The following is a 72,089-nucleotide window of genomic DNA, read 5'->3' as shown; positions in this document are numbered from 1 at the left end:
AGCTCAACTCAATTATAGTTGGATTGTCACGTCCTGACCCTAGTAAGTTGTCATTTTCTATAGTAGAGTGGTCAGGGCGTGACAGGGGCTGTTTTGTGTTTTCTATGTTTTCTACAAGACAAGACCGTGGGACAGGATTCCTGTTATATAAGGACAAGACAAGACCGTGGGACAGGATTCCTGTTATATAAGGACAAGACAAGACCGTGGGACAGGATTCCTGTTATATAAGGACAAGACAAGACCGTGGGACAGGATTCCTGTTATATAAGGACAAGACAAGACCGTGGGACAGGATTCCTGTTATATAAGGACAAGACAAGACCGTGGGACAGGATTCCTGTTATATAAGGACAAGACAAGACCGTGGGACAGGATTCCTGTTATATAAGGACAAGACAAGACCGTGGGACAGGATTCCTGTTATATAAGGACAAGACAAGACCGTGGGACAGGATTCCTGTGAAGACACTGTAAGGACATGGAAGTGTAGTCACCAGCAGACATGGCAGAGGCGTTAGGAGACCCTTTAAGGCATGTCTGTCTGACTGACCAGCTGCACCAGACCAGCCACGATGATGACGCTCTTCAGAAAGTAGAGTTTTAGGGCACAACTTGATACAAAAAAACTCTAATAAAAAACAGAAAGTAAAAAAGGTCAGGTTATGTTAATAGATAATGCGTGTGGTTCTTGTTAGAAAAGAAGGACAAAGCCTTTCTCACTCAGATTTCCTTGGGATATAGTGTAAGCGCAATGGCTCTGTCTCAGCTGTTGAGATCATTGACAATTTATTGTGCAGACCTTATTGAGATAGTGGGATACGGACAGGGTTCCACTAAGGACATTATAAGGACACTAGGGTGTACAAGTACCAGCAGACATGGCTTTATCATCACACTGAAGGGCTTTACTTCAACAGGTGGACATGTACCTTATACAGTGGCAGCCATTGGAAACGCTTTGATGTCATAGCATATGAGGTTTTTTTGGAGACCCTTTAAAACCTGTTAGGGCTAGGGGGCAGCATTTGCACGTCTGGATAAAAAAATGTACCCGATTTAATCTGGTTACTAATCCTACCCAGTAACTAGAATATGCATATACTTATTATATATGGATAGAAAACACTCTAAAGTTTCTAAAACTGTTTGAATGGTGTCTGTGAGTATAACAGAACTCATTTGGCAGGCAAAACCCTGAGACATTTTCTGACAGGAAGTGGATACCTGATGTGTTGTATTACCTTTAAACCTATCCCATTGAAAAACACAGGGGCTGAGGAATATTTTGGCACTTCCTATTGCTTCCACTAGATGTCACCAGCCTTTACAAAGTGTTTTGAGTCTTCTGGAGGGAGATCTGACCGAACAAGAGCCATGGAACGATGATGTCCCATTAGACACCTGGCGCGCGAGTTCATGTTGGGTACCCTCGTTCCAATACGTTATAAAAGAGTATGCATTCGTCCACCTTGAATATTATTCATGTTCTGGTTAAAAAAGGCCCTAATGATTTATGCTATACAACGTTTGACATGTTTGAACGAACGTAAATATATTTTTTCCCCTCGTTCATGACGAGAAGTCCGGCTGGCTTAGATCATGTGCTAACAAGACGGAGATTTTTGGACATAAATGATGAGCTTTTTTGAACAAAACTACATTCGTTATGGACCTGTGATACCTGGAAGTGACATCTGATGAAGAGAATCAAAGGTAATGGATTATTTACATAGTATTTTCGATTTTAGATCTCCCCAACATGACGTCTAGTCTGTATCGCAACGCGTATTTTTCTGGGCGCAGTGCTCAGATTATTGCAAAGTGTGATTTCCCAGTAAGGTTATTTTTAAATCTGGCAAGTTGATTGCGTTCAAGAGATGTAAATCTATAATTCTTTAAATTACAATATAATATTTTACCAATGTTTTCTAATTTTAATTATTTAATTTGTGACGCTGACTTGACTGCCGGTTATTGGAGGGAAACGATTTCCTCAACATCAATGCCATAGTAAAACGCTGTTTTTGGATATAAATATGAACTTGATAGAACTAAAAATGCATGCATTGTCTAACATAATGTCCTAGGAGTGTCATCTGATGGAGATTGTAAAAGGTTAGTGCATCATTTTAGCTGGTTTTATGGTTTTGGTGACCCTGTCTTTGACTTGACAAAACATTACACACAACTCTTGTAAATGTACTGTCCTAACATACTCTAAATTTATGCTTTCGCCGTAAAACCTTTTTGAAATCGTAAAACGTGGTTAGATTAAGGAGATGTTTATCTTTCAAAGGGTGTAAAATAGTTGTATGTTTGAAAAATTTGAATTTTGACATTTATTTGGATTCAAATTTGCCTATCTTGAAATGCACCTGCTGTTGATGGAGTGCACCACGGGTGGCACGCTAGCGTCCCACCTAGCCCATAGAGGCTAAGATGGTCTAATGTTCTTAAGAATGGTCTAATGTTCTGTTGGCCATTAGCCCTGTATGGAATGTTTGTGCACATTCCTCAGAGGAAAACAGGAACCAAGTCGTATACTTAGGCCAGGATTCAAATGGAGGCTGCGTTTGAGAACACTTGACAGTTAAATGTAATTTCTGATTCAACCGACATCTGCAGCGTTTACCATAAATTCCATCACTGCTGACACAGGAACATTGCCTTTAAAAAGGTCTAAGGGCCCAGGGATGGGTTTCTACTAAGCTGACATAGGGAATTGTTTTAAGATGGTCATACCAAGTATCATTTAGATATTTCATTTGGACTTTTAGGACCCCTGTAAGTATGAAAACAGATATTTGATTAGACATTGAATTTGGCCTTACTGCTATTAGCCCACAGAAACACATTGAATAACAACAGTTCTGTAAGGTTATACATGTATATGATGTAGCCTACATAGATAACGCATGCAGACACGTGCACAAAAAACACACATGCAAGCACATGTGTCGGATAGCTACGCACGCACACACACATCCACACACAAACACACCCCAATTAATGATGCGATGGAAGTGAGTCAAATGACCAAATTTCCCTCTAGTGACCTCATGGGTGGAACCTTATTAATATGTTTCATCATTTCATCATTAATAAACATTATATTGGTTTAAACTGAGAAAATATGGTGTTTCTGTGTCAAATGGTTTTGTTATATTTCAGTCTTCTGTGATGTATATAAAGTGTAATATTGGGAGGCAAACTCAAAATTAAATACACTATATATATATATATATATATATATATACACTATATATGGACACCCCTTCAAATTAGTGGATTCGGCTATTTCAGCCACACCCGTTGCTGACAGGTGTATAAAATCGAGCACATGGCCAAGCGATCTCCATAGGAAAACATTGGCAGAAGAAAGGCCTTACTGAAGAGCTCAGTGACTTTCAACGTGGCACCGTCATAGGATGCCACCTTTCCAACACGTCAGTTCATCACATTTCTGCCCTGCTAGAGATTCCCTGGTCAACTGTAAGTGCTGTTATTGTGAAATGGAAATGTCTTGGAGCAACAACGGCTCAGCCACGAAGTGGTAGGCCACACAAGCTCACAGAATGGGACCACAGAGTGCTGAAACGGATAGCACGTAAAAATCATCTGTCCTCGGTTGCAACACTCACTACCGAGTTCCAAACTGCCTCTGGAAGCAACGTCAGCACAAACACTGTTCATTGGGAGATTCATGGAATGGGTTTCCATGGCCTGCAGCCGCCACTTTGTAAATGTATTAAACTGTTATAGAGGATCACTCTGTAAATGTATTAAACTGGAATAGAGGGTCACTTTGTAAATGTATTAAACTGGGATAGAGGATCACTCTGTAAATGTATTAAACTGTGATAGAGGATCACTATGTAAATGTATTAAACTGGAATAGAGGATCACTCTGTAAATGTATTAAACTGTGATAGAGGATCACTCTGTAAATGTATTAAACTGTGATAGAGGATCACTCTGTAAATGTATTAAACTGTGATAGAGGATCACTATGTAAATGTATTAAACTGTGATAGAGGATCACTCTGTAAATGTATTAAACTGTGATAGAGGATCACTTTGTAAATGTATTAAACTGTGATAGAGGATCACTCTGTAAATGTATTAAACTGTGATAGAGGATCACTCTGTAAATGTATTAAACTGTGATAGAGGATCACTCTGTAAATGTATTAAACTGGAATAGAGGCTCACTCTGTAAATGTATTAAACTGTGATAGAGGATCACTATGTAAATGTATTAAACTGGGATAGAGGATCACTCTGTAAATGTATTAAACTGGGATAGAGGATCACTCTGTAAATGTATTAAACTGTGATAGAGGTTCACTCTGTAAATGTATTAACCTGTGATAGAGGATCACTTTGTAAATGTATTAACCTGTGATAGAGGTTCACTATGTAAATGTATTAAACTGTGCATTTTACCCGTTCCAGTCCCCTTCCTCCTGGGGATACTTTTTGAGAAGCTCTGTTCTGAGAAACTCAGTTCTGGTGACCAAATAAAAGTACATTCTACTCCAAAATGTATCAAAATAAAATTATGCTGACACCATCTAAAATATAACTTCCACCTCCAGAAATGAGCCCAATAAGATTTTGTTAAAAATGTTAGATGATTTTAACACATTGGACCAAAAACCTGTATGGATGGTATATTATCAGCTATAAGCAATAAACATTATCACCTGCAACCCAACTGATGCAGCATAGTGGCTATAAATACATAGGCTGAAGCATGGGGTTTGTCTATCTACATTATCACCTGTATCAACTGATGCAGCATAGTGACTATAAATACATAGGCTGAATCATGGGGTTTGTCTATCTACATTATCACCTGTAACCCAACTGATGCAGCATAGTGGCTATAAATACATAGGCTGGAGCATGGGGTTTGTCTATCTACATTATCACCTGTATGAACTGATGCAGCATAGTGACTATAAATACATAGGCTGAATCATCGGGTTAGTCTATCTACATTATCACCTGTATCAACTGATGCAGCATAGTGGCTATAAATACATAGGCTGAATCATGGGGTTTGTCTATCTACATTATCACCTGTATCAACTGATGCAGCAGTGTCCACATGGTCTGATAAACACTCCTAACAACCCCACCACTAGGAGGTGTCCACATGGTCTGATAAACACTCCTAACAACCAGACCACTAGGAGGTGTCCACATGGTCTGATTAACACTCCTAACAACCAGACCACTAGGAGGTGTCCACATGGTCTGATAAACACTCCTAACAACCCCACCACTAGGAGGTGTCCACATGGTCTGATAAACACTCCTAACAACCCCACCACTAGGAGGTGTCCACATGGTCTGATAAACACTCCTAACAACCCCACCACTAGGAGGTGTCCACATGGTCTGATTAACACTCCTAACAACCCCACCACTAGGAGGTGTCCACATGGTCTGATAAACACTCCTAACAACCCCACCACTAGGAGGTGTCCACATGGTCTGATAAACACTCCTAACAACCAGACCACTAGGAGGTGTCCACATGGTCTGATAAACACTCCTAACAACCAGACCACTAGGAGGTGTCCACATGGTCTGATAAACACTCCTAACAACCCCACCACTAGGAGGTGTCCACATGGTCTGATAAACACTCCTAACAACCCCACCACCAGGAGGTGTCCACATGGTCTGATAAACACTCCTAACAACCCCACCACTAGGAGGTGTCCACATGGTCTGATAAACACTCCTAACAACCCCACCACTAGGAGGTGTCCACATGGTCTGATAAACACTCCTAACAACCACACCACTAGGAGGTGTCCACATGGTCTGATAAACACTCCTAACAACCAGACCACTAGGAGGTGTCCACATGGTCTGATAAACACTCCTAACAACCACACCACTAGGAGGTGTCCACATGGTCTGATAAACACTCCTAACAACCCCACCACTAGGAGGTGTCCACATGGTCTGATAAACACTCCTAACAACCCCACCACTAGGAGGTGTCCACATGGTCTGATAAACACTCCTAACAACCCCACCACTAGGAGGTGTCCACATGGTCTGATAAACACTCCTAACAACCCCACCACTAGGAGGTGTCCACATGGTCTGATAAACACTTCTAACAACCCCACCACTAGGAGGTGTCCACATGGTCTGATAAACACTCCTAACAACCCCACCGCTAGGAGGTGTCCACATGGTCTGATAAACACTCCTAACAACCCCACCACTAGGAGGTGTCCACATGGTCTGATAAACACTCCTAACAACCAGACCACTAGGAGGTGTCCACATGGTCTGATTAACACTCCTAACAACCCCACCACTAGGAGGTGTCCACATGGTCTGATAAACACTCCTAACAACCAGACCACTAGGAGGTGTCCACATGGTCTGATAAACACTCCTAACAACCCCACCACCAGGAGGTGTCCACATGGTCTGATAAACACTCCTAACAACCCCACCACTAGGAGGTGTCCACATGGTCTGATAAACACTCCTAACAACCCCACCACTAGGAGGTGTCCACATGGTCTGATAAACACTCCTAACAACCCCACCGCTAGGAGGTGTCCACATGGTCTGATAAACACTCCTAACAACCCCACCACTAGGAGGTGTCCACATGGTCTGATAAACACTCCTAACAACCCCACCGCTAGGAGGTGTCCACATGGTCTGATAAACACTCCTAACAACCCCACCACTAGGAGGTGTCCACATGGTCTGATAAACACTCCTAACAACCCCACCACTAGGAGGTGTCCACATGGTCTGATAAACACTCCTAACAACCCCACCACTAGGAGGTGTCCACATGGTCTGATTAACACTCCTAACAACCCCACCACTAGGAGGTGTCCACATGGTCTGATAAACACTCCTAACAACCTCACCACTAGGAGGTGTCCACATGGTCCTAAATCACACAGTTTCCTCATTTTGTATCACATTCCAATGATAAAACTGGTCATGTTGCCTAGTGGTTAGAGTGTTGGGAATGTAACTGAAAGGTCACTGGTTTGAATACCTGAGCTGTCAAGGTGAACATTTGTCTATGTGCCGTTAAGCAAGGCACTTAACCCTAATTTGCTCCAAGGGAACCGTACTACTATGGCTGACCCTGTAAAACAACACATTTCACTGCATCTATCATACTACTATGGCTGACCCTGTAAAACAACACATTTCACTGCACCAATATGGTGTTTGTGACAATAAAACATTTTATGTATTTTTTCTCTCAATTACAACAATTCATTTAACAATGCTGGTAACAGATCTTGATGACATTCCTCCAAGGACACCTTGACTTGCATTACATTCTCACTGCAGAAAAATATTCTCATGTTATTGAACCATAAATTGTACATATATGTGTTAGATAATAACCCTGGATGATGAATGTGTGAACTATCTTGTCATCTTTTTGGGTAACCACAATGGAACATTCTAGTCTTGAAGGACATGAACTGGCAGAACAGGTTTCAGCAAAGTATGGAGTCATTGTTTTCAGGAAGGTGTACCCATGGCCAGTGGTGTAAAGTACTTCAGTAAAAATACTATAAAGTACTACACGAGTCGTTTTTTTAGGGTATCTGTACTTTACTTTTGAATTTATATTTTTGCTAATTTTACATCACTACAGTCCCAAAGAAAATAATGTACTTTTTAATCTATACATTTTACCTGACACCCAAAAGTACTCGTTACATTTTGAATGCTTAGACAGGACAGGAAAATGGTCTAATTCACTTATCAAGACAACACATGGTCATCTCTACTGCCTCTGATCTGGCGGAGTCAGGAAACACAAATGCATCTTTTGTAAATTACGTCTTCGTTTTGGTATGTGCCCCCTATCCATACATTTTAAAAAACAAGATAATGGTGACACCTGCTTTGCTTAATAGAAGGAATTTGAAACGATTTATACTTTTAATTTTACTTTTCATACTTAAGTATATTTAGAACCAAATATTTTTAGACTTTTACTCAGGTATGAAAATTGGGTACTTTTTCCACAACTGTCTATGATGATAGGAGAGACAGGAGGCAGACTAAGAGCAAGGGCAGCCACCTGAACTACTGCCCTAGAAAAGACAAGGAGCAGTCTACACAAACAGCCACCTGAACTACTGCCCTAGAAAAGACAAGGAGCAGTCTACACAAACAGCCACCTGAACTACTGCCCTAGAAAAGACAAGGAGCAGTCTACACAAACAGCCACCTGAACTACTGCCCTAGAAAAGACAAGGAGCAGTCTACACAAACAGCCACCTGAACTACTGCCCTAGAAAAGACAAGGAGCAGTCTACACAAACAGCCACCTGAACTACTGCCCTAGAAAAGACAAGGAGCAGTCTACACAAACAGCCACCTGAACTACTGCCCTAGAAAAGACAAGGAGCAGTCTACACAAACAGCCACCTGAACTACTGCCCTACAAAGACAAGGAGCAGTCTACACAAACAGCCACCTGAACTACTGCCCTAGAAAAGACAAGGAGCAGTCTACACACACAGCCACCTGAACTACTGCCCTAGAAAAGACAAGGAGCAGTCTACACAAACAGCCACCTGAACTACTGCCCTAGAAAAGACAAGGAGCAGTCTACACAAACAGCCACCTGAACTACTGCCCTAGAAAAGACAAGGAGCAGTCTACACAAACAGCCACCTGAACTACTGCCCTAGAAAAGACAAGGAGCAGTCTACACAAACAGCCACCTGAACTACTGCCCTACAAAGACAAGGAGCAGTCTACACACACAGCCACCTGAACTACTGCCCTAGAAAAGACAAGGAGCAGTCTACACAAACAGCCACCTGAACTACTGCCCTAGAAAAGACAAGGAGCAGTCTACACAAACAGCCACCTGAACTACTGCCCTAGAAAAGACAAGGAGCAGTCTACACAAACAGCCACCTGAACTACTGCCCTAGAAAAGACAAGGAGCAGTCTACACAAACAGCCACCTGAACTACTGCCCTAGAAAAGACAAGGAGCAGTCTACACAAACAGCCACCTGAACTACTGCCCTAGAAAAGACAAGGAGCAGTCTACACAAACAGCCACCTGAACTACTGCCCTAGAAAGACAAGGAGCAGTCTACACACACAGCCACCTGAACTACTGCCCTAGAAAAGACAAGGAGCAGTCTACACAAACAGCCACCTGAACTACTGCCCTAGAAAAGACAAGGAGCAGTCTACACAAACAGCCACCTGAACTACTGCCCTAGAAAAGACAAGGAGCAGTCTACACACACAGCCACCTGAACTACTGCCCTAGAAAAAACAAGGGGCAGTCTACACAAACAGCCACCTGAACTACTGCCCTAGAAAAGACAAGGAGCAGTCTACACAAACAGCCACCTGAACTACTGCCCTAGAAAAGACAAGGGGCAGTCTACACAAACAGCCACCTGAACTACTGCCCTAGAAAATACAAGGAGCAGTCTACACAAACAGCCACCTGAACTACTGTCCTACAAAGACAAACAACATCTACACAAACAGTGAATCTGAGAAAAATGGTTTCAAGTTTGTTTTTTAGTCCATGCATATCAACCATGACCACTGATCTGACCTATGACCCCTAAAACACAAAAGAAAAGTGCAGCATCTAGAAATCTGAATGTGTTTATCCAGCTTTCTTGTTGTTTTTCTGTTTGATGAAACTAGTTGAGAGTTCTGTGTTATTTCTTATTTGATGTACCTTTATTTAACCAGGTAGGCCAGTTGAGAACAAGTTCTCATTTATAACTGCGACCTGGCCAAGATAAAGCAAAGCAGTTTGACAGAAACAACACAGAGTTACACATGGGATAAATGTCATGTCCTGACCAGTAAAAGGGGTTATTTGTTATTGTAGTTTGGTCAGGGCGTGGCAGGGGGGTGTTTGTTTTGTGTGTTTCAGGGTTTTGATGTATGTTCTATATTTTCTATTTCTATGTTTATTCTAGGTTTTTCTATCTATGTTGTGTTTTTTCAATGACCTCCAATTAGAGGCAGCTGGTATTGTGACCAGTGAGCTGAGATAAGGGGTGGCTTTACCTAGCAAAGGCTTATAGATGACCTGGAGCCAGTGGGTTTGGAGACGAATATGAAGCGAGGGCCAGCCAACGAGAGCATACAGGTCGCAGTGATGGGTAGTATATCGGGCTTTGGTGACAAAACGGATGGCACTGTGATAGACTACATCCAATTTGCTGAGTAGAGTGTTGGAGGCTATTTTGTAAATGACATCACCGAAGTCAAGGATCGGTAGGATAGTCTGTTTTACAAGGGTATGTTTGGCAGCATGAGTGAAGGAGGCTTTGTTGTGAAATAGGACGCCGATTCTAGATTTAATTTTGGATTGGAGATGCTTAATGTGAGTCTGGAAGGAGAGTTTACAGTCTAACCAGACACCTAGGTATTTGTAGTTGTCAAAATATTCTAAGTCAGAACCGTCCAGAGTAGTGATGCTTGATGGGCGGGCAGGTGCAGGCAGCGATCGGTTGAAGAGCATGCATTTAGTTTTACTTGCATTTAAGAGCAGTTGGAGGCCTCAGAAGGAGAGATGTATGGCATTGAAGCTCGTCTGGAGGGTTGTTAATACAGTGTCCAAAGAGGGGCCAGAAGTATACAGAATGGTGTCGTCTGCGTAGAGGTGGATCAGAGAATCACCAGCAGCAAGAGCAACATCATTGATGTATACAGAGAAAAGAGTCGGCCCAAGAATTGAAACCTGTGGCACCCCCATAGAAACTGCCAGAGGTCCGGACAACAGGCCCTCAGATTTCACACACTGAACTCTATCTGAAAAGTAGTTGGTGAACCAGGCAAGGCAATCATTTGAGAAACCAAGGCTGTTGAGTCTGCTGATAAGAATACGGTGATTGACAGAGTCGAAAGCCTTGGCCAGGTCGATGAAGACGGCTGCACAGTATTGTCTTTTATCAATGGTGGTTATGATATCGTTGAGGACCTTGAGCGTTGCTGAGGTGCACCCATGATCAGCTCTGAAACCAGATTGCATAGCGGAGGAGGTACGGTGGGATTCTAGATGGTCGGTGATCTGTTTATTAACTTGGCTTTCGAAGACTTTAGAAAGGCAAGGTCGGATAGATATAGGTCTGTAACAGTTTGGGTCTAGAGTGTCACCCCCTTTGAAGAGGGGGCTTTCCAGTCTTTAGCGATCTCAGACGATACGAAAGAGAGGTTGGACAGGCTAGTTATGTAGTTGTGTTTTCATGTTTTGAATGTTGTATTGTAGTAGGCCTAACCCTCACCAATTATTCTGGTGATGGAGAGAGACACCAGACAAGACACAGAGACAGCAACAGACGACACAGAGAAAGTGATGGAGAGAGGCAGAGGAGGGGAGTGTACAGTAGACTGTATTACTTATAGCTGCTATAGGGGTTCTAATTACTGCACTGTTTGTGAGTCGGTGTGTGTGTGTGTGTGTGTGTGTGTGTGTGTGTGTGTGTGTGTGTGTGTGTGTGTGTGTGTGTGTGTGTGTGTGTGTGTGTGTGTGTGTGTTTGTGTGTGTGTGTGTGTGTGTGTGTGTGTGTGTGTGTGTGTGTGAGTGTGTGTGTGTGTGTGTGTGTGTGTGTGTGTGTGTGTGTGTGTGTGTGTGTGTGTGTGTGTGTGTGTGTGTGTGTGTGTGTGAGAGGGTGTTTTGGTACTGTAGGATTCTTTAATCAATGTGGCTCATTGGACAGGTCAGAGTCTCAACACAATTGAAAACTTACCATCAAAAAAACACCAAATGATGTCATTTCTTGTGGAAGAATGGTGTCACATCCCTCCAATAGACTTCTAGACAGTTGTAGAATGTTTGCCAAGGCTCATTGTAAGAGCTGTAAAGAGAGAGGGACTCGGAGAGAGAACAGGTAGAACCTGATATGTAAATGAGCAGAGCAAACGAAAGTAACTTTCGACGACCGAATGATCATTCAGACTCTGTTTCTATTGAGAGATAAAAGGTAAGACGACAATTGTCATGTGTATTAATATAGTTGATGATATTGTCATGTGTATTAATATAGTTGATGATATTGTTATGTGTATTAATATAGCTGATGATATTGTTGTGTGTATTCATATAGTTGGTGATATTGTTATGAGTATTCATATAGTTGATGATATTGTTATGAGTATTCATATAGTTGATGATATTGTTATGTGTATTAATATAGCTGATGATATTGTTGTGTGTATTCATATAGTTGATGATATTGTTGTGTGTATTCATATAGTTGATGATATTGTTGTGTGTATTCATATAGTTGATGATATTGTTATGTGTATTAATATAGTTGATGGTATTGTTATGTGTATTCATATAGTTAATTATATTTTTGGTGGACAGTGTTATAATAGTCCTACTCTCTTTAAAATGTTTTGGATATAAATTAGATGCGTGGGGTGAATTCGTTCTGTGCCCATCTGTGTGCCCCAGGGTGATCGCTCCTACACTATCTACAATCTAAAAGGGTTCTTTGGCTGTCCCCATAGGAGAACCCTTTGTAGAACCCTTTTAGGTACTAGGTAGAACACTTTTGGGTTCCGTGAAGAACCCTTTCCACAGAGGGTTCTACATGGAAGCCAGAAGGGTTCTACCTGGAACCCAAAAGCGTTCTCCTATGGGGACGGCCGGAGGACCCGTTTGGAACCCTTTATTCTAAGAGTGTACTGAATCATAGGTCTATAGACTTGTCTTCTCAAAACAGGCTTAAAATACAACAAGTAACAAACAAACATGTTCTCTTTATAATCTACAGTTAACTCTTTTCACTCAGGAAGGTATGTTGTGTGAAAGAGAGACAAATAAATACTGTTCGAGAGACTAACAACAACTTACACTTCCTCAAAACAGTTTGTGTGTATTCATTAGTGCCCACCGTAGCAAAACGTTTGGCAACAGAAACCGTTTAGGTCACATTGTACAGCGTTTAGAGTAAACGGTTTATGTTTTATTTAACATTTTAAAACTGTTGGCTGTGGAGTAAAATAATGAATACGACCCAGGTTGTTGCCTACGACTCGGCATGTTGATACCTGCCTCTTGCTGAAACCTGAACGTAGCCTGAGGGGTATACTATGATACAGGCTTGATATACTGGTTTTCTAAAGCTAGCCAGCTTCAGTTAGCTTCACATTCCAGCTCAGGCCTCATCCATCAGAATATACAGAGTTCTAGTCATCAGGAAGCTGCTCTCTCAGCAGAACAGAAAATATCTCAATGACTTGACATGTTCTGGTTGTGAGCCTTTTTAAATCTCAAATACACAACAGGTTTTAAATTTCCTGCATTGCTGGAAAGTTATTCTGCAGTGGGGGTGATCAAATTAAGATCCTGCATCTGTACACATCATTTTACATGGTGACATGGGGGTCTATAACATCCAATCACAGAGGTTTACAGCAGCTGACAGTTATTTTACATGGTGAGATGGTGCTGCTAGTGATAGACAACATTTAGAGACAGAACACAGACAGAAGAGTTTACACTAAGTTTCCCTACAACATTATACACAACTAGATAGAGTGGGAGTAGAGCTATAAGAGAATGAACAGCGGATATACAAATATACAGTACAGTGGCTATACAGTTGATATACAGTACAGTGGATATACAGTAGATAAACAGTGGATGTCCACATTTACAGTATCAGTGTAAATATATCTAAGAGGGATGAACAGAGATTTAATGCAGTATAGTTCAGTTATTTAGTGTACAGTTCAGAGATGGCTTGATGTGGTGTTCAGCTAAGAGTGTATAGTCCTTTAGTCTCTATGGGCCAGATGCCCAGTTGGTGAGGGCCACAGCATAGTCCTTTAGTCTCTATGGGCCAGGTGGCCAGTTGGTGAGGGCCACAGCATAGTCCTTTAGTCTCTATGGGCCAGATGACCAGTTGGTGAGGGCCACATCACGGGGAAAGAAAAATATGATCACCCTGTTACAGGAAAACTAAAATGTGTCGTGTGTTTGAGTGTATTTAAACTTTAAAAAAGGTTTCTGAAGATGATAAATTCCACTTTTCCATTTTAAAATTATTATTTAATTATAAATCACATATTAATTCAAATGTCCTGTTGCTAAAGGATTATTTTCCTGCTGTAGCAAACTGGCTCAAATTAAGATCCAACATCTGTAGCAATATACCTCTCTCTAATGTATATGACTCTATCAGGATATATATACCTCTCTCTAATGTATATGACTATATCAGGATATATATACCTCTCTCTAATGTATATGACTATATCAGGATATATATACCTCTCTCTAATGTATATGACTATATCAGGATATATATACCTCTCTCTAATGTATATGGTTATATCAGGATATATATACCTCTCTCTAATGTATATGACTATATCAGGATATATATACCTCTCTCTAATGTATATGACTATATCAGGATATATATACCTCTCTCTAATGTATATGGTTATATCAGGATATATATACCTCTCTCTAATGTATATGGCTATATCAGGATATATATACCTCTCTCTAATGTATATGACTATATCAGGATATATATACCTCTCTCTAATGTATATGGTTATATCAGGATATATATACCTCTCTCTAATGTAAATGGCTATATCAGGATATATATACCTCTCTCTAATGTATATGGTTATATCAGGATATATATACCTCTCTCTAATGTAAATGGCTATATCAGGATTCACTTTGACCATTTGACATCTTGTATTTACTGTTGTTTAGGCTGGTTGAATGAGCTGCCTGTGAAAGCTACTTCATCTGCAAGAAAACAGGCGGCTGCACCAGTGACTGTAAGTTTTGTGATTTCCTCATATGAAATTAAAAATATGTTTGTAGCCTACACAGTTACAAAAATGGCTGTTGAAACTGTGGCACATATTTCTCGGTAACATTAAATAAATGTGTTGGTATGTAGGAAAGACGGGCAGACTCTCGTACTGTTGGTATAGACTACCTACAAACTATTATAAGGCTATGATCACTTATCATGCCGACAAACCTGATGGTCTCTGTGAACTCATCTGAACAGGTTTAGACTGGTCATCTATGATATGTAGGTTATATACAGTACATTCTCTGTCCTGCTACTGGTAGGACTATAACATTATGTTGATCTGAACAGGTTTAGACTGGTCATCTATGGTATGTAGGCTACATACAGTACATTCTCTGTCCTGCTACTGGTAGGACTATAACATTATGTTGATCTGAACAGGTTTAGACTGGTCATCTATGATATGTAGGTTATATACAGTACATTCTCTGTCCTGCTACTGGTAGGACTATAACATTATGTTGATCTGAACAGGTTTAGACTGGTCATCTATGGTATGTAGGCTATATACAGTACATTCTCTGTCCTGCTACTGGTAGGACTATAACATTATGTTGATCTGAACAGGTTTAGACTGGTCATCTATGATATGTAGGCTATATCTGAGGTATAGACCTTGATCTGCATTTCACTAACAAACTGCTATTATACATTATAACCTAGTCTACTTTACATAATATAAAACCTCTTACTTGTTGCAAATAAACGTTGAATGTATCAATGATTTCCCCCTCAGATCATTCATGTCCGTTTTAGCCCTTCTGTCTACATTCTCAGATACATTTAGAAAATAACAGATTGAAAGACAATAAATAGTCAACTGTTAGTGAATACAAATAAGTGTAAGACATGGCCTTGTGTTGCTGTACTGTCTATAACTACCTTAACAAACAGTGACTTATTATTATTATTATTATTATTATTATTATTATTATTATTATTATTACTATTATTATTATTATTATTGTTATTACTATTATTATTATTATTATTATTGTTGCTGCACTGTCTATAACTACCTTAACAAACAGTGACTTATTATTATTATTATTATTATTATTATTATTATTGTTGTTGCTGTATTGTCTAGAACTACCTTAACAAACAGTGACTTATTATTATTATTATTGTTGTTGACAGTTACATTTACATTTACATTTAAGTCATTTAGCAGACGCTCTTATCCAGAGCGACTTACAAATTGGTGCATTCACCTTATGATATCCAGTGGAACAACCACTTTACAATAGTGCATCTAGATCTTCTAAGGGGGGGGGGGGGGGGGGGGTTAGAAGGATTACTTTATCCTATCCTAGGTATTCCTTAAAGAGGTGGGGTTTCAGGTGTCTCCGGAAGGTGGTGATTGACTCCGCTGTCCTGGCGTCGTGAGGGAGCTTGTTCCACCATTGGGGTGCCAGAGCAGCGAACAGTTTTGACTGGGCTGAGCGGGAACTGTGCTTCCTCAGAGGTAGGGGGGCCAGCAGGCCAGAGGTGGATGAACGCAGTGCCCTTGTTTGGGTGTAGGGCCTGATCAGAGCCTGAAGGTATGGAGGTTCCGTTCCCTTCACAGCTCCGTAGGCAATCACCATGGTCTTGTAGCGGATGCGAGCTTCAACTGGAAGCCAGTGGAGAGAGCGGAGAAGCGGGGTGACGTGAGAGAACTTGGGAAGGTTGAACACCAGACGGGCTGCGGCGTTCTGGATGAGTTGTAGGGGTTTAATGGCACAGGCAGGGAGCCCAGCCAACAGCGAGTTGCAGTAATCCAGACGGGAGATGACAAGTGCCTGGATTAGGACCTGCGCCGCTTCCTGTGTGAGGCAGGGTCGTACTCTGCGAATGTTGTAGAGCATGAACCTACAGGATCGGGTCACCGCCTTGATGTTAGTGGAGAACGACAGGGTGTTGTCCAGGATCACGCCAAGGTTCTTAGCACTCTGGGAGGAGGACACAAGGGAGTTGTCAACCGTGATGGCGAGATCATGGAACGGGCAGTCCTTCCCCGGGAGGAAGAGCAGCTCCGTCTTGCCAAGGTTCAGCTTGAGGTGGTGATCCGTCATCCACACTGATGTGTCTGACAGACATGCAGAGATGCGATTCGCCGCCTGGTTATCAGAAGGGGGAAAGGAGAAGATTAATTGTGTGTCGTCTGCATAGCAATGATAGGAGAGACCATGTGAGGATATGACAGAGCCAAGTGACTTGGTGTATAGCGAGAATAGGAGAGGGCCTAGAACAGAGCCCTGGGGGACACCAGTGGTGAGAGCGCATGGTGCGGAGACAGATTCTCGCCACGCCACCTGGTAGGAGCGACCTGTCAGGTAGGACGCAATCCAAGCGTGGGCCGCGCCGGAGATGCCCAACCCGGAGAGGGTGGAGAGGAGGATCTGATGGTTCACAGTATCAAAGGCAGCAGATAGGTCTAGAAGGATGAGAGCAGAGGAGAGAGAGTTAGCTTTAGCAGTGCGGAGAGCCTCCGTGACACAGAGAAGAGCAGTCTCAGTTGAATGCCCAGTCTTGAAACCTGACTGATTAGGATCAAGAAGGTCATTCTGAGAGAGATAGCAGGAGAGCTGGCCAAGGACGGCACGTTCAAGAGTTTTGGAGAGAAAAGAAAGAAGGGATACTGGTCTGTAGTTGTTGACATCGGAGGGATTGAGTGTAGGTTTTTTCAGAAGGGGTGCAACTCTCGCTCTCTTGAAGACGGAAGGGACGTAGCCAGCGGTCAAGGATGAGTTGATGAGCGAGGTGAGGTAGGGGAGAAGGTCTACGGAAATGGTCTGGAGAAGAGAGGAGGGGATAGGGTCAAGTGGGCAGGTTGTTGGGCGGCCGGCCGTCACAAGACGCGAGATTTCATCTGGAGAGAGAGGGGAGAAAGAGGTCAAAGCACAAGGTAGGGCAGTGTGAGCAGGACCAGCGGTGTCATTTGACTTAGCAAACGAGGATCGGATATCGTCAACCTTCTTTTCAAAATGGTTGACGAAGTCATCCGCAGAGAGGGAGGAGGGGGGGGGGAGGGGGAGGAGGATTCAGGAGGGAGGAGAAGGTAGCAAAGAGCTTCCTAGGGTTAGAGGCAGATGCTTGGAATTTAGAGTGGTCGAAAGTGGCTTTAGCAGCAGAGACAGAAGAGGAGAATGTAGAGAGGAGGGAGTGAAAGGATGCCAGGTCCGCAGGGAGGCGAGTTTTCCTCCATTTCCGCTCGGCTGCCCGGAGCGCTGTTCTGTGAGGTCGTAGTGAGTCGTCGAGCCACGGAGCAGGAGGGGAGGACCGAGCCGGCCTGGAGGATAGGGGACAGAGAAAATCAAAGGATGCAGAAAGGGAGGAGAGGAGGGTTGAGGAGGCAGAATCAGGAGATAGGTTGGAGAAGGTTTGAGCAGAGGGAAGAGATGATAGGATGGAAGAGGAGAGAGTAGCGGGAGAGAGAGCGCGAAGGTTGGGAGGGCACAATACCATCCGAGTAGGGGCAGAGTGAGAAGTGTTGGATGAGAGCAAGAGGGAAAAGGATACAAGGTAGTGGTCGGAGATTTGGAGGGGAGTTGCAATGAGATTAGTGGAAGAACAGCATCTAGTAAAGATGAGGTCAAGCGTATTGCCTGCCTTGTGAGTAGGGGGGGAAGGTGAGAGGGTGAGGTCAAAAGAGGAGAGGAGTGGAAAGAAGGAGGCAGAGAGGAATGAGTCAAAGGTAGACGTGGGGAGGTTAAAGTCACCCAGAACTGTGAGAGGTGAGCCATCTTCAGGAAAGGAACTTATCAAGGCGTCAAGCTCATTGATGAACTCTCCAAGGGAACCTGGAGGGCGATAAATGATAAGGAAGTTAAGCTTGAAAGGGCTGGTAACTGTGACAGCATGGAATTCAAATGAGGAGATAGACAGATGGGTCAGGGGAGAAAGAGAGAATGTCCACTTGGGAGAGATGAGGATTCCAGTGCCACCACCCCGCTGGCTCGATGCTCTAGGGGTATGCGAGAACACGTGGGCAGACGAAGAGAGAGCAGTAGGAGTAGCAGTTACCATGGAGATGAAATTTCACAACTAAATATTAATGTGATTGTCAACTGTCCTCCTTGTACTCAAAGAGGCCAACGTCATGACACTACCTTAACAAACAGTGACTTATTATTATTATTGACAGTTACCATGGAGAAGAGATGTCACAAATACATATTAATGTGATTGCATTAAATCCCCTGACTGTTTCGATATGTCTGTTAGTAAATGTTTTATAAGAGATAATTGATAAATGATAACAACTGACATTCAAGAATTACTGTCTTGACCACAACCAACATGCTGGATCTCTGTTTAGGATGTCACTGTGTTAACCACAACCAACATGCTGGATCTCTGTTTAGTTGTCACTGTGTTAATCACAACCAACATGCTGGATCTCTGTTTAGTTGTCACTGTGTTGACCACAACCAACATGCTGGATCTCTGTTTAGTTGTCACTGTGTTAACCACAATCAACATGCTGGATCTCTGTTTAGTTGTCACTGTGTTAACCACAACCAACATGCTGGATCTCTGTTTAGTTGTCACTGTGTTAACCACAACCAACATGCTGGATCTCTGTTTAGGACATCACTGTGTTAACCACAACCAACATGCTGGATCTCTGTTTAGTTGTCACTGTGTTAACCACAACCAACATGTTGGATCTCTGTTTACAGGGGTCAGTGCTCTAAAATGAGTCTCTCTGGGGAGAGGAAGGAGGGGGGCCCTGCCTCTAAAATGAGTCTCTCTGGGGAGAGAGAGGAGGGGGGCCCTGCCTCCAAAATGCATCTCTCTGGGGGACATGACACCAAAGCTAAGAGGTGAGATAACAATTTTATGAATAATTAATTAAGTTTATTTCCAAAATAAATAGCTATCTTAAGGTGAATGCACTTACTGTAAATCTCTCTGGATAAGAGCATCTGCTAAATCAGGGGTTCTCAATCCGGGGTCTGCGGAGGTACTGCAGGGGTTCTGCAGGAAGCGTGGGGAGTGGTGGTGTATCCAGGGAGAAAACTAAACTAATATTCTGAAATGTCATTGTGGTCTTATGTTCCCATCTATTGGAATTATTTAGCAACTGCATTAGTGCTGAAAAAATGTGTTATTCCTTACAAAAGTAGTAATTACTGAGAATTACTAGTTAATTTTATCACTTACAATTATTTAGTTAATTACCAAATTGAGCCGGTCGGTCACATTTGAGAGTGAGGGAGATATATAGCATTTTGCATAATTTTTTTTTATTTTTGTCTCTCTGAAATGAAACCATCAAGTGATAGATTTTAAACAAATCCTTGTCTGTGAGAGATGTAATAATGAATACATAATTTCTTTAAACAATAAAAGCTCATTTCTGTAAAGTGATATGTTGCGTTTTGGAACTCTTCTTATGTTTCCCCATCTGAGATCAGAGTAGATGAGAGATGTAATGTTTGTCTCTGTTGTGTTGAAGACCAATCAAGCAGGAGAGACCAGCCTCCCCTGTACCCAGCTGTGTGTCCATGAAGAGTGACCAGTCTATGGATCCTCTTAGAAACTTTAGAGAGGGAGACTTTTCTACTGAACAAAGGTACGAAGAACTCATGGATCATGGTCAGTGAGTTAAACAACACTGTCTCTAGTCATTTCTCCTCTCCCATTTTCACATTTATTTTTGTTGTTTTCATAATCCATAGGCTAATCCTTTAGTCCATTTTCATAGTCCTAAAACAGTGTGTGTGTGTGTGTGTGTGTGTGTGTGTGTGTGTGTGTGTGTGTGTGTGTGTGTGTGTGTGTGTGTGTGTGTGTGTGTGTGTGTGTGTGTGTGTGTGTGTGTGTGGTGTGTGTGTGTGTGTGTGTGTGTGTGTGTGTACTCCCTGGATGAGGAGATGTAATCTCATGTTTCGTCCACAGAAACCAACAGGAGAGATCAGAGTCAGAGATTCTCAGTGGTCAGTCTTCCCAGAGTCATCAAACAGACCTGGACTCTATATTCAGTGTATGTGGTCCTGTTATGAACATTTGTTTTTGTTTACCTCAAGTAAAGTTGATCTGTCAATTATTCATTAATGTGTTAATGAGAAAGCATTTCTTCTCTTGATTAACTTATTTACTTGATTTATTTTAGTTGCTTGAAGAGAAAATGATGACATTTGTGAAGAACGAGCTGAAGATGTTCAAGAGGATTCTTAGTCCTGAACTCCCAGAAGGCTTTGAGAGTCAGAAGCAGGATGAGGAAGTGGTGGATGCTGAAGATGAGAAGCAGGAGAGCAGTGCCAGAGAGGGGGCTCTGAAGATCACACTGCACGTCCTGAGGAAAATGAACCAGAAGGAGCTTGCTGACACACTGGAGAACTGTAAGATCTGTCTGCCTCATGTTGAATGATGTTTTATAACATTTAAAAACTGTGGCTAAAGTACAGCTAAAGTAGCTGTGTAACTCAATGATATTGTAGCAGCCTTAACACAACACCTAGTGGCCTCATCAAGTAGCAGAAGGGATGTGTTGTGTTGATTAATTTAGAGAGAGAGACAGAGACAGAGAGACAACATTAATAATACCATCAATTACACCAATAATATTATAATCAGTCACACCAGTCTGTAATGCATTATGAAAACACTTATACAGACAGTTAAGAGAATAAATGATTATAATTTAAAATGTTATAACAGTCCTACAATACTGTAGGCATTAAAACAGATGTAATATAAATATCCTCTGTGTTATTTCTAGATTCAGATGATCCTGCTGTAATTTGCCAACGTGAACTCAAATCTAATCTAAAGAAGAAGTTTCAATGTGTATTTGAGGGGATCGCTAAACAAGGAAACCCAACACTTCTCAATAAGATCTACACAGAGCTCTACATCACAGAGGGAGGAACAGGAGAGGTCAATAATGAACATGAGCTGAGACAGATTGAGACAACAACCAGGAAACAAGCAAGACCAGAGACTGCAGTCAAATGTAACGACATCTTCAAACCCTTAACTGGACAAGACAAACGTATCAGAACTGTGCTGACAAAGGGAGTTGCTGGCATTGGAAAAACAGTCTCTGTGCAGAAGTTCATTCTGGACTGGGCAGAAGGAAAAGCAAATCAGGATGTTCAATTTGTATTTTCATTCCCTTTTCGGGAGCTGAATTTGATGAAAGGGGACAAAAACACTTTGATTGAACTTCTCTATCACTTCTCAATGGAAACCAAACAATCAAGAATCTCCAACTACGACAAGTACAAAGTTCTGTTCATCTTTGATGGTCTGGATGAGTGCCGACTGCCCCTAGACTTCCAGAAGAACAAGATCTGTTGTGACGTCACAGAGTCAACCTCAGTGGATGTTCTGCTGACAAATCTCATCAAGGGAAATCTGCTTCCCTCTGCTCTCATCTGGATAACTACCCGACCTGCAGCAGCCAATAAGATCCCTTCAGGGTGTGTTGACCAGGTGACAGAGGTACGAGGGTTCAATGACCCACAGAAGGAGGAGTACTTCAGGAAGAGATTCGGTGATGAGGACCTGGCCAGCAGAATCATCTCACACATAAAGACATCAAGGAGCCTCCACATCATGTGCCACATTCCAGTCTTCTGTTGGATTTCTGCAACAGTCCTCGAACACATGCTGAAACATAAGACAGAAGAGATGCCCAAGACTCTGACTGAGATGTACACACACCTTGTGGTGTTTCATACCACACAGAAGAATGAAAAGTATCTTGGGAAAGAAGAGACAGGTTCACACTGGAATAAAGAGAGCATTCTGTCACTGGGAAAACTGGCTTTTCAACAGCTAGTGAAGGGCAATCTGATTTTCTATGAAAAAGACCTGAAAGAGGCTGGCATTGATGTCAATGAAGCCTCTGTGTACTCAGGATTGTGCACACAGCTCTTTAAAGAGGAATGTGTTCTGTACCAAGACAAGGTGTACTGCTTCGTTCATCTGAGCATTCAGGAGTTTCTGGCTGCTGTGTATGTGTTCCTCTCATTCATCAACAACAATGAGAATCTCATGGACAAACAGCAAACAAAGTCCAGTATATTTTCTCTGCTGTACAGAGACAAGTCTGAAGTTACTGTCTACAAGAGTGCTGTGGATAAAGCCTTACAAAGTGAGATGGGAAACCTGGACCTGTTCCTCCGCTTCCTTCTGGGCCTCTCACTGGAGTCCAATCAGAAGCACTTACGAGGTCTACTGACAAAGACAAGAAGCAGCTCACAGAGCCATGAAGAGACAGTCAAGTACATCAAGAAGAAGATCAGGGAGAATCCCTCTCCAGAGAGGAGCATCAATCTGTTCCACTGTCTGAATGAACTGAATGACCATTCTCTAGTGGAGGAGATCCAAAGCTACCTGAGCTCAGGAAGTGTCTCAAAACCCAACCTGTCACCTGCACAGTGGTCAGCTCTGGTCTTTGTGTTGCTGACTTCAGAAAAGGAGCTGGATGTGTTTGACCTGAAGAAATACTCCAGATCAGAGGAAGGTCTTCTGAGGCTGCTGCCAGTGGTCAAAGCCTCCAGAGCTGTTCTGTGAGTAAATAAAATGACATATAAGAAGTATTCATCAGGAAGAAATATTATGTTTAGTGAAAAATATGTATTATAATATGTATGTTGAAAAACATATTGAATAAATGCATTGATGGAAGATGAATCTATATGTTGTTTGGGAATATGAACCAAATGCATCTACCGCTGTCCTTCTATACTACTGGTGTTAAATTAACAGTGTGTTTGTGAAGTCATGATGATCTCGTTGCAGGCTGTCAGGCTGTGGAGTCACAAAGAAAGGCTGTGCTTCTCTGGTCTCAGCTCTGAAGTCAAACCCCTCACACCTGAGAGAGCTGGACCTGAGTAACAATGACCTGAAGGATTCAGGAGTGAAGCTGCTCTCTGCTGGACTGGGGAATCCCCACTGCAGACTGGAGACTCTGAGGTCAGTATTCCTGTAGTTGGTCAACAAGTGATAACTGTTCACCAGATCCACATGTGTTTACCAGACACACATAGTCCACACCATATGTGTTTGGACAGTGAAGCTTGCAGTTTTAAATGTGGTGCTATGTTCCAGCATTTTGGATTTGAGATAGAATGTTTCATATTAAGTGACAGTACAGAATGTCACCTTTTATTTGAGGGTATTTTCATACATAGCTGTGTTACTGTTAAGAAAGGAAAGCACTTTATGTATTTAGTTCTCCCATTTGAAAAAGTTGTACATATTCGGACAAATTCACTTATATTGTATTAAAGTTGTCATAAGTTTAGTATTTAAGTATTTAGTCCCATGTTCCATGCCTGCAGTGATTACATCAAGCTTGTGATTCTACAAACTTTGCTTTCGTTGTAAAGCCTTTTTGAAATTGGACAATGTGGTTAGATAAAGGAGAGTCTTGTCTTTAAAATGGTGTAAAATAGTCATATGTTTGAACAATTGAAGTTTGGGGATTTTTGAGGACTTTGTAATTCGTGCCACACCCTATCATTGGATATTGGAGCGGTGTTCCGCTAGCGGAACATGTAGATGTAAGAGGTTTTAAGAGTGTGCTCCTAATCTCAGCTCGTTACCTGTATAAAAGACACCTGGGAGCCAGAAATCTTTCTGATTGAGAGGGGGTCAAATACTTATTTCCCTCATTAAAATGCAAATCAATTTATAACATTTTTGACATGCGTTTTTCTTGATTTTTTTGCTGTTATTCTGTCTCTCACTGTTCAAATAAACCTACCATTAAAATTATAGACTGATCATTTCTTTGTCAGTGGGCAAACGTACCAAATCAGCAGGTGATCAAATTCTTTTTTCCCCCACTGTACTTCCCACCACTGCGACCTGTACGCTCTCATTGTCTGGCCCTCGCTTGATACTCGTTGCTAAACCCACTGGCTCCAGGTCATTTACAAGACCCTGCTAGGTAAAGTCCCCCCTTATCTCAGCTCACTGGTCACCATAGCAGCACCCACCTGTAGCACGCGCTCCAGCAGGTATATCTCTCTGGTCACCCCCAAAGCCAATTCCTCCTTCGGCCACCTCTTCTTCCAGTTCTCTGCTGCCAATGACTGGAACGAACTACAAAAATCTCTAAAACTGGAAACACTTATCTCTCTCACTAGCTTTAAGCACCAGCTGTCAGAGCAGCTCACAGATTACTGCACCTGTACATTGCCCATCTATAATTTAGCCCAACTACCTCTTCCCCTACTGTATTTATTTATTTAGCTCCTTTGCACCCCATTATTTCTATTTCTACTTTGCACTTTCTTCCACTGCATATCTACCATTCCAGTGTTTTACTTGCTATATTGTATTTACTTTGCCACCATGGCCTTTTTTTGCCTTTACCTCCCTTATTTCACTTCATTTGCTCACATTGTATATAGACTTATTTTTCTACTGTATTATTTACTGTATGTTTGTGTAATACCCTTGTTTGAACCAAGTATTGAGTTTATTTGTTATAATTAATTGGTATTATATTTAAAAGATGATTGAATTGCTCCTAAACTGTAATGTTGTTAATGCATTATGCTTTTTGAAGAAATATTTATTTAATGTATAAGTGAATAGTTTGTTTTACTTTGAAGTTTACGTTTTGACCAATAAGGTCGCTTGTTAAGTTGTGGCCAATGGGAGTTGACCTGGTTAACGGGAGGGGAAAAGACGTTGATGAAAGGATGGACGTTTTACCTCAGGACGGTTGGTGAAGAAAAATTATAAAAGAAGACGACAGAACTACAACAAAACCCATAGCTACTAAGACATGAAGGGAAATACATGTTTTATTTAATAAAAGAGTTGTTATAATTTAGTTAAAACTTAGTAAAGACTGAAGCTACCGTCTCGTTGTGGAGGTATTAGCCAGCTAGAGGTTAGCCTAGCATCGTGTGACACCGGGAGATAATTGCTTGGGAAGTTTAACGAGTTCGTGTTGCCATGGGGATATCGGTTACTAAGGAGTACTGTCTGCATGGGTAGCTGTGCTGCCTTGGACTTGGTGAGGAAACCTGCATGGAACTGCCATACTTCGCTGAGGGAATATCTACCAAGTAGTGAGTAACCACAATGTGAGGTGGTTAATTTGGACACGGGTTGTGCACGACTCAATGGGGTTTATTTTTTTTATTTCTTTTGATTTTGTGTCTGAACATGTATTTGTGTTTGAAAATGTTTTAATACACATATGGAACGTTATGTATGTTGCCTTGGTGGAGCCATTAATTGTTTCAATTTAATGCATGGGATGGTTTATCCTGATTCAATAACAGAATCCTAGAATCATTTCATCTGAAGTCATAACCCTAGATAGTTTACAATAGGAATTCTTATTGGAGATGTCCTTCTCACCTAACATCCCATGCTGCTGAGATACTCTACATATGTTAATATTGTGACAGTCATATTCAAGCCTGGTGAGAGGGTTACATTTGTTTAACTCCATGTGTAACTCTGTGTTGCTATATGTGTCGAACTGCTTTGCTTTATATTGGCCAGGTCGCAATTGTAAATGAGAACTTGTTCTCAACTTGCCTACCCGGTTAAATAAAGGTGAAATAAATAAATAGGTAATGGTGAGAGGTTAGCATGTTTTGTTGTAGCCTCTGTTATTGGTAATGGTGAGAGGTTAGCATGTTTTGTTGTAGCCTCTGTTATTGGTAATGGTGAGAGGTTAGCATGTTTTGTTGTAGCCTCTGTTATTGGTAATGGTGAGAGGTTAGCATGTTTTGTTGTTGCCTCTGTTATTGGTAATGGTGAGAGGTTAGCATGTTTTGTTGTAGCCTCTGTTATTGGTAATGGTGAGAGGTTAGCATGTTCTGTTGTAGACTCTGTTATTGGTAATGGTGAGAGGTTAGCATGTTTTGTTGTAGCCTCTGTAACTTTCTCTCTCATTATTATTCATGATTCATTCATGATTTGTATTAATCATGTTATCAGGATTCATTTAGTAGTGTTTAGAAACATGTTATCTACTCACTTAGACAGAAAATTCTCCAGTCATCATCCACCATTTTATTATTGGGCAAAACACAACCAAAACAAACTGCAAATGTGACCAACAAGTTTACAACCAAACACTAATCTTTTGACTACTTTAATACGACATAAATGAATTGGTCAGAATACTTATGACTTCTTCAAATAGGGGGACTAGATACATAAAGTGCTTTCATTTCTAAACGGTGAAACAGATATGTATGAAAATATCCTCAAATAAAAGGTGACATTATATACTGTCACCTCATATGAAACATTTGATCTGAAATCCAAAATGTTGGGAGTTTAGAGCCACATTTAAAATTTTATCTTCACTGTCAAAATAGATATGGTGTGGACTGTATACTCAATACAATCTAAATCTGATACCTCACTGTCTGTCTTTTGACTGATACTGTTTTTAAACTGGTCTGGTCAGTCTACTCAAATATTTGTACTATACATGTTTCTATCTGCAGGCAAAACGTTGATAATTTGTCATTTATAATATGATACATTAATTTATGAATAGATATGGCAGGTTTCATGACTGATATATCTGAATATGTTGAAGAAATATACTGCCACTATTTTCATCACCAAAGAATAGCAGTGTGATTTTAATATGATTTGACTCTTTGCAGGTTGTTAGGCTGTCTAGTCACAGAGGAAGGCTGTGCTTCTCTGGTCTCAGCTCTGAGGTCAAACCCCTCACACCTGAGAGAGCTGGATCTGAGTAACAATGACCTGAAGGATTCAGGAGTGAAGCTGCTCTCTGCTGGACTGGAGGATCCACACTGCAGAATGGAGACTCTGAGGTCAGTATTCCTGTAATTGGTCAACAAGTGATAACTGTTCACCAGATCCACATGTGTTTACCAGGTACACATAGTCCACACCATATGTGTTTGGACAGTGAAGATTACAGTTTTAAATATGGTTGTGTTTTAGATTACATTTTTCCTAATAGTAACTTAATGGTGAATAATGTCCTGTCATTTTGGAGTCACTTCACTTGTATTGTCAGTAAGAATAGAACATGTTTCTGAACACTTCTACATTCATGTGGATGCTACCATGATTATGAATAATCAGGACTGAATCGTGAATAATGAGGAATGAGCCTCTGTTATTGGTAATGGTGAGAGGTTAGCATGTTTTGTTGTAGCCTCTGTTATTGGTAATGCTGAGAGGTTAGCATGTTTTGTTGTAGCATCTGTTATTGGTAATGGTGAGAGGTTAGCATGTTTTGTTGTAGCCTCTGTTATTGGTAATGGTGAGAGGTTAGCATGTTTTGTTGTAGCCTCTGTTATTGGTAATGGTGAGAGGTTAGCATGTTAATCCAGTCATCATCCACCATTTTATTATTGAATTTGTCAGAATACTTATGACTTCTTCAAATGGGGGGACTAGATACATAAAGTGCTTTCATTTTTCTAAATGGTGAAACAGATATGTATGAAAATATCCTCAAATAAAAGGTGACATTATATACTGTCACCTCATATGAAACATTTGATCTGAAATCCAAAATGTTGGAGTTTAGAGCCACATTTAAAATGTTATCTTCACTGTCAAAATAGATATGGTGTGGACTGTATACTCAATACAATCTAAATCTGATACCTCACTGTCTGTCTTTTGACTGATACTGCTTTTAAACTGGTCTGGTCAGTCTACTCAAATATTTGTACTATACATGTTTCTATCTGCAGGCAATACTTTGATCATTTGTCATTTTTAATGATGATATATTAATTTACGAATAGATATGGAAGGTTTCATATGTTGTAAAATTATACTGCCACTATTTTCACCACCAAAGAATAGCAGTGTGGTTTTAATATGATTTGACTCTTTGCAGGCTGTCAGGCTGTCTAGTCACAGAGGAAGGCTGTGTTTCTCTGGTCTCAGCTCTGAGGTCAAACCCAACACATTATTTGTAAACGGGTAACAGCATAAACAGGGAAAGCTAAGCGTATCATTTTAATATTACCTGTCTGGCATTGTATTTCTTCTGTGTTGGCAGACTCACTGGCTGTAAACTCACAGACACATCCTGTAAAGTGTTGGCCTCAGTTCTCAGTTCAAACCCCTCACACCTGAGAGAGCTGGACCTGAGTAACAATGACCTGAAGGATTCAGGAGTGGAGCTGCTCTCTGCTGTACTGGGGAATCCCCACTGTAAACTGGAGACTCTGAGGTCAGTATTCCTGTAGTTGGTCAACAAGTGATAACTGTTCACCAGATCCACATGTGTTTACCAGACACACATAGTCCACAGCATATGTGTTTGGACAGTGAAGCTTACCGTTTTAAATGTGGTGCTATGCTCCAGCATGTTGGATTTGAGATAGAATGTTTCATATTAAGTGACAGTACAGAATGTCACCTTTTATTTAAAGGTATTCATACATATACAGTCGTGGTGAAAAGTTTTGAGAATGACATAAATAATTTTTTTCACAAAGTCTGCTGTTTCAGTGTCTTTAGATATTTTTGTCAGATGTTACTATGGAATACTGAAGTATAATTAGAAGCATTTCATAAGTGTCAAAGGCTTTTATTGACAATTACATGAAGTTGAAGCAATGAGTCAATATTTGCAGTGTAGACCCTTCTTTTTCAAGACCTCTGCAATCCGCCCTGACATGCTGTCAATTAACTCCTGGGCCACATCCTGACTGATGGCAGTCCATTCTTGCATAATTAATGCTTGGAGTTTGTCAATGTTTATATCAATATCAATGTTTTGTTCCCAGAGCCACTTAGTTATCACTTTTGCCTTATGGCAAGGTGCTCCATCATGCTGGAAAAGGCATTGTTCGTCACCAAAATGTTCCTGGATGGTTGGGAGAAGTTGCTCTCGGAGGATGTGTTGGTACCATTCTTTATTCATGGCTGTGTTCTTAGGCAAAATTGTGAGTGAGCCCACTCCCTTGGCTGAGAAGCAACCCCACACATGAATGGTCTCAGGATGCTTTACTGTTGGCATGACACAGGACTGATGGTAGCGCTCACCTTGTCTTCTCCGGACACGCTTTTTTCCGGATGCCCCAAACAATCGGAAAGGGGATTCATCAGAGAAAATGACTTTACCCCAGTCCTCAGCAATCCAATCCCTGTACCTTTTGCAGAATATCAGTCTGTCCCTGATGTTTTTCCTGGAGAGAAGTGGCTTCTTTGCTGCCCTTCTTGACACCAGGCCATCCTCCGAAAGTCTTCGCCTCACTGTGCGTGCAGATGCTCTCACACCTGCGTGCTGCCATTCTGAGCAAGCTCTGTGCTGGTGGTGCCCCGATCCTGCAGCTGAATCAACTTTAGGAGACGGTCCTGGCGTTTGAAGGACTTTCTTGGGCGCCTTGAAGCCTTCTTCACAACAATTGAACCGCTCTCCTTGAAGTTCTTGATGATCCAATAAATGGTTGATTTAGGTGCAATCTTACTAGCAGCAAAATCCTTGCCTGTGAAGCCCTTTTTGTGCAAAGCAATGATGACGACACGTGTTTCCTTGCAGGTAACCATGTTTGACCGAGGAAGAACAATGATTCCAATCACCACCCTCCTTTTGAAGCTTCCAGTCTGTTATTCAAACTCAATCAGCATGACAGAGCGATCTCCAGCTTTGTCCTCGTCAACACTCACACCTGTGTTACCGAGAGAATCACTGACATGATGTCAGCTGGTACTTTTGTGGCAGGGCTGAAATGCAGTGGAAATGTTTTTTGTTGGATTCAGTTCATTTGCATGGCAAAGAGGGACTTGGCAATTATTTGCAATTCATCTGATCACTCTTCATAACATTCTGGAGTATACGCAAATTGCCATCATACAAACTGAGGCAGCAGACTTTGGGAAAATTAATATTTGTGTCATTCTCAAAACTTTTGGCCAAGACTGTATTTTTTACCGTTTAGATTTGAAAGCACTTTATGCATCTAAACTCAGCAAAAAAAGAAACATCCCTTTTTCAGGACCCTGTCTTTCAAAGATAATTCGTAAAAATTCAAATAACTTCACAGATCTTTATTGAAAAGGGTTTAAGCACTGTTTCCCATGCTTGTTCAATGAACCATAAACAATTCATGAACATGCATTTGTGGAATGGTCGTTAAGACACTAACAGCTTACAAACGGTAGGCAATGAAGGTCACAGTTATGAAAACTTAGGACACTAAAGAGGCCTTTCTACTGACTCTGAAAAACACCAAGAAAGATGCCCAGGGTCCCTGCTCATCTGCGTGAACGTGCCTTAGGCATGCTGCAATGAGGCATGAGAACTGCAGATGTGGCCAGGGCAATAAATTACAATGTCCGTACTGTGAGACGCCTAAGACAGCGCTACAGAGAGACAGGACGGACGGCTGATCATCCTCGCAGTGGCAGAAAATGTGTAACAACACCTGCGCAGTATCGGTACATCTGAACATCACACCTGCAGGACAGGTACAGGATGGCAACAACTGCCCGAGTTACACCAGGAATGCACAATTCCTCCATCAGTGCTCAGACTGTCCGCAACAGGCTGAGAGAGGCAGGACTGAGGGCTTGTAGACCTGTTGTAAGGCAGGTCCTCACCAGACCTCACCGGCAACAACGTCGCCTATGGGCACAAACCCACCGTCGCTGGACCAGACAGGACTGGCAAAAAGTGCTCTTCACTGACGAGTCGTGGTTTTGGCTCACCAGGGGTGATGGTCGGATTCGCGTTTATCGTCGAAGGAATGAGCGTTACACCGAGGTCTGTACTCTGGAGCGGGATCGATTTGGAAGTGGAGGGTCCGTCATGATCTGGGGCGGTGTGTTACAGCATCACCGAACTGAGCTTGTTGTCATTGCAGGTAATCTCAACGCTGTGCGTTACAGGGAAGACATCCTCCTCCCTCATGTGGTACCCCTCCTGCAGGCTCATCCTGACATGACCCTCTAGCATGACAATGCCACCAGCCATACTGCTTGTTCTGTGTGTGATTTCCTGCAAGACAGGAATGTCAGTGTTCTGCCATGGCCAGCGAAGAGCCCGGATCTCAATCCCATTGATCAGGTCTGGGACCTGTTGGATCGGAGGGTGAGGGCTAGGGTCATCCCGCCCCCACTGAAATGTCGGGGAACTTACAGGTGCCTTGGTGGAAGAGTTGGGTAACATCTCACATCAAGAACTGGCAAATCTGGTGCAGTCCATGAGGAAGAGATGCACTGCAGTTCTTGATGCAGCTGGTGGCCACACCAGATACTGACTATTACTTTTGATTTTGACCCCCCCCCTTTGTTCAGGGACACATTATTCCATTTCTGTGAGTCACATGTCTGTGGAACTTGTTCAGTTTATGTCTCAGTTGTTGAATGTTGTTATGTTCATACAAATATTTACACATGTTAAGTTTGCTGAAAATAAAAGCAAATGACAGTGAGAGGAGGTTTCTTTTTTGCTGAGTTTAGTTCTCCCATTTGAAGAAGTCTTAACCTCTCTAGGCTAGGCGGGACAAATTCATCCCACCTACGTAACAGCCACTGCTATCCTGTGGCGCGATTTTCAAAACCTTAAAAATCCTATTACTTCAATTTCTCAAACATGACTATTTTACAGCCATTTAAAGACAAGACTCTCGTTAATCTAACCACACTGTCCGATTTCAAAAAGGCTTTACAACGAAAGCAAAACATTAGATTATGTCAGCAGAGTACCAAGCCAGAAATAATCAGACACCCATTTTTCAAGCCAGCATATAATGTCACCAAAACCCAGAAGACAGCTAAATGCAGCACTCACCTTTGATGATCTTCATCAGATGACAACCCTAGGACATTATGTTATACAATACATGCATGTTTTGTTCAATCAAGTTCATATTTATATCAAAAACCAGCTTTTTACATTAGCATGTGACGTTCAGAACTAGCATACCCCCCGCAAACTTCCGGGGAATTCGCTAACATTTTACTAAATTACTCACGATAAACGTTCACAAAAAGCATAACAATTATTTTAAGAATTATAGATACAGACCTCCTCTATGCACTCGATATGTCCGATTTTAAAATAGCTTTTTGGTGAAAGCACATTTTGCAATATTCTAAGTACATAGCCCAGGCATCACGGGCTCGCTATTTAGACACCCGGCAAGTTTAGCACTCACCATAATCATATTTACTATTATAAAAGTTTGATTACCTTTTGTTGTCAGAATACACACCCAGGACTGCTACTTCAATAACAAATGTTGGTTTGGTCCAAAATAATCCATCGTTATATCCGAATAGCGGCGTTTTGTTCGTGCGTTCCAGACACTATCCGAAATAGTAAAGAAGTGTCGCGCGCATGGCGCAATTCGTGACAATAAAATTCTAAGTATTCCATTACCGTACTTCGAAGCATGTCAACCGCTGTTTAAAATCAATTTTTACGACATTTTTCTCGTAGAAAAGCGATAATATTCCGACAGGGAATCTCCTTTTCGGCAAACAGAGGAAAAAATCCCAAAGGCGGGGGCGGTCGGGGTCACGCGCATAAGCCAGTGTCCCTTGATCGGCCACTTGAGAAAGGCGATAATGTGTTTCAGCCTGGGGCTGGAAAGACGACATTCTGTTTTTTCCCGGGCTCTGAGAGCCTATGGAAGACGTGGGAAGTGTCACGTTAGAGCAGAGATCCTTAGTAAATGATAGAGATGGAAAACAAGTTCAAGAAATGGTCAGACAGGCCACTTCCTGTAAAGGAATCTCTCAGGTTTTGACCTGCCATTTGAGTTCTGTTATACTCACAGACACCATTCAAACAGTTTTAGAAAATTTCGGGTGTTTTCTATCCATATGTAATAAGTATATGCATATTCTAGTTACTGGGTAGGAGTGGTAACCAGATTAAATCGGGTATGTTTTTTATCCAGCCGTGTCAATACTGCCCCCTATCCTAAACAGGTTAATTATTTGGAAAAATTAATTTAGTCAAAAGTTTAGTGATGTGTCCAATTTTCCATGCCTGCAATGATTATATCAAGCTTGTGATTCTACTAACTTGTTGAATGCATTTCCAGTTTGTCTTGGTTGTGTTTTGGATTATGTTTTTCCTAATAGAAACAGAATGGTGAATAATGTCCTGTCATTTTGGAGTCACTTCACTTGTATTGTCAGTAAGAATAGATGTTTCTGAACACTTCTACATTCATGTGGATGATACCATGATTATGAATAATCAGGAATTAATCGTGAATAATGAGGAATGAGGCTCTGTTATTGGTGATGGTGAGAGGTTAGCCTGTTTTGTTGTAGTCTCTGTTATTGGTAATGCTGAGAGGTTAGCATGTTTTGTTAAAGCCTCTGTTATTGGTAATGGTGAGAGGTTAGCATGTTTTGTTGTAACCTCTGTTATTGGTAATGGTGAGACGTTAGCATGTTCTGTTGTAACCTCTGTTATTGGTAATGGTGAGAGGTTAGCATGTTTTGTTTTAGCCTCTGTTATTGGTAATGGTGAGAGGTTAGCTTGTTTTGTTGGAGCCTCTGTTATTGGTAATGGTGAGAGGTTAGCATGTTTTGTTGTAGCCTCTGTTATTGGTAATGGTGAGAGGTTAGCATGTTCTGTTGTAGCCTCTGTTATTGGTAATGGTGAGAGGTTAGCATGTTTTGTTGTAGCCTCTGTTCTTGGTAATGGTGAGAGGTTAGCATGTTTTGTTGAAGCCTCTGTTATTCGTAATGGTGAGAGGTTAGCATGTTTTTTTGTAGCCTCTGTTATTGGTAATGGTGAGGTTAGCATTTTTTGTTGAATCCTCTGTTATTGGTAATGGTGAGAGGTTAGCATGTTTTGTTGTAGCCTTTGTTATTGGTAATGGTGAGAGGTTAGCATGTTCTGTTGTAACCTCTGTTATTGGTAATGGTGAGAGGTTAGCTTGTTTTGTTGTAACCGCTGTTATTGGTAATGGTGAGAGGTTAGCATGTTTTGTTGGAGCCTCTATTATTGGTAATGGTGAGAGGTTAGCATGTTTTGTTGGAGCCTCTATTATTGGTAATGGTGAGAGGTTAGCTTGATTTGTTGTAACCGCTGTTATTGGTAATGGTGAGAGGTTAGCATGTTCTGTTGTAACCTCTGTTATTGGTAATGGTGAGAGGTTAGCTTGTTTTGTTGGAGCCTCTGTTATTGGTAATGGTGAGAGGTTAGCATGTTTTGTTGTAGCCTATGTTATTGGTAATGGTGAGAGGTTAGCTTGTTTTGTTGGAGCCTCTGTTTTTGGTAATGGTGAGAGGTTAGCATGTTTTGTTGTAGCCTCTGTTATTGGAAATGGTGAGAGGTTAGCATGTTTTGTTGTAGCCTATGTTATTGGGAATGGTGAGAGGTTAGCATGGTTTGTTGTGGCCTCTGTTATTGGTAATGGTGAGAGGTTAGCATGTTTTGTTGTAGCCTCTGTTATTGGTAATGGTGAGAGGTTAGCATGTTTTGTTGAAGCCTCTGTTATTGGTAATGGTGAGAGAGTTTAGTATGTTTTGTTGTAGCCTCTGTTATTGGTAATGGTGAGAGGTTAGCATGTTCTGTTGTATCCTCTGTTATTGTTAATGGTGAGAGGTTAGCAGGTTTTGTTGTATCCTCTGTTATTGGTAATGGTGAGAGGTTAGCATGTTTTGTTGTAGCCTCTGTAACTCTCTCACTCATTATTATTCATGATCTTTCTCAATCATGGCAGTCACAGGCTTGATGTAGTCATTGCAGTCAAAGAATATGGGACCAAATAGAAAACTTTTGACTATTTTTAATACACTATGATTTAATTGGTCAGAAAACTTATGACTTCTTTAAATAGGGGGACTAGCTACATAAAGCGCTTTCATTTTTCTATATGGTGAAACAGATATGTATGAAAATATCCTCAAATAAAAGGTGACATATACTGTCACCTCATATGAAACATTTGATCTGAAATCCAAAATGTTGGAATTTAGAGCCACATTTAAAATGTTATCTTCACTGTCAAAATAGATATGGTGTGGACTGTATACTCAATACAATCTAAATCTGATACCTCACTGTCTGTCTTTTGACTGATACTGCTTTTAAACTGGTCTGGTCAGTCTACTCAAATATTTGTACTATACATGTTTCTATCTGCAGGCAAAACTTTGATAATTTGTAATTTATATTATGATACATTAATTTATGAATAGATATGGAAGGTTTCAGGACTGATATATCTGAACATTTAGAAAAAATATACTGCTACTATTTTCACCACCAAAGAATAGCAGTGTGATTTTAATATGATTTGACTCTCTGCAGGCTGTCAGGCTGTCTAGTCACAGGGGAAGGCTGTGCTTCTCTGGCCTCAGCTCTGAGGTCAAACCCCTCACACCTGAGAGAGCTGGACCTGAGCTACAATCACCCAGGAGACTCAGGAGTCAGACTGCTCTCTGCTGGACTGGGGAATCCCCACTGCAGACTGGAGACTCTGAGGTCAGTATTCCTGTAGTTGGTCAACAAGTGATAACTGTTCACCAGATCCACATGTGTTTACCAGGCACACATAGTCCACACCATATGTGTTTGGACAGTGAAGCTTACAGTTTTACATTTGGTACTATACTCCAGCATTTTGGATTTGGAATAGCATGTTTCATATTAGGCGACAGTACAGAATGTCAATAGTAGTTAAGACAAACATTCTTACCACCACTTGGACAAAGGTGTGTGTGTGTGTGTGTGTGTTCAGGTGTATCCCTCAATGACTGTCTGTTTTTCTGCTTACCGCTACAGTGTGGAACATGGTGGAGAGTACACAATGAAACCTGGGCTTAGAAAATGTGAGTGTTGACTGCTGTGAAGAATATGACTAAGAGTCTTAATTGAAATTAACTCTATGGGCTAGGTGGGACGCTTGCCGTAACAGGTTGAGTCAAAGTCAAAGACCACCATCATTACTGACTTGGTCATATTAAATATCATCTGTAGTTCTACAGATGCAGAAATCAGGGACACCAAAGTTTACTAAGAGTTGCTTTCGACAATGTGTGTGTGTGTGTGTGTGTGTGTGTGTGTGTGTGTGTGTGTGTGTGTGTGTGTGTGTGTGTGTGTGTGTGTGTGTGTGTGTGTGTGTGTGTGTGTGTGTGTGTGTGTGTGTGTGTGTGTGGTGTGTGTGTGTGTGTGTGTGTGTGTGTGTGTGTGTGTGTGTGTGTGTGTGTGAATAAGTGTGTTTTATATTACCATACAGTATAACCTGTTATGGCTAGGGGGCAGTATTTTCACGGCTGGATAAAAAACGTACCCGATTTAATCTGGTTACTACTCCTGCCCAGTAACTAGAATATGCATATAATTATTGCCTTTGGATAGAAAACACCCTAAAGTTTCTAAAACTGTTTGAATGGTGTCTGTGAGTATAACAGAACTCATATGGCAGGCAAAAACCTGAGAAGATTTCATGCAGGAAGTGGCCTGTCTGACAAGGTGTCGTTCTTCTTGTCTCTGTTTATTGAAGAGTGAGGATCTTAGCTGTCCCGTGACACTTCCTACGGCTGCCATAGGCTCTCAGAAGGCGGCAAAACGCTGAATCGTGGCTTTGCAGGCTCTGGCTGAAACAAAGTAGCGCGTTTGGGTAGTGGCTGGTTACAGTACTGTGAGACTCAGGCTCGTGCCCGCGTCGACCGAAAGCTTTGTTTTCTTTCCTCTGTTTAGCAAAATGGACATTCCCGGTCGGAATATTATCAAAAATTTCAGCGAAAAATAGCATAAAAATTGATTTTAAACAGCGGTTGACATGCTTCGAAGTACGGTAATGTAATATTTAGATTTTTTTTGTCACGAATTGCGCCATGCGCACGACCCTTCTTTACCATTCGGATAGTGTCTGGGACGCACGAACAAAACGCCGCTATTCGGATATAACGATGGATTATTTTGGACCAAACCAACATTTGTTATTGAAGTAGCAGTCCTGGGAGTGCATTCTGATGAAGACAACAAAAGGTAATCAAACTTTTATAATAGTAAATCTGATATTGGTGAGTGCTAAACTTGCCGGGTGTCTAAATAGCTAGCCCGTGATGGCTGGGCTATGTACTTAGAATATTGCAAAATGTGCTTTCACCAAAAAGCTATTTTAAAATCGGACATATCGAGTGCATAGAGGAGTTCTGTATCTATAATTCTTAAAATAATTGTTATGCTTTTTGTGAACGTTTATCGTGAGTAATTTAGTAAATTGTTAGCAAATTCCCTGGAAGTTTGCGGGGGTATGCTAGTTCTGAACGTCACATGCTAATGTAAAAAGCTGTTTTTTGATATAAATATGAACTTGATTGAACAAAACATGCATGTATTGTATAACATAATGTCCTAGGGTTGTCATCTGATGAAGATCATCAAAGATTAGTGCTGCATTTAGCTGTCTTCTGGGTTTTTGTGATATTATATGCTAGCTTGAAAAATGGGTGTCTGATTATTTCTGGCTTGGTACTCTGCTGACATAATCTAATGTTTTGCTTTCGCTGTAAAGCCTTTTTGAAATCGGACAGTGTGGTTAGATAAAGGAGAGTCTTGTCTTTAAATAGCTGTAAAATAGTCATATGTTTGAAAAATTGAAGTTTTTGCATTTTTGAGGAATTTGTAATTCGCGCCACGCCTATCATTGGATATTGGAGCAGGTGTTCCGCTAGCGGAACGTCTAGATGTAAGAGGATAACATATGATCATTCAACAAGTCTCAAGTTACCTTAACTTCTCCTTTTGATACCTAGAAACATCTACATTAAATGAATTAGTGAAAAGTGAGTTAACATTCTAATGTGAATGATGATGATTTCTAATATTGTGTCTGGTTTCATCCATCAGATGTCTGTGATCTCACACTGGACCCAAACACAGTACACAGACGCCTCTCTCTGTCTGAGGAGAACAGAAAGGTGACATGTAGGAGAGAGGAGCAGCCGTATCCTGATCACCCAGAGAGATTTGAGGTCTGGGGACAGGTGCTGTGTAGAGAGGGTCTGACTGGGCGCTGTTACTGGGAGGTAGAGTGGAGTGGGAGAAGGGCTGGTATAGGAGTGACATATAAAGGAATCAGCAGGAGAGGAAATGACTGTCTGATTGGATACAATGACAAGTCCTGGAGTCTGTTCTGCTCTGACGACAGTTACACTGCCTGTCATAATAATAATCACACTACCATAGACGTCCCCTCCTCCAGCCCCCACAGAGTAGGAGTGTATCTGGACTGGTCAGCCGGCACTCTGTCCTTCTATAGAGCCTCCTCTGACACACTGACCCACCTGATCACATTCACCTCCACATTCACTGAGCCCCTCTATCCAGGGTTTAGGGTTCTGGTGGGACTCCTCAGTGTCCCTGAAATAATAACTGGACACACACACAAACACATTCTGGACACACACACACACACACACTGGACACACACACACACACTGGACACACACACACACACTGGACACACACACACACACTGGACACACACACACACTGGACACACACCTAAACACACACTGAACACACACACACTCACTGATCACAGACACTGGACACACACACACTGGACACACACACTGGTCACACACACACACTGGACACACACACTGGTCACACACACACACTGGGCACATACTCACACACTGAAACACACACACACACACACACTAAACACACACACACTGGACACACTCTGAACACACACACACTGGACACACACACACACACACTGGACACACACACACACACACACACACACTGGACACACACACACACACACTGGACACACACACACACACACACACACACTGGAGACACACACTGGACACACTGGACACACACACACTGGACACACTGGACACACACACACACACTGGACACACTGGACACACACACACACTGGAGAACACACACACACTGGACACACTGGACACACACACACACTGGACACACTGGACACACACACACACTGGACACACTGGACACACACACTGGACACACACACACACACACACATACACACACACTCACTGGACACACACACACACACACACACTCACTGGACACACACACACACACTCACTGGACACACACACACACACTCACTGGACACACACACACTCACTGGATACACACACACACTCACTGGACACACACTCACTGGATACACACAAACACACTGGATACACACACACACACACTGGATACACACACACACACAACTGACAAACACACACTGGACACTCGCACGTGTTAAATCAGTTTGTGGACCACAGGTTCTAGAACAGCTTCTATCCCAGTTCTATCTGCCTGTTAAATCAGTTTGTGGACCACAGGTTCTAGAACAGCTTCTATCCCAGTTCTATCTGCCTGTTAAATCAGTTTGTGGACCACAGGTTCTAGACCAGCTTCTATCCCAGTTCTATCTGCCTGTTAAATCAGTTTCTGGACCACAGGTTCTAGAACAGCTTCTATCCCAGTTCTATCTGCCTGTTAAATCAGTTTCTCGACCACAGGTTCTAGAACAGCTTCTATCCCAGTTCTATCTGCCTGTTAAATCAGTTTCTGGACCACAGGTTCTAGAACAGCTTCTATCCCAGTTCTATCTGCCTGTTAAATCATCAACCTAAACTGTTGTCATCAGACTATTACAACATGACTGAACCTTTTGGGTTCCTTTTCTGATCTTTTACCACTTTGCATTTTTTATGATATATTTTACTGTTTGTGTTTGTACCACTGGAGGTTGGTGGGACCTTATTTAGGGAGGACAGGCTTGTAATGGCTGGAGTGGAATAAGTGGAATGGTATCAAACACGTGGTTTCCATGTGTTCCATTTCATTCACTCTGTTCCAGACATTATTATGAGCCGTCCTCCCCTCAGCAGCCTCCTCTGGTATGTACTGTCCTGTATGTGAGAGAGATCCAACAAGGAATTACAATGTATGTATTACTTTTAATACCTGCAAATGGCAAATAAACTACTGGAACTCCTTATGAATGTCTGCAGCCGACAAGAGGTGAAAATATTACCGGAATATTCTGCAAAATGTTGATGAAGACGTCACTCAATCCACCCAAAACAACATGCAGTCTTTCCACAAGACTCCCATGAAGTTATAGTGTGACGTTATGAGTCGACGTTAAAGTAACATTCTCACAACATACTGCACTTGTTTTATCCTGTTTTAGATGTATCCTCTGTTTAAACATTTAAACTCTTACAATAACACTGTTAAAATACCAATGTGATCATTTCTTGTCTTTTATGTTGGAAAAACAAATTGTACAATTATATGTGGACATACGCTCCATAGTTGTACAAGTATACATGGATATATTGTACTTTTCATAATAAAACATACTTGAAACAAGAAAAAGCATGTTAATTGTGAAAACAATTTCGTTATTGATTTTTACATTGCTTCTCCCTGTCTCATGTTGACGTTTGTCATGAATCTTGACCTGGAGGCAGAACTGTGCGATTTCCTCTAGATATGTCAGCTGCAAAGTCAGAATTGGCTGTGGAAAATAATGTTGTTTTATGGTCTTAATTTAAGGGAAGGATTAGCAGTGTGGTTAGGGTTGAGGTTAGGATTAAAATCTGATTGTATTACTTTGTGCCTGTGCCAGCTAGTGAATACTTTGCTGAACTGCCTCCAGGGCAAGATTCATGACAATAAATGCCAACCTGCCTCCAGAACAAGATTCATGACAATAAATGCCAACCTTCCTCTAGAACAAGATTCATGACAATAAATGCCAACTTGCCTCCAGAACAAGATTCATGACAATAAATGCCAACCTGCCTCCAGAACAAGATTCAAGACAATAAATGCCAACCTGCCTCCCAGTCGTCCCCTCCTTATCTTTACAAGACTGCAGAACATGCAAGTTCTCTCATAACCCTCAGTCCCCAGCTGGGTAGATGGCAGGTTGAATAAAGAGAAGCTATGATGTGGGGGTTCTCTCATAACCCTCAGTCCCCAGGTGGGTAGGTCGCAGGTTGAATAAAGAGAAGCTAGTGATGTGGGGGTTCTCTCATAACCCTCAGTCCCCAGGTGGGTAGATGGCAGGTTGAATAAAGAGAAGCTAGTGATGTGGGGGTTCTCTCATAACCCTCAGTCCCCAGGTGGGTAGATGGCAGGTTGAATAAAGAGAAGCTAGTGATGTGGGGGTTCTCTCATAACCCTCAGTCCCCAGGTGGGTAGATGGCAGGTTGAATAAAGAGAAAACAATAGGCTACATAAAACAATCCATAAATGTATAATTATTATGTAATTTACACAAAACATTAAGGACACATTTCTTTCCATGACAAACTGACCAGGCGTAACTCAATATTAGGAAGGTATCCTTAATATTTTGTCCACTCAGTGGCTCTGACCCTTTACGTAACAGAAAATCCTCTTTTCCAGGAAACCTTCTTTAAATTTCCCCAAATGTTTCCACACTGATGCTTTCTCACAGCTGCTCCAGGGCCTCTTGGGTTGAGGAGTCATTCTCTTCTAACCTGATCACATCTGCTCCAGGACCTCTTGGGTTGAGGAGTCATTCTCTTCTAACCTGATCACAGCTGCTCCAGGGCCTCTCGGGTTGAGGAGTCATTCTCTTCTAACCTGATCACAAACAAAGACAAGATTCAAACAAATAAACATGATGGTCCAACATAATATGGGGGGAGGGGGTATAGGGAAGGTAGGGGGTATAGGGAAGGTAGGGGAGAGGAGGGGGGGTATAGGGAAGGTAGGAGAGAGGAGGGGGTATAGGGAAGGTAGGGGAGAGGAAGGGGTATAGGGAAGGTAAGGGAGAGGAGGGGGGTATAGGGAAGGTAGGGGAGAGGAGGGGGTATAGGGAAGGTAGGGGAGAGGAGGGGGGTATAGGGAAGGTAGGGGAGAGGAGGGGGGTATAGGGAAGGTAAGGGAGAGGAGGGGGGGTATAGGGAAGGTAGGGGAGGGAGGGGGGTATAGGGAAGGTAGGGGAGAGGAGGGGGTATAGGGAAGGTAGGGGAGAGGAGGGGGGTATAGGGAAGGTAGGGGAGAGGAGGGGTGTATAGGGAAGGTAGGGGAGAGGAGCGGGGTATAGGGAAGGTAGGGGAGAGGAGGGGGGTATAGGGAAGGTAGGGGAGAGGAGGGGGGTATAGGGAAGGTAGGGGAGAGGAGGGGGGTATAGGGAAGGTAGGGGAGAGGAGGGGGGTATAGGGAAGGTAGGGGAGAGGAGGGGGTATAGGGAAGGTAGGGGAGAGGAGGGGGTATAGGGAAGGTAGGGGAGAGGAGAGGGGTATAGGGAAGGTAGGGGAGAGGAGGGGGCATAGGGAAGGTAGGGGAGAGGAGGGGGGTATAGGGAAGGTAGGGGAGAGGAGGGGGTATAGGGAAGGTAGGAGAGAGGAGGGGGTATAGGGAAGGTAGGAGATAGGAGGGGGTATAGGGAAGGTAGGGGAGAGGAGGGGGGTATAGGGAAGGTAGGGGAGAGGAGAGGGTATAGGGAAGGTAGGGGAGAGGAGGGGGTATAGGGAAGGTAGGGGAGAGGAGGGGGGACTTCCTCCATGTCAGGTAAGCAGCCTCCAAGTCTACCCTCACCAACTGACCAGACTGAGTGAGTTCTGAACATCCCTCTCTGTCCTCTGATGCTGTGTCCAAGTCTTCTTGGGTCTTTCTGGTATCTCTCTCTTGACTCTTTAGTGAGTTTTTTCAGTTCTTTCCCAGGCTGCCTGAAAAACACAAAAAGATGGCACATACATAAGAGTTATAAACTATCAAAATAAAGAGAATCCCACACTCCATATATAAACTCCCAGTCATTTATTGGGTATTTACCAACGTTTCAGCATCACTGTGCCTTCTTCAGGGTGATGTCATCAATACTTGAGCCAGGTTATGTAGACAAACAGTGCAATTAGTGCAACCAATGACAATAGAGAGGGGTGTGTCATAATGATTAAGTTAATTACAATGTATTAATGAAACTGTTAAAAAAAACAATAGTTTATGGCATATTAAATATAAAAAAATAGTAGGGTATATTATATATATCCGGCTCTCCATGTAATCTGATTCATTATGATCTAGGATCAGGTCCCCCCTCTCCATGTAATCTGATTCATTATGATCTAGGATCAGGTCCCCCTCTCCATGTAATCTGATTCATTTTGATCTAGGATCAGGTCCCCCTCTCCATGTAATCTGATTCATTATGATCTAGGATCAGGTCGCCCCTCTCCACGTAATCTGATTCATTATGATCTAGGATCAGGTCCCCCCCTCAGCATGTAATCTGATTCATTAAGATCTAGGAACAGGTCCCCCCTCTCCATGTAATCTGCTTCATTATGATATAGGATCAGGTCCCCCCCTCTCCATGTAATCTGATTCATTATGATCAAGGATCAGGTCCCCCCTCCTCTCCATGTAATCTGATTCATTATGATCTAGGATCAGGTCCCCCTCTCCATGTAATCTGATTCATTATCATCTAGGATCAGGTCCCCCCTCTCCATGTAATCTGATTCATTATGATCTAGGACCAGGTCCCCCTCTCCATGTAATCTGATTCATTATGATCTAGGATCAGGTTCCCCTCTCCACGTAATCTGATTCATTATGATCTAGGATCAGGTCCCTCCTCTCCATGTAATCTGACTCATTATGATATAGGATCAGGTCCCTCCTCTCCATGTAATCTGATTCATTATGATATAGGATCAGGTCCCCCCTCTCCATGTAATCTGATTCATTATGATCTAGGATTAGGTCCCCCCTCTCCATGTAATCTGATTCATTATGATCTAGGATCAGGTCCCCCCTCTCCATGTAATCTGATTCATTATGATCTAGGATCAGGTCCCCCCTCTCCATGTAATCTGATTCATTATGATATAGGATCTTTTTATTTTTATTATTTCACCTTTATTTAACCAGGTAGGCCAGTTTAGAATAAGTTCTCATTTACAACTGCGGCCTGGCCAAGAATAAAGAAAAGCAGTGTGACAGAAACAACAACACAGAGTTACATGGAATAAACAAGCGTACAGTCAACACAACAGAAAAAAGAAAGTCTATATACAGTGTGTGCAAATGGCGTGAGGAGGTATGGCAATAAATAGGCCGTAGTAGCAAAGTAATGACAATTTAGCTGATTAACACTGGAGTGATAGATGAGCAGATGATGATGTGTAAGTAGAGATACTGGTGTGCAAAAGAGCAGCAAAGTAAATAAAAACAATATGGGGATGAGGTAGGTAGATTGGGTGGGCTATTTACAGATGGACTATGTACAGCTGCAGCGATCGGTTAGCTGCTCGGATAGCTGATGTTTAAAGTTAGTGAGGGAGCAATAAGTCTCCGCCTTCAGCGATTTTTGCAATTCGTTCCAGTCACTGGCAGCAGAGAACTGGAAGGAAAGGCGGCCAAAGGAGGTGTTGGCTTTGGGGAATTAACAGTGAGATGTACCTGCTGGAGCGCGTGCTACGGGTGGGTGTTGTTATCGTGACCAGTGAGCTGAGATAAGGCGGAGCTTTACCTAGTAAAGACTTATAGATGACCTGGAGCCAGTGGGTCTGGCGACGAATATGTAGCGAGGGCCAGCCGACTAAAATGACCTGGGTTGCAATCATGAAAAAAAACTACCCGGCCTTCATGGTTTGACATTGAGAACATTGGGAGAGATGAGAGCTGACGTTTTAGTAAATGTGCAGATTACGTATCTCAGTCACAGACAAGAAGCTCAATTAAGACATTATCTTCACCGATGGGACTGTGGACAACAGGACCACAGGCCAAATAATACAGCTGAACACTTCCACACTACCACAGTGAGTAGAATCAGGCTAATGAACACAGAAAACTTGCAGAATTATTAATGATGAATTGTATTAGACGTTATTAGACATTTCTGTTGTTGAGGAGGATGGGAGACCCACAGTATAGGTGCGTTACGCACAGAGACGTCAAAATGTGTTTCAAAATTCGTCAAAGAGTAATTATTTTAACCTAAAGCATTTAATAAAGACACTTATAGTACAATATTATGGGGAATAGGAATGAGAGGGCTACTTACACCATTTTGGGAAGGGATCACAGCAGTGATTGAATGAGGGTATGAGGCATGAGTTGAGGTGTTCAGAGGCTTGACCAGTGCAGGACAGGATTTGACTGGGAAGACAATAACACAAAAACACTACACAGTGAGACAAAAGAGCTAAGAATGAGTTAGTCCAAGCAAGGGGTCAAATCATGGATGTGTAATAATGTGATTGTGTTTGTGATTGACTCTACATAAAGTAATGAGAGAAAAATTGACAGGGGTTCCCTCACCGTGCATGGAGAGGAAACATTCAATGTGCCAGTGGATGAGTGGGCCACATGAGACATGGCTTCCAGTTCATGTGAGGAGTTAGTTGACAATGGTAGTGGAGTGTTCATCGCTTGTTAAACCATGGAACAGGAGGGGACTCAGCTGGACATACAAATAGCAGATACGTTCCCTTGAAGCTGAGCCATCGTAGGTTTGAACAACAAGTTTGTCCATGAAGATAAACACGGAATTCACATCTCGCCCACTTGGCAAATCAAAGTAGCCCAAGAAACTTTTTCTGAATAAAGCCCTGATCATCCACATACAGTACCTGACGATAACTGAGAACGGCAAGCAGACTGGTGGCAACCATAGGTCCCAGAATGGGGGGGGGGGAATTTTTTTGCCCTGGGGCCCAGAGTTTGTCCTTATCTGTTGACCTAACCAGGAAAACTCTGGACCCTATAAGGTATGACAGTGATGAATCAGTTGTAAAAGGTTTTGTAAGGGCTCTGATGGAACCAGTTTTAACTAAATCAGGGCACATGGTTTTTTTAACTCTTAGGGCTCGAGGACCGCTAGCGAAACACCTACGACAACATCCGGTGAAATTGCAGATCAACAAATTCAAAATAGAAATATATTAAACATTCATGAAAATACAAGTGTCATACATCATTTAAAAGCTTAGAATCTTGGCAAACGAACTGCTTTGTCAGATTTCAAAAAGGCTTTACGGTGAAAGCATAGCTTTCGATTATCTGAGGACAGCACCCCACAACAACATATTTTCCAAACAAGCACAGGCGTCACAGAATCCCAAATAGCGATAAAATAAATCACTTACCTTTGAAGATCTTCCTCTGTTTGCAATCCCAAGGGTCCCAGCTACACAATGAATGGTCGTTTTGTTCGATAAAGTCCTTCTTTTATATCCCAAAATAGTCTGTTTAGCAGGCGCCATGACTTCAGAAATCCACTCCTTCAACGTGCAGACAAAGAAGTTCTAAAAGCTACCAGTAAATTTCGTCCAAACAAGTCAAATAACGTGTCTATATCATCCTCAGGTTGTCTAAAATGTAAATAAACTATAATATTTCATACGGAAAGTACTGTGTTCAATAGGAATGCCAAATTCGCAAGTGTGGACCCTCTCCATCGCGCGCAAAAACACTGATGTGACCCAAGCAGTCAGCTCACTGAAAGTGTAAATATTTATTTATTTTTCAAAATAGAAGCCTCAAAACCTTGAATAAATACTGTTGACATCTAGTGGATGCTATTATGAATTGCAATCTGGGTGATGGACATAGGAGTTTTCAATAGCTTTACAAATATGAGCCTGTGATTTTATTTATTTTTTGGTCGGATTTTCTTCGGGTTTTCGCCTGCCATATCTGTTCTGTTATACTCACAGACATTATTTGAACAATTTTGGAAACGTCAGAGTGTTTTCTTTCCAAATCTACCAATTATATGCATAGCTTCTGGGCCTGAGTAACAGGCATTTTACTTTGGGCTCGCCAGACTCTCCGAACTTCCGAAAACTGCCCCCTAACCCTAAGACGTTTTAACGGTCCTCACACTGTTCATGCTCTCATTTCATAGACGCGTACTGCTCATCTGTTCATCTTGTAATGAATAATGTGGAAATTGAGCAAGTTGAGGAGACTAAACTGCTTGGAGTAACCCTGGATTGTAAACTGCCATGGTCAAAACATATTGATACGACAGTAGCTAAGATGGGGAGAAGTCTGTCCATAATAAAGCCCTGCTCTACCTTCTTAACAACACTATCAACAAGGCAGGTCCTACAGGCCTTAGTTTCTACCTTCTGTCATGGGAATTCTGTTCCCAATGTTCATAAACCGAACTTCAATCAAACTACTCTGTCTGCCCCCCAGAGGGTGTAAAATTCTGGTTGAATGACGCAGACGGAGAGCCAAGCTACAATTTATCAGAATGTTTATTTACGAGAGCTCTGAATATCATACAATGTACACAGCCTTTTATACCTGACATTTGGTCATACCATATGTCATACCCCTTACAAATGCCCCTCCTCTTCTTTAACACTGTCAATGCTTATTTACAAGTCTTCTCCATCTCATACATTGCTTATCATATCCTGCCCCATGTTACATAATCTACTGCAAGCCTAAAGGTTTCTCCCCTCCCTGGGTGGGGAGACCTTCTTCCTGTTATCAGTTTCACAGTGGTCACAAGTTGTCTGCTGTCTGGTTACTTACATTGCTAAATCATTAACCTCTTGGGGCTATGTGGGACGCTAGAGTGCCACCCGTGGTGCACCCTATCAACAGCAGGTGCATTTCAAGAGCGGCAAATTTGAAACCAAATAAATGTCAAAATTCAAATTTTTCAAACATACACTCTTTGAAAGATAAACATCTCCTTAATCTAACCACGTTGTCCGATTTCAAAAAGGCTTTACAGCGAAAGCAAAACATTAGATAATGTCAGCAGAGTTCCAAGCCAGAAATAATCAGACACCCATTTTTCAAGCTAGCATATAATGTCACATAAACCCAGAAGACAGCTAAATGCAGCACTAACCTTTTACAAACTTCATCAGATGACACACCTAGGACATCATGTTACACACAGCATGCATTCTTTTGTTCAATAAAGGTCATATTTATATATAAAAACAGTATTTTACATCGGCGTCTGAGTTGACTAACTATTTTCCCCTCAAATGCGTCCCGGGAAACAGTGCATAATTCCTTTATTACTATTCGAAAACAATTTTTTTAATTTATATTGTCAATCTAACATTTATAGATGAATATCTCTTGAGAACACCTGTCATACCAGATTTTAAATTAACTTTACTGGGTAATCACACTTTGCGATACTCAGAAAATGAGCCTGGAATACTAGCGCCGCGCCATCTTGGAACAATCGCATGTCACATCTCATCTTGTATAATATTGTCAATAATCGCCTACCTTTAGTTGTCTTCATCAGAAAGCACTCAGAATCCCAGGTCCACAACAGATGTATTTTCGGTCGAAAAAGTCCATAATTCATGTTCCATTAGCCTGCTGTTGGTAGCGTGTCCTAGGGCTATCTCCAAATCTTCCGACGTGCGCGGGACAGAAGTTTAGGAAAATGTACTTTTCCCCTCCTCTAGGTTCGTTCAAACATGTCAAACGTTGTAAAACATTAATCTTCAGGGCCTGTAACACCAAGAGAGCCAATAAGATTTGACGGGGACGATTGCAGAGTGTTTTGAAACACTTCCAAAGGTGGGGGTAGACAGGGCCGCCGACGTCATAATGGTGATGGCCCATCCCCTGTGACCAATTTCCAACGCGTATCATTCACTGAGTTTCGACTGTATAAGGCTCAAACCACTGTGAAAAGACTGGGGACATCTAGTGGAAGCAATAGGAAGTGCTCAGTGAACCATTGCTCACGGTTTGATTAATAGGCAAAGTGATGAAGTCGAGTCCACAATTCAGAATTACACTTCCTGTTTCAATCGGTCTCGGGGTTTTGACTGCCATATGAGTTCTGTTATACTCACAGACACCATTCAAACAGTTTTAGAAACTTTAGGGTGTTTTCTATCCATATATAATAAGTATATGCATGTCCTAGCTTCTGAGTTTGATTAGTAGGCCGTTGAAAATGGGAACGAATTTTTTTCAAAATGCGCTGTGGCGCTCCCTAACCTAGGGTAGCCCCAAGAGGTCAACTTTTCTGACACACACACATTAGTACATTCATCTTATAATCACTCGGTTATACCTTTTTTAGGGTGAAATCATTTAGTCAAACCTTTAATCATATTATTTCCATTACAATCAACCCTATTGGCTAAATATTTCACATACACTATAACACATCTATTTTTATTGGATTCAGAAATGTCACACAAAATCAAACTAGATCAAAGAAAACGAATACATGTATTTTCATTACATACTTATCAATGACTGTTCTAAGCCTATGTCCAGTCATAACTCTTCGGATTAGGATTTTTGCTATGACCTTCATTTAGAGAAACAGTCTTCCTAAACATTAAAGATGGTCTCGTCTAACATGGGCTCCTCGTAATTGAATGAATCCTCCACCAGGCTCGGCGGTAGGTATTTGTCATCCCACTGGTCTGAACTTGGAATCGGTCCGTATCTCACCATCTGCTCCGTCATCGATCTCTCCAGAGCCCTGGAAATGAGACCTCTCACACAAGGGACCAAACAACAACCACATAATATCAACACAGTCATACAGGTGAAAGCAGCCCACAACACAGTGATTACAACCTTTTTCCATTTTCCGAACGTACTATCAAACCATCCCGTGAGTGCCGTGTCCACCCTGGAATTTTCTGCTAACTCCTGAGCTAAATTGTTTAGACCGGCCAGGGCCTTGGTCACTGATCCATCTGGAGCTGTGTTCTCAGGGATGAAAGTACAGCATTCAGATCCGAACATCACACACACACCACCCTTTTCAGCCAGAAGCATATCCAAAGCTATTTTATTCTGCCATACCATCAAAGTGGTCGCAGCTGTCTGTTCTGCTAACCCTTGAATTGCCTCTCTGGTATAGTTGATGAAACGCTGTTGGTTATAATAAATGTGATTTATCCAATCCACATTTTTATTGAGAGTCAACCACCAAAAAAGACTTGATTCCAATCCAGCCCATATCTGATTCCTTGCTTTAAACTCATCAGGCACCCCCCTTGGAACCCCAATGCTATCAATGTAAATTCTATCGTCAAAGGACCCTGACGGAGCACTCCTCCCCTCTCTTTCACCTGGCACTAGGTCTTTGTGTTGTATAAGGGTGAAGGGCATGCCTAACTGTACCAATGCACAAATACCAGTACAATTTGCAGGCAGGTTTGGCCACAGCTTCATACCTCCACACAACCACCAGACATCCGCTCTCTGCCTTTTTATCTTACTAAAGTCCTCGGAACTCAACCACCCAGTCAGGTCCCTCATTGTCTCGTCAGTTGTAACATTCTCTGTCCTATTGCATGTTCTTACTTCCCCTACGTTCCATCCGTGTGTGTTGTGTCGAGCCACACAATAATAGTCTCCTCCTGCGACTGTGAAAGGGGAAGTCTGGATCTAACAGGCACATAGGATACAGATAATGCAGATCAGTGCAACTGTCTGGCTTCCTTGCCTTCATGAACAGCTTTACCATACAGGCCATTCCCCTTGGTAAATTAATTCCATCGGGTAGAAAGGGGATGGTTGTCAACTGAAGTTTGGCTGTTGCGCAGGCATAACCTTCTTCTTTAGCTACTGATCTAGCTGTATACTGAATCCATTCCAGCCATAGGTTGGAATCCCCAAACCAAGTCTCCACCTCAATCACTTCCATAAGATCTTTCGTCTGAACTATCCTCACCGGTCCTTGGCTCTGGATGACTACACAGGTAATGTCAGTTTTATCAGGGGTACTACTGGTATTCTGGCTGGCGGTAGAACTATCTCCTGTCCTAACCTCTACTACTCAGAATGGTACCGCAGTGTCGACAATGGTCTGGTCAAGGCCAACATACCATAACCCTAAATCCTCTTTCTTTATGCTTTAATTGGTCATTCCTATCTTCAAGCAATACTTCCCTTGCTCTGGATTGCAGTCAAAAACCCTGGCCTTCACTATACACCATCTGTTTCTATATTGGGTGTGTGGATTGACATAGCCTTCTCTCTCTGTGTGAGCTATGACCTGATTCCATGAGTTACACCGGGATCTACACAGATATCTTCCCCATGAAGTCCGAGTCCTAGACTGCCAGGAGGTTAGGGACCCCATTTGGTCTGCATAGAACTCTATTGAGACATCCTTCCCTAACTCTAATCTCACTTCCTTTTTATCCAGATCGAGTGACCTTTTGTACCTAGGCCATATAAACTCCTCATCTTCTACACTATGGGTCAAGTTACAACTTTCTGACTTCTCGAGTGGTTCATGGTGTATTAGGAATATGGCTCCCAAAATCAGACAGCTCAGACTGACCAGTACCCCTGTAAAGCCCCACCCCCTCCCGGAGAATATATCACTGGCTAGAGGCCAACCCACACTTTCACTTCTATGAACGCACACAGTGAGGATCGGGCGGGTTAGGGAATCTTTGTTAGAGAGGTAACCCCCGAACCTTATTGGTATTCGGTTCTTCTCCTAACTCTGTGATTGTTCGACAGTGTCAGTGTGTCTTACCCTCCCGCAATGTGTGATATGAACCCAGGTAGCTCTTTCAGCTATTCTCACCACGAAGGCTATTACCAGGAACACTTGGTATGGGCCCTCCCACCGTGGCTGCTTCCAGTTCTTTTCTCCTCAGGGACTGGATCCACACCCAGTCTCCTGGTTGGATTGAGTGAATCATCTTCTCCTGTAATTCACCTGTTGGACACAAAGTCTCGGACATACGGGTTTGGTTAACCATGTGTTCTGTTAGTGTATCTTCAACTTCTATGTCTACCTGTTCTGGCCTCCCTAACTCTGGCATTCTATATGGTTTACCTGATCAGCTAAAATGTAATCCATTATTTAAGAGAGAGATCCTAGTAAACCAACTACCCTAATCGTGTCCACCCAGTAAGTTGTGACCACTTCTTCCCATTTAATATGCTTATCTATTATAAAAAATGTTTTTTTTTAAGTAGTTCGTTATCCAATAGGCCACAAAGTGTTTCCGAACCTGCTCTACTATCCCCCCTGTTGACACATGGCTCTGCCCATGTGTCAATCTTGCCGCATCTCTAAACAATGACTTAGGTAGTATTGGTAACTTATCATGATACCAAATACCGTCCTTATATAAATTGCTCCTAACTTCTCCCATTTCGAAATCCCTTTCACTGGTGCTCTAGACTGACAAATTTAATACAGCGTTGTCTATGTTTACATCCAATTTTAAGAACTGCTGTGTCGACGGCTGTGGTTTATCCTCTCTAGGGTAGGTGGGATGAAATCGTCCCACCTACGTAACAGCCAGTGGAATCCTGTGGCGCGTTATTCAAATACCTTAGAAATGCTATTACTTCAATTTCTCAAACATATGACTATTTTACACCATTTTAAAGACAAGACTCTCGTTAATCTAACCACACTGTCTGATTTCAAAAAGGCTTTACAACGAAAGCAAAACATTAGATTATGTCAGCAGAGTACCCAGCCAGAAATAATCAGACACCCATTTTTCAAGTTAACATATAATGTCACATAAACCCAGAAGACAGCTAAATGCAGCACTAACCTTTGATGATCTTCATCAGATGACAACCCTAGGACATTATGTTATTCAATACATGCATGTTTTGTTCAATCAAGTTCATATTTATATCAAAAACCAGCTTTTTACATTAGCATGTGACGTTCAGAACTAGCATACCCCCCGCAAACGTCCGGCGAATTTACTAACAATTTACTAAATTACTCATGATAAACGTTCACAAAAAGCATAACAATTATTTTAAGAATTATAGATACAGAACTCCTCTATGCACTCGATATGTCCGATTTTAAAATAGCTTTTCGGTGAAAGCACATTTTGCAATATTCTAAGTAGATAGCCCGGCATCAAAGGGCTAGCTATTTAGACACCCAGCAAGTTTAGCCTTCACCAAACTCCGATTTACTATTAGAAAAGTTTGATTACCCTTGCTGTCTTCGTCAGAATGCACTCCCAGGACTTCTACTTCAATAACAAATGTTGGTTTGGTCCAAAATAATCCATAGTTATGTTCCAACAGCGGCGTTTTGTTCATGCGTTCAAGACACTATCCGAATGGTAAATAAGGGTCACGCGCACGGCGCATTTCGTGACAAAAGATTTCTAAATATTTAATTACCGTACTTCGAAGCATGTCAACCGCTGTTTAAAATCAATTTTTATGCAATTTTTCTCGTAAATTTGCGATAATATTCCGACCGGGAATCTGCAATTAGGTAAACAGACGAAAGAAAATAAATCACTGGGTCGACTCGGGCACGCGCCTAAGCCCTTTGTCCTCTGATCGGCCACTAGGCAAAGGCGATAATGTGTTTCAGCCAGAGGCTACCTCGATATCGTTCAGCTTTTTCGCGGGCTCTGAGAGCCTATGGGAGCCGTAGGAAGTGTCACGTTACAGCTAAGATCCTCAGTCTTCAATAAACAGAGACAAGAAGAACGACACCTTGTCAGACAAGCCACTTCCTGCATGAAATCTTCTCAGGTTTTTGCCTGCCATATGAGTTCTGTTATACTCACAGACACCATTAACCTCTATGGGCTAGGTGGGACGCAAGCGTCCCACCCGTGGTGCACTCCATCAACAGCAGGTGCATTTCAAGAGCGGCAAATTTGAATCCAAATAAATGTCAAAATTCACATTTTTCAAACATACAACTATTTTACACCCTTTGAAAGATAAACATCTCCTTAATCTAACCACGTTTTACGATTTCAAAAAGGTTTTACGGCGAAAGCATAAATTTAGAGTATGTTAGGACAGTACATTTACAAGAGTTGTGTGTAATGTTTTGTCAATTCAAAGACAGGGTCACCAAAACCATAAAACCAGCTAAAATGATGCACTAACCTTTTACAATCTCCATCAGATGACACTCCTAGGACATTATGTTAGACAATGCATGCATTTTTAGTTCTATCAAGTTCATATTTATATCCAAAAACAGCGTTTTACTATGGCATTGATGTTGAGGAAATCGTTTCCCTCCAATAACCGGCAGTCAAGTCAGCACCACAAATTGGGGGGGCAGTATTGACACGGCTGGATAAAAAAACATACCCGATTTAATCTGGTTACCACTCCTACCCAGTAACTAGAATATGCATATACTTATTACATATGGATAGAAAACACCCTAAATTTTCTAAAACTGTTTGAATGGTGTCTGTGAGTATAACAGAACTCATTTGGCAGGCAAAACCCTGAGACATTTTCTGACAGGAAGTGGATACCTGATGTGTTGTATTACCTTTAAACCTATCCCATTGAAAAACACAGGGGCTGAGGAATATTTTGGCACTTCCTATTGCTTCCACTAGATGTCACCAGCCTTTACAAAGTGTTTTGAGTCTTCTGGAGGGAGATCTGACCGAACAAGAGCCATGGAACGATGATGGCCCATTAGACACCTGGCGCGCGAGTTCATGTTGGGTACCCTCGTTCCAATACGTTATAAAAGAGTATGCATTCGTCCAACTTGAATATTATTCATGTTCTGGTTAAAAAAGGCCCTAATGATTTATGTTATACAACGTTTGACATGTTTGAACGAACGTAAATATATTTTTTCCCCTCGTTCATGACGAGAAGTCCGGCTGGCTTAGATCATGTGCTAACAAGACGGAGATTTTTGGACATAAATGATGAGCTTTTTTGAACAAAACTACATTCGTTATGGACCTGTGATACCTGGAAGTGACATCTGATGAAGAGAATCAAAGGTAATGGATTATTTACATAGTATTTTCGATTTTAGATCTCCCCAACATGACGTCTAGTCTGTATCGCAACGCGTATTTTTCTGGGCGCAGTGCTCAGATTATTGCAAAGTGTGATTTCCCAGTAAGGTTATTTTTAAATCTGGCAAGTTGATTGCGTTCAAGAGATGTAAATCTATAATTCTTTAAATGACAATATAATATTTTACCAATGTTTTCTAATTTTAATTATTTAATTAGTGGTGCTGACTTGACTGCCGGTTATTGGAGGGAAACGATTTCCTCAACATCAATGCCATAGTAAAACGCTGTTTTTGGATATAAATATGAACTTGATAGAACTAAAAATGCATGCATTGTCTAACATAATGTCCTAGGAGTGTCATCTGATGGAGATTGTAAAAGGTTAGTGCATCATTTTAGCTGGTTTTATGGTTTTGGTGACCCTGTCTTTGAATTGACAAAACATTACACACAACTCTTGTAAATGTACTGTCCTAACATACTCTAAATTTATGCTTTCGCCGTAAAACCTTTTTGAAATCGTAAAACGTGGTTAGATTAAGGAGATGTTTTATCTTTCAAAGGGTGTAAAATAGTTGTATGTTTGAAAAATTTGAATTTTGACATTTATTTGGATTCAAATTTGCCGCTCTTGAAATGCACCTGCTGTTGATGGAGTGCACCACGGGTGGCACGCTAGCGTCCCACCTAGCCCATAGAGGTTAACAACTGGTAAATTCCCACCTCCCACTTACGAATGCAACACAACACCAAGCATAAGCAGCTGACACAAACAATGTCAATAGGAAGACCAAGATGCTGGACCCTAGTAGACTAAGTCTTATTCTGAAAGGGGTCAGACGGTAGGAAATATTAAAGTCACAGTTCCTACTTTGATGAGGACGGGGGAAAGAGATGGAAATGGAAGATTGAATGATGGCTGTTCTGTTTTCCCCACCGTCACCCCACGTTTCAGGACAACATGATGGAAATGGAAGATTGAATAATGGCTGTTCTGTTTTCCCCTCCGTCACCCCACGTTTCAGGACAACATGATGGAAATGGAAGATGGAATAATGGCTGTTCTGTTGTCTCCACCGTCACCCCACGTTTCAGGACAACAAGATGGAAATGGAAGATGGAATAATGGCTGCTATGTCACCCCACGTTTCAGGACAACATGATGGAAATGGAAGATGGAATAATGGCTGCTATGTCACCCCACGTTTCCACATCTGTTCCTTTGTAAGCGCGGAGTCACTGCGCTGATAGGGAAATGACCTGTTAGTGGTGAGCTCCCACTGCTACGTCTTCCTGGCCGTCATAGTGACCCCCTAGCTGTGTCTGTCGGACCAACCTGCTGCACCAGACCAGCCACGACAATGACGGTATTCAGAAAGTAGGGTTTTAGGGCACAGCTTGACACTAATACAAAACGAAGAATGGAAGTAGAAAATGTAATGCAAATGTTCTTGGTGGGAAAGTAGGCCAACCACTTCCTCTAACTACTCAGGTTTTCTTGGAATTTGATAAGTGTTAGCCCTGTGCCTCTGGCTTTGTTATTATTGAGAACATTAGCTATTATAAAGAGACTTTACTGTGACCGTGGGACAGGATTCCTGTTATATAAGGACAAGACAAGACCGTGGGACAGGATTCCTGTTATATAAGGACAAGACAAGACCGTGGGACAGGATTCCTGTTATATAAGGACAAGACAAGACCGTGGGACAGGATTCCTGTTATATAAGGACAAGACAAGACCGTGGGACAGGATTCCTGTTATATAAGGACAAGACAAGACCGTGGGACAGGATTCCTGTTATATAAGGACAAGACAAGACCGTGGGACAGGATTCCTGTTATATAAGGACAAGACAAGAGCGTGGGACAGGATTCCTGTTATATAAGGACAAGACAAGACCGTGGGACAGGATTCCTGTTATATAAGGACAAGACAAGACCGTGGGACAGGATTCCTGTTATATAAGGACAAGACAAGACCGTGGGACAGGATTCCTGTTATATAAGGACAAGACAAGTCCGTGGGACAGGATTCCTGTTATATAAGGACAAGACAAGTCCGTGGGACAGGATTCCTGTTATATAAGGACAAGACAAGACCGTGGGACAGGATTCCTGTTATATAAGGACAAGACAAGACCGTGGGACAGGATTCCTATTATATAAGGACAAGACAAGACCGTGGGACAGGATACCTGTTATATAAGGACAAGACAAGACCGTGGGACAGGATTCCTGTTATATAAGGACAAGACAAGACCGTGGGACAGGATTCCTGTTATATAAGGACAAGACAAGACCGTGGGACAGGATTCCTGTGAAGACACTGTAAGGACATGGAAGTGTAGTCCCCAGCAGACATGGCAGAGGCGTTAGGAGACCCTTTAAGGCATGTCTGTCTGACTGACCAGCTGCACCAGACCAGCCACGATGATGACGCTCTTCAGAAAGTAGAGTTTTAGGGCACAACTTGATACAAAAAAACTCTAATAAAAAACAGAAAGTAAAAAAGGTAAGGTTATGTTAATAGATAATGCGTGTGGTTCTTGTTAGAAAAGAAGGACAAAGCCTTTCTCACTCAGATTTCCTTGGGATATAGTGTAAGCGCAATGGCTCTGTCTCAGCTGTTGAGATCATTGACAATTTATTGTGCAGACCTTATTGAGATAGTGGGACACGGACAGGGTTCCACTAAGGACATTATAAGGACACTAGGGTGTACAAGTACCAGCAGACATGGCTTTATCATCACACTGAAGGGCTTTACTTCAACAGGTGGACATGTACCTTGTACAGTGGCAGCCATTGGAAACGCTTTGATGTCATAGCATATGAGGTTTTTTTGGAGACCCTTTAAAACCTGTTAGGGCTAGGGGGCAGCATTTGCACGTCTGGATAAAAAAATGTACCCGATTTAATCTGGTTACTAATCCTACCCAGTAACTAGAATATGCATATACTTATTATATATGGATAGAAAACACTCTAAAGTTTCTAAAACTGTTTGAATGGTGTCTGTGAGTATAACAGAACTCATTTGTCAGGCAAAACCCTGAGACATTTTCTGACAGGAAGTGTATACCTGATGTGTTGTATTACCTTTAAACCTATCCCATTGAAAAACACAGGGGCTGAGGAATATTTTGGCACTTCCTATTGCTTCCACTAGATGTCACCAGCCTTTACAAAGTGTTTTGAGTCTTCTGGAGGGAGATCTGACCGAACAAGAGCCATGGAACGATGATGTCCCATTAGACACCTGGCGCGCGAGTTCATGTTGGGTACCCTCGTTCCAATACGTTATAAAATAGTATGCATTCGTCCACCTTGAATATTATTCATGTTCTGGTTAAAAAAGGCCCTAATGATTTATGCTATACAACGTTTGACATGTTTGAACGAACGTAAATATATTTTTTCCCCTCGTTCATGACGAGAAGTCCGGCTGGCTTAGATCATGTGCTAACAAGACGGAGATTTTTGGACATAAATGATGAGCTTTTTTGAACAAAACTACATTCGTTATGGACCTGTGATACCTGGAAGTGACATCTGATGAAGAGAATCAAAGGTAATGGATTATTTACATAGTATTTTCGATTTTAGATCTCCCCAACATGACGTCTAGTCTGTATCGCAACGCGTATTTTTCTGGGCGCAGTGCTCAGATTATTGCAAAGTGTGATTTCCCAGTAAGGTTATTTTTAAATCTGGCAAGTTGATTGCGTTCAAGAGATGTAAATCTATAATTCTTTAAATGACAATATAATATTTTACCAATGTTTTCTAATTTTAATTATTTAATTTGTGACGCTGACTTGACTGCCGGTTATTGGAGGGAAACGATTTCCTCAACATCAATGCCATAGTAAAACGCTGTTTTTGGATATAAATATGAACTTGATAGAACTAAAAATGCATGCATTGTCTAACATAATGTCCTAGGAGTGTCATCTGATGGAGATTGTAAAAGGTTAGTGCATCATTTTAGCTGGTTTTATGGTTTTGGTGACCCTGTCTTTGACTTGACAAAACATTACACACAACTCTTGTAAATGTACTGTCCTAACATACTCTAAATTTATGCTTTCGCCGTAAAACCTTTTTGAAATCGTAAAACGTGGTTAGTTTAAGGAGATGTTTATCTTTCAAAGGGTGTAAAATAGTTGTATGTTTGAAAAATTTGAATTTTGACATTTATTTGGATTCAAATTTGCCGCATTTGAAATGCACCTGCTGTTGATGGAGTGCACCACGGGTGGCACGCTAGCGTCCCACCTAGCCCATAGAGGCTAAGAATGGTCTAATGTTCTGTTGGCCATTAGCCCTGTATGGAATGTTTGTGCACATTCCTCAGAGGAAAACAGGAACCAAGTCGTATACTCAGGCCAGGATTCAAATGGAGGCTGTGTTGGAGAACACTTGACAGTTAAAGGTAATTTCCATTTCAACCGACATCTGCAGCGTTTACCATAAATTCCATCACTGCTGACACAGGAACATTGCCTTTAAAAAGGTCTAAGGGCCCAGGGATGGGTTTCTACTAAGCTGACATAGGGAATTGTTTTAAGATGGTCATACCAAGTATCATTTAGATATTTCATTTGGACTTTTAGGACCCCTGTAAGTAATGAAAACAGATATTTGATTAGACATTGAATTTGGCCTTACTGCTATTAGCCCACAGAAACACATTGAATAACAACAGTTCTGTAAGGTTATACATGTATATGATGTAGCCTACATAGATAACGCATGCAGACACGTGCACAAAAAACACACATGCAAGCACATGTGTCGGATAGCTACGCACGCACACACACATCCACACACAAACACACCCCAATTAATGATGCGGTGGAAGTGAGTCAAATGACCAAATTTCCCTCTAGTGACCTCATGGGTGGAACCTTATTAATATGTTTCATCATTTCATCATTAATAAACATTATATTGGTTTAAACTGAGAAAATATGGTGTTTCTGTGTCAAATGGTTTTGTTATATTTCAGTCTTCTGTGATGTATATAAAGTGTAATATTGGGAGGCCAACTCAAAATTAAATGCACTATATATATATATATATATATATATACACTATATATGGACACCCCTTCCAATTAGTGGATTCGGCTATTTCAGCCACACCCGTTGCTGACAGGTGTATAAAATCGAGCACACGGCCAAGCGATCTCCATAGGAAAACACTGGCAGAAGAAAGGCCTTACTGAAGAGGTCAGTGACTTTCAACGTGGCACCGTCATAGGATGCCACCTTTCCAACACGTCAGTTCATCACATTTCTGCCCTGCTAGAGCTGCCCCGGTCAACTGTAAGTGCTGTTATTGTGAAATGGAAATGTCTTGGAGCAACAACGGCTCAGCCAGGAAGTGGTAGGCCACACAAGCTCACAGAATGGGACCACAGAGTGCTGAAACGGATAGCACGTAAAAATCATCTGTCCTCGGTTGCAACACTCACTACCGAGTTCCAAACTGCCTCTGGAAGCAACGTCAGCACAAACACTGTTCATTGGGAGATTCATGGAATGGGTTTCCATGGCCTGCAGCCGCCACTTTGTAAATGTATTAAACTGTTATAGAGGATCACTCTGTAAATGTATTAAACTGGAATAGAGGGTCACTCTGTAAATGTATTAAACTGTGATAGAGGATCACTATGTAAATGTATTAAACTGTTATAGAGGATCACTCTGTAAATGTATTAAACTGGAATAGAGGGTCACTTTGTAAATGTATTAAACTGGGATAGAGGATCACTCTGTAAATGTATTAAACTGTGATAGAGGATCACTATGTAAATGTATTAAACTGGAATAGAGGATCACTCTGTAAATGTATTAAACTGGGATAGAGGATCACTCTGTAAATGTATTAAACTGGGATAGAGGATCACTATGTAAATGTATTAAACTGTGATAGGGATAGAGTATCACTATGTAAATGTATTAAACTGTGATAGAGAATCACTTTGTAAATGTATTAAAATGTGATAGAGGGTCACTCTGTAAATGTATTAAACTGTTATAGAGGATCACTCTGTAAATGTATTAAACTGTTATAGAGGACCACTCTGTAAATGTATTAAACTGTGATAGAGGATCACGATGTAAATGTATTAAACTGGGATAGAGGATCACTCTGTCAATGTATTAACCTGTGATAGAGGATCACTCTGTAAATGTATTAAACTGTGATAGAGGATCACTCTGTAAATGTATTAAACTGTGATAGAGGATCACTTTGTAAATGTATTAAACTGGGATAGAGGATCACTCTGTCAATGTATTAAACTGTGATAGAGGATCACGATGTAAATGTATTAAACTGTGATAGAGGATCACTCTAAATGTATTAACCTGTGATAGAGGATCACTTTGTAAATGTATTAAACTGTGATAGAGGATCACGATGTAAATGTATTGAACTGGAATAGAGGATCACTCTGTAAATGTATTAAACTGTGATAGAGGATCACGATGTAAATGTATTAAACTGTGATAGAGGATCACTCTGTAAATGTATTAAACTGGAATAGAGGTTCACTCTGTAAATGTATTAAACTGTGATAGAGGGTCACTCTGTAAATGTATTAAACTGGGATAGAGGATCACTATGTAAATGTATTAAACTGTGATAGGGATAGAGTATCACTATGTAAATGTATTAAACTGTGATAGAGAATCACTTTGTAAATGTATTAAAATGTGATAGAGGGTCACTCTGTAAATGTATTAAACTGTTATAGAGGATCACTCTGTAAATGTATTAAACTGTTATAGAGGACCACTCTGTAAATGTATTAAACTGTGATAGAGGATCACTTTGTAAATGTATTAAACTGGGATAGAGGATCACTCTGTCAATGTATTAACCTGTGATAGAGGATCACTCTGTAAATCTATTAAACTGTGATAGAGGATCACTCTGTAAATGTATTAAACTGTGATAGAGGATCACTTTGTAAATGTATTAAACTGGGATAGAGGATCACTCTGTCAATGTATTAAACTGTGATAGAGGATCACGATGTAAATGTATTAAACTGTGATAGAGGATCACTCTAAATGTATTAACCTGTGATAGAGGATCACTTTGTAAATGTATTAAACTGTGATAGAGGATCACGATGTAAATGTATTGAACTGGAATAGAGGATCACTCTGTAAATGTATTAAACTGTGATAGAGGGTCACGATGTAAATGTATTAAACTGTGATAGAGGATCACTCTGTAAATGTATTAAACTGGAATAGAGGTTCACTCTGTAAATGTATTAAACTGTGATAGAGGGTCACTCTGTAAATGTATTAAACTGGGATAGAGAATCACTCTGTAAATGTATTAAACTCTGATAGAGGGTCACTCTGTAAATGTATTAAACTGGGATAGAGGATCACTCTGTAAATGTATTAAACTGTGATAGAGGATCACGATGTAAATGTATTAAACTGTGATAGAGGATCACGATGTAAATGTATTAAACTGGAATAGTGATAGAGGATCACTTTGTAAATGTATTAAACTGGGATAAAGGTTCACTCTGTAAATGTATTAAACTGTGATAGAGGATCACTATGTAAATGTATTAAACTGGGATAGAGAATCACTATGTAAATGTATTAAACTGGAATAGTGATAGAGGTTCACTTTGTAAATGTATTAAACTGTGATAGAGGATCACTTTGTAAATGTATTAAACTGGGATAGAGGATCACTTTGTAAATGTATTAAACTGTGATAGAGGATCACTCTGTAAATGTATTAAACTGTGATAGAGGATCACTCTGTAAATGTATTAAACTGTGATAGAGGATCACTCTGTAAATGTATTAAACTGTGATAGAGGATCACTTTGTAAATGTATTAAACTGTGATAGAGGATCACTTTGTAAATGTATTAAACTGTGATAGAGGTTCACTTTGTAAATGTATTAAACTGTGATAGAGGATCACTCTGTAAATGTATTAAACTGGAATAGAGGCTCACTATGTAAATGTATTAAACTGTGATAGAGGATCACTCTGTAAATGTATGAAACTGTGATAGAGGATCACTATGTAAATGTATTAAACTGTGATAGAGGATCACTCTGTAAATGTATTAAACTGTGATAGAGGATCACTTTGTAAATGTATTAAACTGGGATAGAGGATCACTCTGTCAATGTATTAAACTGTGATAGAGGACCACTATGTAAATGTATTAAACTGTGATAGAGGATCACGATGTAAATGTATTAACCTGTGATAGAGGATCACTCTGTAAATGTATTAAACTGTGCATTTTACCCGTTCCAGTCCCCTTCCTCCTGGGGATACTTTTTGAGAAGCTCTGTTCTGAGATACTCAGTTCTGGTGACCAAATAAAAGTACATTCTCCTCCAAAATGTATCAAAATAAAATTATGCTGACACCATCTAAAATATAATTTACACCTCCAGAAATGAGCCCAATAAGATATTGGTAAAAATGTTAAATGATTTTAACACATTGGAACAAAAAACCTGTATGGATGGTATATTATCAGCTATTAGTAATAAGCATTATCACCTGATGCAGCACAGTGTCTATAAATACATAGGCTGAAGCATGGGGTTTGTCTATCTACATTATCACCTGCAACCCAACTGATGCAGCATAGTGTCTATAAATACATAGGCTGAAGCATGGGGTTTGTCTATCTACATTATCACCTGTATCAACTGATGTAGCATAGTGACTATAAATACATAGGCTGAATCATGGGGTTTGTCTATCTACATTATCACCTGTATCAACTGATGTAGCATAGTGGCTATAAATACATAGGCTGAAGCATGGGGTTTGTCTAACTACATTATCACCTGTAACAACTGATGCAGCATAGTGGCTATAAATACATAGGCTGAAGCATGGGGTTTGTCTATCTACATTATCACCTGTATCAACTGATGTAGCATAGTGGCTATAAATACATAGGCTGAAGCATGGGGTTTGTCTATCTACATTATCACCTGTAACCCAACTGATGCAGCATAGTGGCTATAAATACATAGGCTGAAGCATGGGGTTTGTCTATCTACATTATCACCTGCAACCCAACTGATGCAGCATAGTGTCTATAAATACATAGGCTGAAGCATGGGGTTTGTCTATCTACATTATCACCTGTATGAACTGATGCAGCATAGTGACTATAAATACATAGGCTGAATCATCGGGTTAGTCTATCTACATTATCACCTGTATGAACTGATAACACATGGTCTGATAAACACTCCTAACAACCCCACCACTAGGAGGTGTCCACATGGTCTGATAAACACTCCTAACAACCCCACCACTAGGTGGTGTCCACATGGTCTGATAAACACTCCTAACAACCCCACCACTAGGAGGTGTCCACATGGTCTGATAAACACTCCTAACAACCCCACCACTAGGAGGTGTCCACATGGTCTGATAAACACTCCTAACAACCCCACCACTAGGAGGTGTCCACATGGTCTGATAAACACTCCTAACAACCCCACCACTAGGAGGTGTCCACATGGTCTGATAAACACTCCTAACAACCCCACCACTAGGAGGTGTCCACATGGTCTGATAAACACTCCTAACAACCCCACCACTAGGAGGTGTCCACATGGTCTGATAAACACTCCTAACAACCCCACCACTAGGAGGTGTCCACATGGTCTGATAAACACTCCTAACAACCCCACCACTAGGAGGTGTCCACATGGTCTGATAAACACTCCTAACAACCCCACCACTAGGAGGTGTCCACATGGTCTGATAAACACTCCTAACAACCCCACCACTAGGAGGTGTCCACATGGTCTGATAAACACTCCTAACAACCCCACCACTAGGAGGTGTCCACATGGTCTGATAAACACTCCTAACAACCCCACCACTAGGAGGTGTCCACATGGTCTGATAAACACTCCTAACAACCCCACCACTAGGAGGTGTCCACATGGTCTGATAAACACTCCTAACAACCCCACCACTAGGAGGTGTCCACATGGTCTGATAAACACTCCTAACAACCCCACCACTAGGAGGTGTCCACATGGTCTGATAAACACTCCTAACAACCAGACCACTAGGAGGTGTCCACATGGTCTGATAAACACTCCTAACAACCCCACCACTAGGAGGTGTCCACATGGTCTGATAAACACTCCTAACAACCCCACCACTAGGAGGTGTCCACATGGTCTGATAAACACTCCTAACAACCCCACCACTAGGAGGTGTCCACATGGTCTGATAAACACTCCTAACAACCAGACCACTAGGAGGTGTCCACATGGTCCTAAATCACACCGTTTCCTTATTTTGTATCACATTCCAATGATAAAACTGGTCATGTTGCCTAGTGGTTAGAGTGTTGGGAATGTAACTGAAAGGTCACTGGTTTGAATATCTGAGCTGTCAAGGTGCAAATCTGTCTATGTGCCGTTAAGCAAGGCACTTAACCCTAATTTGCTCCAAGGGAACCGTACTACTATGGCTGACCCTGTAAAACAACACATTTCACTGCACCAATATGGTGTTTGTGACAATAAAACATTTTATGTATTTTTTTCTCAATTACAACAATTCATTTAACAATGCTGGTAACAGATCTTGATGACATTCCTCCAAGGACACCTTGACTTGCATTACATTCTCACTGCAGAAAAATATTCTCATGTTATTGAACCATAAATTGTACATATATGTGTTAGATAATAACCCTGGATGATGAATGTGTGAACTATCTTGTCATCTTTTTGGGTAACCACAATGGAACATTCTAGTCTTTAAGGACATGAACTGGCAGAACAGGTTTCAGCAAAGTATGGAGTCATTGTTTTCAGGAAGGTGCAACCATGGTGATAGGAGAGACAGGAGGCAGACTAAGAGAAAGGGATAACAAACCAGGGTCACCATACTACTGTCTGACCCTGTACAACAACACATTACACTGCACCTATCATACTACTGTCTGACCCTGTACAACAACATCTATCATACTACTGGCTGACCCTGTATAACAACACATTACACTGCACCTATCATACTACTGTCTGACCCTGTACAACAACACATTACACTGCACCTATCATACTACTGTCTGACCCTGTACAACAACACATTACACTGCACCTATCATACTACTGTCTGACCCTGTACAACAACACATTACACTGCACCTATCATACTACTGTCTGACCCTGTACAACAACACATTACACTGCACCTATCATACTACTGTCTGACCCTGTACAACAACACATTACACTGCACCTATCATACTACTGTCTGACCCTGTACAACAACACATTACACTGCACCTACCATACTACTATGGCTGACCCTGTACAACAACACATTACACTGCACCTATCATACTACTGTCTGACCCTGTACAACAACACATTACACTGCACCTACCATACTACTGTCTGACCCTGTACAACAACACATTACACTGCACCTATCATACTACTGTCTGACCCTGTACAACAACACATTACACTGCACCTATCATACTACTATGGCTGACCCTGTACAACAACACCTATCATACTACTATGGCTGACCCTGTACAACACATTACACTGCACCTATCATACTACTGTCTGACCCTGTACAACAACACATTACACTGCACCTATCATACTACTGTCTGACCCTGTACAACAACACATTACACTGCACCTATCATACTACTGTCTGACCCTGTACAACAACACATTACACTGCACCTATCATACTACTGTCTGACCCTGTACAACAACACATTACACTGCACCTATCATACTACTGTCTGACCCTGTACAACAACACATTACACTGCACCTATCATACTACTGTCTGACCCTGTACAACAACACATTACACTGCACCTATCATACTACTGTCTGACCCTGTACAACAACACATTACACTGCACCTATCATACTACTGTCTGACCCTGTACAACAACACATTACACTGCACCTATCATACTACTATGGCTGACCCTGTACAACAACACATTACACTGCATCTATCATACTACTATGGCTGACCCTGTAAAACAACACCTATCATACTACTATGGCTGACCCTGTAAAACAACACCTATCATACTACTATGGCTGACCCTGTAAAACAACACCTATCATACTACTATGGCTGACCCTGTACAACAACACCTATCATACTACTATGGCTGACCCTGTACAACAACACCTATCATACTACTATGGCTGACCCTGTACAACAACACCTATCATACTACTATGGCTGACCCTGTACAACAACACCTATCATACTACTATGGCTGACCCTGTAAAACAACACCTATCATACTACTATGACTGACCCTGTAAAACAACACCTATCATACTACTATGACTGACCCTGTAAAACAACACCTATCATACTACTATGTCTGACCCTGTAAAACAACACCTATCATACTACTATGACTGACCCTGTAAAACAACACCTATCATACTACTATGACTGACCCTGTAAAACAGCACCTATCATACTACTATGGCTGACCCTGTAAAACAACACCTATCATACTACTATGACTGACCCTGTAAAACAACACCTATCATACTACTATGACTGACCCTGTAAAACAACACATTTCACTGCATCTATCATACTACTATGGCTGACCCTGTAAAACAACACATTTCACTGCACCTATCATACTACTATGGCTGACCCTGTAAAACAACACATTTCACTGCACCTATCATACTACTATGGCTGACCCTGTAAAACAACACCTATCATACTACTATGACTGACCCTGAAAAACAACACATTTCACTGCATCTATCATACTACTATGGCTGACCCTGTAAAACAACACATTTCACTGCACCTATCATACTACTATGGCTGACCCTGTAAAACAACACATTTCACTGCACCTATCATACTACTATGGCTGACCCTGTAAAACAACAGCTATCATACTACTATGGCTGACCCTGTAAAACAACACATTTCACTGCATCTATCATACTACTATTGCTGACCCTGTAAAACAACACGTCACTACACCTATCATACTACTATGGCTGACCCTGTAAAACAACACATTTCACTGCATCTATCATACTACTATGGCTGACCCTGTAAAACAACAGCTATCATACTACTATGGCTGACCCTGTAAAACAACACCTATCATACTACTATGGCTGACCCTGTATAACAACACATTACACTGCATCTATCATACTACTATGGCTGACCCTGTAAAACAACACCTATCATACTACTATGGCTGACCCTGTAAAACAACACATTTCACTGCATCTATCATACTACTATGGCTGACCCTGTAAAACAACACATTTCACTGCATCTATCATACTACTATGGCTGACCCTGTAAAACAACACCTATCATACTACTATGGCTGACCCTGTAAAACAACACCTATCATACTACTATGGCTGACCCTGTAAAACAACACCTATCATACTACTATGGCTGACCCTGTAAAACAACACCTATCATACTACTATGGCTGACCCTGTAAAACAACACCTATCATACTACTATGGCTGACCCTGTAAAACAACAGCTATCATACTACTATGGCTGACCCTGTAAAACAACACATTTCACTGCATCTATCCGCTGTCTGTGACAATAAAACATTTTTAAAGCTAGCTAACATAGAAAATGACAGCATTGATTTTTTTTTTTATATAACAACAGTTAATTTAACGATGCTGGTTATAAATCTTGTTGACATACATCCAAGGACACCTTGACTTGCATTACACTCTCACTGCAGAAAAATATTCTCATTAAATCACATGATTTCTAGTTAGAGAAAAGGATTCCTGTTAACACGGCCTGCTACAAGCAGGAAACAAGTTATGGACGAACCAGAAATGTAACATATCTGTTTGACAGTAACCCTGGATGATGAATGTGTGAACTATCTTGTCATCTCTTTGGGTAACCACATTGGAACATTCTAGTCTTTAAGGACATGATCTGGCAGAACAGGTTTCAGCAAAGTATGGAGTCATTGTTTTCAGGAAGGTGCAACCATGGAGATAGGAGGGACAGGAGGCAGACTAAGGTACAAGGGAAGCCAACTACTGTCCTACAAAGACAAACAGCATCTACACAAACAGCCACCTGAACTACTGTCCTACAAATACAAACAGCATCTACACAAACAGCCACCTGAACTACTGTCCTACAAAGACAAACAGCATCTACACAAACAGCCACCTGAACTACTGCCCTACAAAGACAAACAGCATCTACACAAACAGCCACCTGAACTACTGTCCTACAAATACAAACAGCATCTACACAAACAGTGAATCTGAGAAAAATGACTTTAAATTTGTTTTCTAGTCCATGCATATCAACCATGACCACTGATCTGACCTATGACCCTTAAAATGCTGATACTGCACTCTGCCTTGGTATGACCTTAAACAGCTGTCTGGGTAATGAAAAAGCAAAGTGCAGCATCTAGAAATCTAAATGTGTTGATCCAGCTTTCTGGTTGTTTTCTGTTTGATGGAAACAGTTTGAGAGTTCTAACTACATTCCAACTGTATTTAATGGTGTTATGTAGTTGTGTTGTCATGTTGTGAATGTTGTATTGTAGTAACCAACTGTATTTAATGGTGTTATGTAGTTGTGTTGTCATGTTGTGAATGTTGTATTGTAGTAACCAACTGTATTTAATGGTGTTGTGTAGTTGTGTTGTCATGTTGTGAATGTTGTATTGTAGTAACCAACTGTATTTAATGGTGTTATGTAGTTGTGTTGTCATGTTGTGAATGTTGTATTGTAGTAACCAACTGTATTTAATGGTGTTATGTAGTTATGTTGTGAATGTTGTATTGTAGTAACCAACTGTATTTAATGGTGTTATATAGTTGTGTTGTCATGTTGTGAATGTTGTATTGTAGTAACCAACTGTATTTAATGGTGTTATGTAGTTGTGTTGTCATGTTGTGAATGTTGTATTGTAGTAACCAACTGTATTTAATGGTGTTATGTAGTTGTGTTGTCATGTTGTGAATGTTGTATTGTAGTAACCAACTGTATTTAATGGTGTTGTGTAGTTGTGTTGTCATGTTGTGAATGTTGTATTGTAGTAACCAACTGTATTTAATGGTGTTATGTAGTTGTGTTGTCATGTTGTGAATGTTGGATTGTAGTAACCAACTGTATTTAATGGTGTTATGTAGTTGTGTTGTCATGTTGTGAATGTTGTATTGTAGTAACCAACTGTATTTAATGGTGTTATGTAGTTGTGTTGTCATGTTGTGAATGTTGTATTGTAGTAACCAACTATATTTAATGGTGTTATGTAGTTGTGTTGTCATGTTGTGAATGTTGTATTGTAGTAATCCTCAACTGTATTTAATGGTGTTATGTAGTTGTGTTGTCATGTTGTGAATGTTGTATTGTAGTAATCCTCAACTGTATTTAATGGTGTTATGTAGTTGTGTTGTCATGTTGTGAATGTTGTATTGTAGTAACCAACTGTATTTAATGGTGTTATGTAGTTGTGTTGTCATGTTGTGAATGTTGTATTGTAGTAACCCTCAACTGTATTTAATGGTGTTATCTAGTTGTGTTGTGATGTTGTGAATGTTGTATTGTAGTAACCCTCAACTGTATTTAATGATGTTATGTAGTTATGTTGTCATGTTGTGAATGTTGTATTGTAATAACCAACTGTATTTAATGGTGTTATGTAGTTGTGTTGTCATGTTGTGAATGTTGTATTGTAGTAATCCTCAACTGTATTTAATGGTGTTGTGTAGTTGTGTTGTCATGTTGTGAATGTTGTATTGTAGTAATCCTCAACTGTATTTAATGGTGTTGTGTAGTTGTGTTGTAATGTTGTGAATGTTGTATTGTAGTAACCCTCAACTGTATTTAATGGTGTTATGTAGTTGTGTTGTCATGTTGTGAATGTTGTATTGTAGTAACCAACTGTATTTAATGGTGTTATGTAGTTGTGTTGTCATGTTGTGAATGTTGTATTGTAGTAACCAACTGTATTTAATGGTGTTATGTAGTTGTGTTGTCATGTTGTGAATGTTGTATTGTAGTAACCAACTGTATTTAATGGTGTTATGTAGTTGTGTTGTGTAGTTGTGTTGTCATGTTGTGAATATTGTATTGTAGTAACCAACTGTATTTAATGGTGTTATGTAGTTATGTTGTCATGTTGTGAATGTTGTATTGTAGTAACCAACTGTATTTAATGGTGTTATGTAGTTATGTTGTCATGTTGTGAATGTTGTATTGTAGTAGGCCTAACCCTCACCAACAGAGACAGCAACAGACAACACAGAGAAAGTGATGGAGAGAGGCAGAGGATGGGAGTGTACAGTAGACTGGGATTCTAATTACTGCATTGTGTGTGTGTGTGTGTGTGTGTGTGTGTGTGTGTGTGTGTGTGTGTGTGTGTGTGTGTGTGTGTGAGTGTGTGTGTGTGTGTGTGTGTGTGTGTGTGTGTGTGTGTGTGTGTGAGTGT

The 72,089-nt window shown here is 41.2% G+C and overlaps 1 protein-coding gene across 1 annotated transcript; it reads left to right on the top strand.

Annotated features, from left to right (window-relative positions):
* The first annotated feature begins 21,593 nt into the window (after positions 1 to 21,593).
* On the top strand, positions 21,594 to 56,866 carry LOC145877297 (NLR family CARD domain-containing protein 3-like). Its single transcript, XM_082972606.1, has 4 exons — positions 21,594 to 23,347; positions 36,463 to 36,607; positions 38,634 to 39,127; positions 56,801 to 56,866. Exons 1-4 carry the CDS (start codon positions 22,004 to 22,006, stop codon positions 56,864 to 56,866), a joined length of 2,049 nt encoding a protein of 682 aa, XP_082828732.1. The 5' UTR covers positions 21,594 to 22,003.
* Positions 56,867 to 72,089: the final 15,223 nt, after the last annotated feature.

The sequence above is a fragment of the Salmo salar genome, unplaced genomic scaffold (assembly GCF_965601325.2).
Source record: "Salmo salar unplaced genomic scaffold, fSalSal1 ptg000838l, whole genome shotgun sequence".
NCBI classification, from domain to species: domain Eukaryota; kingdom Metazoa; phylum Chordata; class Actinopteri; order Salmoniformes; family Salmonidae; genus Salmo; species Salmo salar.
Note: the sequence above shows the minus strand (reverse complement) of the source record. Positions and strands in the feature narration are given on the sequence as shown.

Excerpts from the sequence above, each read along its gene's own strand:
- LOC145877297 (XM_082972606.1), top strand. The coding sequence starts at position 22,004 with ATGAAAGGGGACAAAAACACTTTGATTGAACTTCTCTATCACTTCTCA. Across the intron at positions 36,608-38,633 it reads GAAACCTGGGCTTAGAAAAT|ATGTCTGTGATCTCACACTG; the intron begins GTGAGTGTTGAC and ends TTCATCCATCAG. Across the intron at positions 39,128-56,800 it reads ATCCAGGGTTTAGGGTTCTG|GGAAATGACCTGTTAGTGGT; the intron begins GTGGGACTCCTC and ends CTGCGCTGATAG.